Here is a 72,089-nt window from a genome sequence, read left to right on the forward strand (position 1 = left end):
TTGGGACGCCTGATGGCCTGCTGATTCACTAGTAGTACTGTCTTCTCCTACAGTTTCCTTCCGCTCTCTTTCAAAACGAATGGCTGACTGAGCTAGCCAACCTTTGTACTCTGTAACATCCGATGTTTCAAAAGGAATTATTACTTTGCCAAACAATGGCTTTTTGTAACGTGAATCCAGAATAGTAGCACAAATGTAGTGCTGTTGTTTCTTGATATTTACAAGCTGTTCATTGCTAACTAGGCGTTGTAATAATCTCTGCGCCAACTCATGTGCTTCGTTCTTTCCAACGTCCTCTAATTGTGAAGACACCACCTTGACTTGGTGCTCGAGCTTCAGCAACAGTGGGATAGCTTTGCTCAAAGAACAGTCCTCCCTGCTGACGTCACGCGTGAAGACCTCAAAAGGCCGAAGCATGTCTGTCAGGCTTTTAACTAGCTGCCATTGCTCCACCGCTAGCATCATTTCTGTCGTATCACCACCCAGGTTGTAGAAATACTCATTGACTACTGGAAACAGCTCATGCAGACGCTCAAGCATGTAGAAGGTTGAGTTCCAACGTGTTGCCACCTCCTGGATAAGTGCTTTCACTGGCATTCTACGTTCATTTTGCTTGCGCCTCAGCTCCTTCCGGGCCTTAAAAGAATGGTTGAAATGTGTGCATATTCTTCTGCAGATGGTCAGTGTTTTGTCGACTGCAAGTTCTTTTTTCAAAAAATTTTGCACAACAAGGTTGATACAGTGCGCCAAACACGGCACTCTGAAATAGAAACCGTCCGCCATGGCCTTAACTACATTACTGCCATTATCTGTAGAAACATAACCAACCTTGCAATGTCTTGGGCGCAGCCATTGCAAGACCTTTTTGTTAAAGTCAGCCAAAATCTTGACTGCAGTATGACTTTTCTCCATGCCAAACATGGCTAATGTTGCATGTTTACGAGCACCCTTAAAAATCTCGATCAAGTCACCACCTGCATTTATCTGTTTTATAACCCCTGAAAAAGAGACCCAGTGTGCAGTGATGCACATGTAATCAAGGGCTTGGCAACTGGTCCACATGTCTGTTGTCAGGTGTATAGTGTGAACAGCACTCTTCTGCAAAGCTGCCCCCACCAACTCAAGCACCTCTTTGTGTAGTGCTGGAACAGCAACCCTGGCAAAATAGTACCGGCTAGGAACCTTCCATTTAGGGGCCAATGTTGCCACGAGTTCAAGGAAACCCACACCTTCGACAAACGAAAAAGGGAGAAGGTCCACAGCTAGCATTTTTGCCAGCTTAGTGTTATAGAGGCGTACAGTTGGGTGGTTGCGTTGAAATTGCGCATCTGAGGAGAACATGGCTGAAATGGTGCGCTGGACAAATTTACGGGATGATGCTGATGCCTTCTTCGACCCACTTCTGATCAGTGTTGACATTTTCCGCATTGGTGTGTCTCCCAGACTCTCAGTGTGCCTGCTATGTGTTACGGAGGGTGTGGTGCTGCCAGGGGTACTGGGTGCAACCGGACACATGTCTGACGCTTCTTCTACCTCCCCATCATCTTCAGATGAAACACCTACTATGGGTATATTTTGGCCACTTGCCCTTTGGGATCGCTTTCCCTTGACGTTTGCTAGGTGCGGAAACCATTCGACAGCGTGCTTTCTTTCAAGATGACCTATCTGGCCTCCGGTTCCATAGTTGGTACCAGTCTTACCACGGCTAACGCTAGTCTTACAAATGCAAAAAACGGCTATGTTATCATATTTTTCATGGACACTAAAAAAGTTCCAAACTGGGGACTGGAAACTTCTGGTTTTGCCGCACGAGGTGATACTGCTGCCAATGCCAGATGAAGCAGTGGTGGATGAGCCTTGCAGACATCTACTGGGTTGTGCAATTATTGCAGCAACCTTACTTGAGGGAGTCGAGCTGGATGGAGTCCCCCTCTGGGGAGAAAATATGGGAGCTGTAGGTTTTGTTGAACTTGTGGTACTACTTGACTGCGTTGGTGGTGCTACCAGTGGCTCGTCGCCAGGGTCACGCTCAGCATGACGTCGGGATAGGGTGTAAATGTCTGTCTGCTGCATGGCCGGTGTGGCTGGACTGACATGTGTGATGAATAGATCATTGCTGTCATCCTCTTCAACAACATCAGAATGCACCACTTCATCAAGTCGGACGTTCGGATCCATAAGTATGAGCTTTCCGGGGCCCTTCCTTTTAACATGTGATACCTTTCGCAGCTCATGGTGTGCCTCCCTCTCAGACGTCAGAGATGGTTGCCAATCTAGATCCAGATCATCATCTGATGGAGCGGGGCTTGAAGAGGAACTTCTACACACCCTCCTTGATCTTTTCCTTGCTGGGGAGCTGGGAGAAAATGAATCATCAGGAGGAGTGGCTTTGTCTTCCTGACATGATACCCCGGCTCCAAAGTCAATTTCCTCCTGTGCCCCTACTTCTGGAAGAACAACCATTGTGGGCACTTGCACCGCTCCATGCGCCGCTACATGGGCATCTTCTCTGACCTCTACTTGCAAGTCTCCATGGACCTCTCCTTCTCGGCCTTCTCCTTCTCGGCCTTCTCCTTCTCGGCCTTCTCCTTCTCGGCCTTCTCCTTCTCGGCCTTCTCCTTCTCGGCCAGCTCCTTCTCGGCCTTCTCCTTCTCGGCCTTCTCCTTCTCGGCCTTCTCCTTCTCGGACAGCTCCTTCTCGGACAGCTCCTTCTCGGACAGCTCCTTCTCGGACAGCTCCTTCTCGGACAGCTCCTTCTTGGACAGCTCCTTGCGCATGTACTTCTGCTTGTACTAGTAGCCCATGCAGTTGTTGTTGCGGCTTTGGTTGTTGAATAGTACTTGTGAGATGAGTTACAACCTGTGTTGATGGTGTGCTGCTACTTTCTTGCGTGGAACCAACATCACTGGTCGTTGGTGATTCAACAACTAAACAGGCTACCTGTGCAGCACTCATGGTGGGCCTTTGTTTTTTTTGTTGTTGTTGCCCAAAAAATGTATTGGTTGAGCCACCAGTCTCCTTGGTAAGTGGTGCCACTTGCTTCTTCTTCTCCTTAGTAGAGACATCTTTATTGCAAGAGGACCTACGGGCACCTCTTTTTGGAGCCATCTTCTTCAGATGTCGGAACAACAGGCCGCAGCAGCACTTCTTCCTGGCACTGATGCTCAACGATGATGCGGAGTTTTGTGCACCTAAACGCAAACGAAGACAGAGGAACATCAGTAAATATAAATGTTGCATATGTAGCGCTTGAATAAACAGTTTGCAAGTAGGCATTTATGAATACACACGTGCACACTGCACACCACCACACAATATGGAAATTTCAAAATTAGGATTTGCTAAATTTTTGGGAAACAGGAATTTAACATTGATCCAAGAGAGCAAACACACAGAGGGTTGTACTTTCATGTACCCCTGTCTCCGCCTGGGCACAATGGGTGAAAGCAAGGCACAATGGGTGCAGGCCTATGTCTCAAAGCTCACTGCCTGCCTTCAAAATGGCCGCTTGACCCCCCATCCACATGGCCAGGACCATGCCTCAAAATGGCCACCACCAACATAGCCAGCACCCAACCCCTACTCCAAAAAGTCAAAAAACACAACACAAATCAAATCACCACAATCCAATGCCATCCATCCATTTTCAGAAGGCTTATGCTGCCTGCTGGTGGTTTTCCGGTGCAAAATTGCAATTTTTACAATTTCGCGAGTGCGAGATTGTTGCTTCACGGTGCGAACGTGGCAAAAACCCGCAAAAACCGCGAACAGACCGATTCTGGGCCCCCCTGGGCATAATGGATGACATCAGAGCACAGTGGGTGCAGGCCTATGGCACAAAGCACACAAACTGGCTTACAAATGGCCCCTAGACCCCCACCCACACGGGACCAGACAATAAAATGCCCCCCACCCACATAGCAAGCCCCCAACACCACCCCAAAAAGTCCTAAAACACTCAAAAATCAGCACAATCCAATGCCATCCATGCCCTGGCCAGAATCATGTTAAAAAAAAATCAACAAAACAGTTGTATCATGCATGCACCCATAAATAAGCCTGGTGGTTTTCTATTCATGTGCAGCAGAATTGTAATTTTTACAATTTCGCGAGTGCGAGATTGTTGCTGCGCGGGACACGAGCAGTGCGAACACAAGCAAAAACATCCTCAGCTCGTGAACTTGCAGATTTTCCCCCCAAAAAGTCGAAAAAAAAGCAACACACACAAAAATCACCACAAACAAACAACATCAACTTACTTCTTTGTGAAATCAAATTTCGAATCCAAAAGTAATCCAAAAGGCCTCAAATCCAAATATCCAGCAGCAACCACAAAAAGTAATCCTTCCCAGTCAAGATCGAAATCAAAGTGGCCAGGAAATGGAGGAGCTTACTGGACAGGAACAGGAAGTTGGAGACTGGGGCACTTCCTTCACCCCACCCCTATGGGAGGAGCTTGCTGGACAGGAACAGGAAGTTGGAGACTGGGCCACTTCCTTTACTAATTTTTGTACTTTCGCTAGTGCGAGATTGTTCCTGCCCGCGCCGCGGACCGCGAGCAGCGCGAGCAGTGCGAACACAAACAAAAAATCCGCTTCGCGCGGATTTTGCGTATTCTCGCCGCATCCGCGAGAGTTCGCGGATTGCGGATTCTCCGAAAATACGAAAAATCCGCGAGCGTAACGGATTTTACGCCCATTGCTTTTGTTACACTGGATTACTACAGCAAGTGGTGGGAGGTAGGTTTCATGGAGGAGCCTACCACATACGCTGTTATAACATTTTTAAAGTAGTTATTTTTGAGGGAAGGTTGCCCTAGAGATTGTCTCCGGCAATGGAGTGCAATTTGTTTCCAATGAGACAAATAATTTTTGGTGAAGAATGATATTCAGCATAGATGTACAGCATTATATCGTCCTCAGGCCAATGGTTGTGTCAAAAAAATGAATAGCACTTTGGTGGAGTATATACAGTGGGCAGATCAGAGTAAGATGGAGGTCAGAAAAGCTGTTTAGAGCATGTTGTGGGCCCATAGGTCTAGTCCCAATACAGTATCAGGATTGTGCCCTTTTGAAGTCATGCAGGGAGGTGTTCCAATGTCTTTGTTGCGTCCAGAATGGTTGAGCAAAAATCAGCAGAGTTCTAGCCATGCTGAAACATTTAATGCAGTCATACGACTTTGATCACAAAGATATCAGGAAAAAGTTAAAGAACAGTATGATATCAGACATGGGGCATATCTACAAGAAAATGGCACAGCGAGTCACTGTGCTCATTTTTTTCAGTGCTGCGCTGCATCATTTAAAAAATGCAGGGATTTGCTGTATTGGCACTAAAAATAGACCTTGAATCCACCCCTCACCCTGGTGGGACTCCAAGTCCCAGGGTGCAACAGGCCACACACCTACAGCTGCTGCTGAGGGGGAGACACAACCAATGCACTAAAAGCATTGCCTCTCCCCCTGTGGTGCGGTACACACTCCTAACCTGACCAACTGCTGAGGGCCTTGCTTCACTTTGCCTCGTCGCATTTTCTTCACCCTGGTGGGACACTGGTCCCGAAGTGTAACTCTTGCTGCAGGCACTGTCAGGGGGCATGACCTTGACTCTACTCTTCACCCTGGTGGGACTACAAGTCACAGGGTGCAAGCAGCCACACACCTGCTGCCACTGCCGAGGGGGTGGTGTGACCAATGGGCTCAAAGAGCTGCTTCTCCCCCAGTGGCATGGAATGCACTCCTAATCTGATCAACTGCTGAAGCCTTGCTTCACCTTGCCTCGCCGCATTTTCTTCACCCTGGTGGGACACTGGACACAGGGAGCAACTCTTGCTGCAGGCACCGTCAGGGGGCGTGACCTTGACTGCACTCCTCACCCTGGTGGGACTCCAGGGCCCAGGGTGCAACTGGCCACATACCTGCTGCCACTGCTGAGGACAATACGCGACCAACATGCTCAAAGCGATGCCTCTCCCCCTGCGGCATGGGATGTGCGCCTACCCTGATCAACTGCTGGGCATGTTGCTTCACCTTGCCTCACCGCATTTTCTTCACCCTGGTGGGACACTGGTCCCAGGGTGCAACTCTTGCTGCAGGCACCGTCAGGGTTGTAAACTTGACTCCACTCCTGACCTTGGTGGGACTCCAAGTCCTAGGGTGCAACCGGCCACACACCTGCTGCCACTGCCAAGGACGAGGTGCGACAAACGTGCTCAAAGTGCAGCCTCCCCCCCTGTGGCAGGGGATACATGTGGGCCAAGTGCTGGCCCGTCCTGTGCCTGTCAGTGACAGGTGGAGGCAGGGCGGGCCACCCCCTTGGTTCTTCTGGGACTGATCATCGCCAGACCATGAAACTGTGGGTTATGACTCAACTATCCATCTTACTCTGCTATTTGCATCTAGGTCCTTTATTGGTGAATTCGAATACCCCAGCCTCATGGTGGCCTAGCGGCTTCCCAATAAAGCTCCTTGCACATTGGCACTATGGAATCCTGCTGCTAGCCAAAGGACCGGTGCTCCAGCCCAAAGAGGTGGGGGTACATGGGGCATAAGGCCGGCTGGGTTCACAGTGTGTCCGTAAGTGCTCGTTGCACCCTTGCTCCTACTTATCTGTAACTCTGAGCTTAGGTCTCGTATGGGGTGAAAAGAAAATCCAGCGATGGCGGGGGCTAGGGTGGGAGCGGGGGGCCCGGCATAAACCGCACAAAGCCAAACATGCCCGTAAGTCAGCATGGAGCAACTGTGTCCTAGACTGCATCTATGACCTCCTGGTCGAATGCGAAGAAATCCTCATTTCATCAGTCCTACTGCCCTGAAAGAACCCTTTGCCCCTCCCAATTTGACTGGTCCTTTAATAAGCCCAAACCCCAATCCGCACAAAAGTTCAACAAGCCTTCTACACTCAGCACTACAAACTTTACCCCCAGTCATTCCCAACGGTCCTCCATTACTGCTGAGTTTGATCTAAGGATACCTATACTGCCAACAACTGATACAGTTCTGGGCCCCACAGACACTGACATTGTTTTAACCAACAGATTTTTACCGCTCCAGAACACAAGCTGCACACAAAAGGGGTGAGAGGGGATGGGAGGGTGGAACAGCTCTATGGAAAAGAGGTTAGTGGTGGAGATAGGGGAAGGAGCAAGAGCTATTACTGGCGATGAGGTCCACTCAGACGGGCTAGTCCTGAATGATAATGAAATATCAATGACCATAATAGATCTGAGGGCTGAAGTCATTACACTGCAGTCCTTGCCCTTACTGTACAGGTCAACCTCTTATTAGCTAGAGGAGACCCTGCAGTCTAACTTCCCAAGCATTCCTCCAGCCAGCCAATAAATCTGACCCACTACGCCAGTAGCCCAAACTGACAAGCGAGAGAACCCTCCCAGCACCCAACAAACACTTCTAATAACAAATTCCCCTTCCCGCCATCCGCTTGCATAGATTCTAGAGGGATGCAAAATGCATGGCCATATGCCAGTTCTGGCTGATCGATAAAACCAGGCCTGCGCTTGACTCACCATCTCTCCCCCCGACTCTCCATCATTGATATCCCTCCAAGCAACTTCCCAAGATGGCGTGAGCAGATCCAGCTCCCCCCGAAGTATATCTGTATGACTAATGTGCCTAAGGTCCCCTATAATGGAGAACACGAAGGCGAAGATTCCCTAACCAACAAAATCATACATTGGATCTGCCACGTGAGGAGATGTCACTCAGTCATTAGGGAAGACATTTTGTGTGCGAAAAGGCTAACCCATCCCAATACCCAGTCAGACTGCATTGAACTGCACTTAGCAGATGAGAATGTGGCCCACAATCTGATAGCCCTAGAAGCTAGAAGTTGTTCTGCCAATCCTACCGGCATTCAACTAAAGTATAGGCTCCCCCAACTCACATCGTAGTTTTCTGTCCATCAATATGATATCCATCTGACCTCAGATTCACCCCTCACAATAAAAGATTGATTAGCATACCGATCCAACATTGCATGTATCAAAACATACCTTGCAGCTTAAATAGTGCCCACACTGTCGCAAACAAGGTCTGCCATTTTACTGAACATCTACCATTGATACCCCCCGCACATTGACCCCGGGAAGCCTAACAAACCCCTGAGCCCCACAGACAGGCTTAAGGAGGGGGCTTTCCATTCAGAATCTATCCAGCCAGAAGTCCAGGTAGACAATAATGCTAACATACTACACACCCCTACTATTGCCCTAGCATAACCTAATAGGCTTTAGTCTGGTAAGATGGAATGTGGCAGAGGTGAGGTCGAAAGTGGCCCTTTTGCACTGGATCCAATTTATGGAATCCTTTGACATCTGCATCCTCCAGGAAACCTGGAGTACCACCCCTGTCCACATACCAGGTTACCTCGTGTTCCATCGTCCAGCATGCACTAACAAACAAGGCCGGCCCGCAGGGGGGATGTTGATTTGGGTAAAAATTGTGCTCCCATGCACTCCCTGAGAGCTCCAATCCAACAGCCGTGACATACTAGCGGTCCAAATCAGGGGTGTAAATGGTACCGCAATAGACATTTACAATGTCTATGTCCAAGGAACTAGAGCAGGAAGGAGATCGTCCACCCTACAAGAGTTGGAAGAACTATTTGGTGACAGGGATACCCAGCCACTATTATTTGAAGCTGGTAACTTCAATGTCACCTTCGAACCACTAGAGAAGGAGGACATCTGTGGGAGTAGGGAGGAGGAGGAGAAGCTGTGGCTTGTTCCCCCTTTCGACCTACCCCCTATCAAAAAATGGTCCCACGTAGCACTGCAGCTCAATGCCCTAACTCTTGAATATGGACTGAGGGCTATAAAGGGCCATATTAAGTCAGACAAAATGATGGCTAATACTTTTACCAGAACCCCAAACACAAGCTGTATAGACTACTTCCACAGATAGTGATCACAATTCTCTAGAGCTCCTACTGACTTCACCTTGTGGCAAAAACTCAAACCCCCCAATTTCCACTTTTAGCACCAGGGAGGTATGTCCAACCAATGAGAGCAGATGACTTAAATGGGCATGGGTATCCCTAGATGCAGAGAATCAAGCTCAATCTGCTGGTTGGCACTACAGAGATACTTAGAATAGCTCTTCAACAGAGAGAGTTAGATGAGATTACGGCTTGCCACAGTCACCTTTTCAATCAGTTGGCCACACACTTTAGAGAACCACTATGCCCTCAGAACATTAGTGAGAAGAACAGGTTGCAGTTTGCCTGGTTTAACCAGGAGTGCAGGTCCCTTAGACGCCAAATGGTCCTCACTATTAGGGAAAATAATGTGGAAGAGTTGAGAGAAGTAAAGAGGGTGCAGGCTAGAGAAAAAAGGGAATGGGAGGAGAATCAATGGACGATAATCACGGAGGCCTGCACAGGGAAAGATTTCCAGCAGTTCTAGCTTTTAGTTACTAGTGGGGATGCTAATAGGCCCCCGCCACCGACAAATAATATTTTCATCTCAGCATGGCATGACCGCTTGTCATCACTATATTCTGGGCTTCATAACCCAGATATTAAAGCTTGCACATTTGATCAGGCACATTCCACCTGCCATCGACTTCTTCCCCAAATCTGGAATCAAGTACAGCATTAATTCCATTGTATGGGCCAAAGCAGCTGGACCCGATGGCATTCCGAGTGATGTTTTTGTCAGTGATGCCGAGAATTGGTCAAACTATATTTTGGCACTAGCAAACGGAATTGCAGCTGGTGCCCCAAATTCACCTTCCTGGAAGGGAGCTGAGGTGATCCCAGTCTACAAGAAGGGTGATCGATCGTCACCTTCCAACTACAGGCCCATCAGTCTTATCAACTGTGTCCAAAAGGTATTTGCCCATGCACTCCTCATGAAGATACAGGCCTGGATAAGTGACTTTAACATCTTGTCCCCCTTCCAAGCTGGGTTTAGGCAGAAAACCGGCACTATTGATCAGGTCTTTCGCTTCCTTCTATTGACACGGATGTCGGTGGTTATGGGCCAGGGAAGCCTTTACGTAGGTCTGCCTTTGATCTGGACCCAAGACACAAGCTGTGCTGTGTTCTAAAAGAGGTGGGCCTCCCTCCCAAAGCCTTAGCATTAGTTATTGGCCTGTATGAGGCCAACTATGCAGGGGTACGCTGGGGTAGCCAAGGTCAGCTGACAGACCCTGTCAAAGTCAACAAGGGGTCTGGCAGGGTTGAGTGCTGGCTCCCACACTCTTTTCACTTTTTGTAAATAGAGTCATCCATTACCTCACAGACATCCCTGCTGATGCGGCCACTTTGGGAGGTACTAAAGTGGCAACACTGTTGTTTGATGATGACACACTGCTAGTGTCTAAAACTCCCAGAGGGCTACTGCTGCTCCTGGATCATTTTGAGGCTTTCTGTACCATGCGAGGTTTAGAGATTAATACCTCTAAAACAAAACTCCTAATGCTGAACCCCCACAAGTCATATAATAACAATCTTGTTCTGGGCGGGGTTCCCTTAAAGAGAGAAAATACCTTTGATTATCTGGGTATCACTATATCCGAGGATATGTCATGGAAGCCCAGTGTATCGAAGCAGACTCTCCAACACAGACAAATTACCGGGGCTTTGATCAAAGAGCATAAGACCTCCATCAGCAGACCCTTAGCAGTCCCACTCCATATATACGACTGCAAGGTAGTGGGTTCAGCACTGTACAGCACGGAACTGTGGGGATTCTAAAAACTAGATAGCCTTCTGAGTATGGAAAACAAATTCTTGAGAGCCCTGGTTTCACTTCTGCAGAGCATTCCTCCCTATCCACTTAGGGTGGACATGGGCAGAATCTCCATTACAGAGAAGGCCAAGTTACGCCCCCTTCTATTCTGGCTGCATTTAAAAAACAACCCGGAGTTGCTTCCATATGCTGCTGCTGTCTCTGAAGCAATTGCACTTGATCGGTCAACGAAAATTGGATGGCTCTATAATGTGAAATCCCTGCTCACCTCAATAGGGCTAGATGGACTGTGGGACACTCAGGATCCAGCATTGCTGCCCAGCAACACCCTGGTCAAGAATCAATATTCGAACAGGGTGGCTCAGTCCTCACTAACCTTTCCATCCTGGGGCCACCTTACAATAGACTTTATGGAGTTTATATTGTCACAAGAATATGATCAATATCTGAGGCTATAACGATCCACCAGAACAGGAAGCTTCATATGCAATATAGATTTGGCTCCTCTCTGTGAACTCTTTCACAGCTTCCTGGCGAAAGCCTGCTTCTACACCACAGTCCTGTCCAGGATGTCCCCTAGCTGTGGAGTCAATAGGCCATATACTCTTTGCTTGTATCGGTCCCCAAGAACCTGATGGCTCACCCCGTCTGTAGGTGCCTGGGCACTCATTGCCACTGTGATGCGATGCACATTTTAAAATGTGACACTAGTTTGCTGATAGTCTGCGCAGCTGCTAAGTTCCTCAACAAAATGAAGAAGATTTATGATGAGAATGTAATATGACTGTATGCTTTATTGAGATATTATTTTGATGTATTTTTAAAGTGATTTTACAAATGCTATACAGATTATGTGCAATAGATGATTTATATTTTAGTTCTGACCATAGCGCCAACACTGAGACAGCATGGTGCACCATGGTGTTGCCCTTCAGCTCGGTGTAGGCTTTTGCTAACTTAGAGCCCTATTATGATGGCGGACAGACGCACCCCTGAGTAAGAGGGACCGTCCGCATGGGCAGCGGCGGTCCCTCCATGGCAATTAGGATGTGACCGCCACCCTGGCGGTCACATCCTGTATTTTTTACATTGCGGCGAGTGCTGCTTGAAGCAGCACCCGCCGCAATGTAAAAAATGAAAGCAGTGCATTTGCATGCACAAAGCGGCAGGCACCGCGCGGTGCCAGCCGCTTCGTGCACGCAAAGGCAGGGGGGGTACCCCCCTTGTGCACCCCCCACCCCCCTTCACCCAGGGGGCCCGCAATGGGCCCCCGAAGTGAATGTCCGTATGCTTTTCCACGGCGGAAAAGCCGCCACGGAAAAGCATGTGATTCCCTACATCCTAATATGGCTGGCGGTGTCTGATAGACACCGCCAGCCATGTTAGTGTTTTTCCGCTGCGGTCGGAAGGCGACAGCGGCGGAAAAGCTGCGGACGGAATTCAAGACCCACCAGCCATCCTAATGTGGCGGTGGGTCTTTGGAGGCTCTGCAGCGGTTTTCCCGCATCCTCCGGGCCGGCGGTGGCTTCCGCCGGCCCGGAGGATGCGGGAAAGCCGCGATCATAATCGGCCCCTTAGTTTTAGGCGTCCCAAATGATAATTTTTTCATTTTCTCAAATCACTATCCAGACCAATTTTTAGAGTTTAGTCTTCCTTTTTAACTGAATTTTAGTGTACTACTGTATGCACTTTTACTGTTGTTTGTACTGTATGCATTTGCACTTTTATGGTTGGAGGACCGAAATAAAGTTTTATGAATGATAAATACAACAGTCTTTGACTTTGTGAGTTTTGCTTTTATTAAACAGTACCTAATGAACGAAAACAGGGTGAGAATAAAAAAGGAAACCAAAAAATAATAATCAGTCATATTGAATGAAACCATTCCTAAAAATAGTACACAGAGTGAATGGTATTCCCACACTGGAGGAAATTAGGTTTGGCATCTTTTACTGGTGGTGTTAGAGGACTTGCGATGGCAAGACCTCTAACACCACCATCCAGTTGGTAGTAGGGATGGACATCCCCTCCTGCGGAGAAGATTCACAGTGGCAGGGACTGGGGTGGGTGCCAATGATTCTTGTTGTGACAGGGCCTCACTTTCTGTGGCTACTGCAGATGTACTTGGTCTAGATGTTGTAGGACCATAGAAATGGATAGATGGTGCTGGGTAAGCCCTACACATATATGTGTGAATGACATGCAGCACTTTAATCAGGGAGCCCATATTTAAGTTGTGATTTTCCTTCTGAACATTATTCTCCCTCTAAAACTGCTTCATGTCCTGAAGCTATGTGAGTACCTGGCCCATCATATCTTGGGACTAATGGAGGGATCCAATGATTTGGTTGAGTATGGCATGGGTGACAGTCAACCCAGGGGCCTCACTATGAGGCCTATTAGGACCTGCGTCCGTCCGCCACCCCCGAGGTGGAGGGACCGTCCGCAGGGGCAGCAGCGGTCCCTCCGTTGCAATTAGGATGTGACCGCCGTTGCAATTAGGATGTGACCGCCACCCTGGCGGTCAGTATCTTTAACTTTGCGACGGGTGCTGCTTGAAGCAGCACCCGCCGCAAAAAATGCATGATTTGCATTTACATGCACAACGCTGCAGGCACCATAAGTACCTCCCATGTGCACCCCCACCCCCCATTCACCCTGGGGGCCCGCAAGGGGCCCCCAAAAGCAAAGTTCCACATGCTTTTCCACGGCGGAAAAGCCACTGCGGAAAAGCATGTTTCAACACACATCCTAATTTCGCTGACGGTGTCTTGCAGACACCGCCACCAAATAGCGCCCAACACCCCGAGGATCAGTGGCGGATGGACCTGCCGCCCGCCGCTGTTCTCACCACCATCCCACCGCCATCCTAATCTGGCGGTGGGTGTTTTCTGTGACCGCGGCGGTGAATCCGCATCCTCCGGGCCGGCGGTGGCGGTGTGGAGAAGTGTGGCTCAATGGTTAGAGCGGCAGACCGTGATGCAGAGGTCTAGCCCGGGACCAGGGTTCAATTCCCCGCCTCGGCAGGTCTTGAGCTCAAAAATTCCACGGACCTGATAATTCTCGCCTCGGTGCCTATTCCAATCATGGAGTCCCACTCTGCAACTCTGGGCAATAGCTTGCTTAATCTCCACAATGGCCCCCACAACGCTAAGGATGCCTGGCCTCCACCTTGGGGGTGCAGAGGAGTGGACACCTCACAGGGAAAGCCAGGATGGGTTCCACAGCGGTATTCGTACAAGTGCCTTGAGACCCTTGCAGGTGAGTAGTGCGCTATACAAGTATCAATTTACAATTTTTTTTTGTTTTACCGGCCCGGAGGATACGGATTCACCACCATCGTAATCGACCCCTATGTTGGGTCGCAGTGTCCCTCCCTTGACCTCTATCTCCACTACCCTTTGGCCTTGACCCAGTGAACCCCATCCCACTGGTTCCTTCCTGAACTTTAGGTGTTGGTGTCTCAACAGTGAACAGGACAAGGGGGCACAAGATCAGCGTGGTGTTGTTTTGGACACAGGAATTGGAGGTATAGCTGAGGTGTTACAACAGCTGGAGAGGGAGTTGTAGATGTGGGCCTATTCAGACTCACTGGAGCCGTCTCCCCAGGCAGACCAGATGGACCAGACCGCTTCCCTTCAACCAGTCCTGCAATGTAAATTGTAGTAACCATACATGAAATGTATCAACATTTTAACACACGAGCTGTGTTAAAACTCAGGGGGGTTACACGCTTTTGGTTGGTCAGCGTTCTAGCTTTTAGACGCTTAGACGCTGACATCAGCTTTATAAACAACCGAGGTCACTTCCCTTCGTCCAGACTTGCAGGAGTGTAGTCATCCCTGAAGGCTTGATCCTGGGCTGAAGTGGAGGTTTCCTGAGTGGCAAATGGTGGGCCACATGCTCTGACTATTGAACCTATGATGAATGTAAAATATGGATACATTCTAAAAGTGTAGATTACACATACAATGAGTTGTGAGCCAAAATTTTTACAACCTAAAAGGAAATCAATATTATGATTATACCTTTAAGTGGTAATATACTTTTCATTACAAAAACAGTCTAAATATTGTACAAAACAACTTAAAGAAAACAGGTAAGAGGATGTCTTGCAATGTAAAATATAGTAACTATACATGAAATGTATCAACATTTTAACACAACAGCTGTGTTAAAGCTCAAGGAGGGCTACACTCTTTCGGTTGGTCAGCGTTCTAGCTTTGAGATGCTTAGACGCTGACATCTGCTTTCGAAACAGCAGAGGACGCGACCGCGCAGCGGCGCGTTTCTTCCATAACGAGTAATGGCATCCTCGCATGTAGTTTGCTGTTCTAGAGGGAACTCATACTGAATGTGTTGAGGATTTTTAAACTGTGATTCTGCTTTTAAAAATTGACCCTTTTATGTAACGTTTTTACATTGATCTGCTTTTTGCACACACAAGCAGTGTTAAAGCTCAGGGGGGCTACACTCTTTTGGTTGATCAGCATTCTAGCTTTTATATGCTTAGACACTGACATCGGCTTTAGTAACAGTTGGCGCGCCTAAGGCAAGCCACAATTGCCAAATCTCTTCTCATACCAACCAGCCCCCCCACTACCTCCAACAACCCTCAACATTGGTGCAATGAGACAGCAGAATTCTTTGCTGCCACAATTTTAAATATCTATAAGTCATTTCCGCGGGTCACACTCCTACAAACCGTCCCACCAACAGACATTACAACCCCTAAAAGCACAAGCCTTGCTGGAGGAATTCCCATCTTTGGACCTGTTTTCCCTCCAAAGCTATCTGAGACAGCTAAAATCGGGTTTCCCTGCTGACCCCGTTCCCCCCACCATTTTAAATCAAATCACTGGGATCGTATCGCCAGTCATACTTTAAGTGATAAACACCTCACTCTGTAAGGGAATTGTACCCCCCCTTATGAAAACAAGCCAGGGTTAAAGCATGCCTGAAAAAAATGAACCTGGACCCTGAAGAGTGGGTAAATTATCGACCCATCTCCCTGCTACCTGGAATCAGTAAATTAGCAGAAAAACATGTGAATTCTGCCCTTTCCAGATTCCAGGAAGAAAATAATCACCTACATCCCACGCAGACAGGATTCAGATCCTAACAGGACATGGAGACGGCTCTACTTTTGGTTGATCAGCATTCTAGCTATTATATGCTTAGACGCTGACATCGGCTTTAGTAACAGTAGGCGCGCCTAAGGCAAGCCCATCTGTGCCTGTCCGCGCCAGACCGGGCCCAGGGGCCAGAACCCCTGCTGGTTTCGCTAGAGACATTCTTCATTATGATAGCAAGCTGCTCAACAGCCTTAGAGGTGAGGTGGGAAGTAAGTGTATACACGCAATGCGGCCAGATAGTAGCTCCACCCATTGTTCCCACTGTCATTTTAAACTCCTCCCTACCCTCATTTCCCCACAAATACCCCTAATAAAAATACTATTACAATGCTTTTACTGAATTGCCGCTCTCTCCCTAAGCACGCTACTGAAATCCACCTTCTTTTAGAAGATAAGAACCCCAATATACTTTTTTTTAACAGAAACATGGCTGAATATGGACACTGATTCTTCCATTGTTCAAGTCATACCCCCTAACTTTGGAATCCAAAGGGTTGACCGCAATACAGGCCGAGGAGGCAGCATCAACATTATTTATAAAAACAACTTCAGATGCTGGGTAACCTCAAATCCTATTCCGGATTGCAAAAATCTTGCTTTCGCAATCAGTTTATCACCCACTTGTACCTTATCGTCCCCCCGGCCCTCTTGGCCAATTCTGTAAAAACCTCCCTGACATTGGAGCCAATTTTGCAAGTCCCTCTGCCAATTTCACAATTTTGGGTGATTTTAATATGCATTTTGACGATACTCAACCCTTCTCTGTGTACGAACTGATTGACGACTTGGCAACGTTCCAACTCAACCAAAAAGTGGGTGGTCCCACCCACGTGAAAGGTCACCTGTTGGACTCGATTTTCTCAACCATACACAACCTTTTGGTTGATGAACCCAATCCATTGCCCTGGACGAACCACCACTTACTCTCATTTGCCTGGACTCTGCAGGAATCCATCCCACCAGCTGCAAGTACCAAGCAACTGGCTCGCATCTGGTCCAAACTTCCATTGGACTCTTCGGGAACATTTTTAAAGAACGCCACTCCAATCCCTCATTCAAACCCCATTACTGCAAACGATAATTACAACAACTGGCTCGAGTCTTCACTTAACACGGTCCTCCCAAGGAGAGTGACCCAAAAAAAAGTAGGAGCTAAAAAAAAAGGCCTGGTACACCTCCAAACTCCGGGTGTTAAAACAAACAGGAAAGAAATTGGAGGAAGGAGTTATCTGCTACTATTAAAATCAAATACAAAGTGGCGTTAAAACTTTACAGAGCTGATATAAAAGCTGCTCAAGCCTTTTATTACCAAGACAAAATTAAATCGGCGGCAAACTCCACCGCGGGATTTTTTAAATTGTCAAATCTCTTTTCATACCACCCAGCCCTTCCACTACCTCCGACAACCCTCATTATCAGTGCAATGAGATAGCAGAATTCTTTTCTGCCACAATTTTAAAAATCTATAAGTCGTTTCCGCGGGCCACACTCCTACAAACCGTCCCACCAACAGACATTACAACCCCAAAAGCACAAGCCTTGCTGGAGGAATTCCCATCTTTGGACCTATTTTCCCTCCAAAGCTATCTGAGACAGCTAAAATCGGGTTTCCCTGCTGACCCCATTCCCCCCACCATTTTAAATCAAATCACTGAGATCGTATCGCCAGTCATACTTGAAGTGAAAAACACCTCACTCTGATACCTGGAATCAGTAAATTAGCAGAAAAACATGTGAATTCCCTTTCCAGATTCCTGGAAGAAAATTATCGCATACATCCCAAGCAGACAGGATTCAGATCCCAACAGGACATGGAGACGGCTCTCCTAGCCATGGTAGAAGGATCAAGGAAAATTCTCGATGACTGAGGCTGCGCTGCCCTAATTTCATTAGACCTCAGCGAAGCCTTCGATATGGTGAACAATCAACTGATGATCCAAAGAACCGAAATAACAATGAAATGGTTACAGTCCTTCCTGAAAAATCGAGTTTTCACAGTCTTCGAAGAGGAATTCACCTCAAAGCAAATGCCCTTGACATGTGGAGTCCCTCAAGGATCTTGTCTTAGTCCAACAGTGTTCAATATATACATAAGCTCCCTGGAAGGAATCGTATGTTCAGATGGGGTACAGATGGTCACATATGCCGATGACACCCAGCTAGTTGTCTCCATTAATCAGCAGGACAATTCCGGCCTGGCTTTATGTCTCGAGAAGGTATCCAGGTGGATGGATAATACATTCGTAAAACTTAATGGAGAGAAGACTAAGCATATGCTCCTGGGCCACTCAGCCCTATCAAACATAGACCTCTTTTGGCCCAGCTGTCTGGGCACACTGTCTGCTCTGAAAAAACAGATCAAGAGCCTGGGTGTCTGGCTCGACTGTAATCTCAACTTTAAGCAACAAGCTCAAAAAAGTTGCAGCCGCAGCTAGTTGCTATGGCCTCCTAAGAAGAATCAGAGGGATCCTTCCCCGCTCCCTTTTGAGGCTAGATGGCTACTAGTTCAAGCTTTAATTTTATCACAGTTTGACTATGCCAATGCCCTCTATTTAGGAGCCCCTCACGTCTCAACCAAAAGACTGCAAACTGTACAGAATTGTGCAGCTTGCTTCCTACTGAACATCCCTAGATGCCTCTCAGCGACACCTGCTCTTGCCACTCTGCACTGGCTACCAATCCAAGAAAGAATTCAATTTAAGTTGTTGTGCATTGCACATAAAGCATTCACTGGCAAGGGCTCGTCAATGATCCATTCTATGATTCAGCCCTACCGAACAAGTAGGACACTTAGATCTGACAAAAAAGGCCTAATCTTAGTCCCGAAGATCAGGAGATCATGAACTGGAGGCCGTCTGTTTTCATATAACACGGCTAAGCTCTGGAACCACCTGCCGGACCACATATGGCTCAAACTTAATTATCTGAACTTTAGAAAACAACTTAAAACTTTTTTCTTCCCTTGATCTGCTTATAGCTTAAGGGCGCCAGTGATAGCTATGGGATGCCCACGGGTAACCACACGCTCTACAAATGCATTTTCTTTCATTCATTTAACACAGAAGAGAGGGTTAATGTTAAATTGACCAGTATAAGGCCTAGCAAACAGACATTTACAAAACTTAGATGGATGTTTAGCATTAATCATCATATTAACAGTGCAAAGTACATTTACCACAGATTCCACATATGTTCAGCCTACAGATTTACAATAGTATTTATTTTATGTCAACAAACTTTGATTTGTGCAACTCATGACATCAATTCAATTACATGACAAGGAAAGGACAATATAGACAAATTAAATACAGATACAGACAATTTTCAATAGAAAACAGTAAATAGGTATTGATCAATAAAAGACACTTTACCATATGTGAAAAAAGGTTTGAAAAGGGAGAATGAGCAAAATTGCATAGCACAATGATTTTCACAAAACAGAAACAAGGCATCATGGTAGTTAAGTTATTTCAATGATACATTCACGAAACTTGAAAAATTGTAACTTAAACATGCCTTGTGTAAATCTGAAGTTAAGAGCGAACAGACTTTAACTATGTGAAACACATATGTTATTTGTTATTTCAAGTACATACAATTACAGGCACCATACCATCATGTAAAATGAGATGGCTATTGAAACCTGTTAGCTTAAATTCAACTCAATGCATTAAAAAAACAAGCCAAACAAGATGTCACAGATGCATTCCGATTTCTATGTAAAATAAATTGCAATGAACACATTAGCAACAACTAACTTCAAAGCAAACAAGACATTTAGGTTTACTGACATGCATACGACTTACCAGTCTCTACCCCACCAGGGATTCCTGTCAAGCCTTCAGAATGTAGGATCTGCAAGATCTTCTCCTCCCATGGATAAGGTTGACAGTGGGAGCTGGTAGAACCACCACCAGTCATCTCCAGGTGACGCTTGGTGACCAGGGAATGCACTGTCCCTGCAGGCCAATCTACCTCTTCCTAATATCCTCCTGTGTATGCAGGTTGTTTGCTACTGTATTCCCTCTGTCAACTATTCTAGCACACATTTTCCTTTTCTGAGATAGAGGTGTATTTTTGGCTTGGGTTCCAAACAATTGTGGCTCGACTCTTATGATTTCATCCACCATGACTGTCAATCCTCCCTCAGTGAAACATGGATCTTTGTGTCCTGGAATTCTGAAATGATATACTTAACTGATTTTGATTACCCACAAAATATAAATTACAAAAGAGAGAGAATGAACAAGTAACATGAAAAGAAAAAAGAAAACCAGACTTGGCAGATAAACTGTTGCAGAACAATTCTGTGTTACTATGGAATGCCAAAGTTCTGATCATGGTCTGATATGGAGTGTGTTGTATAGTGTGGTATGCAGATGCAAAAACATACCCAATACACATCAGATGTGTGAAACTAGCATCCAGCCTACAGCCACAAGAATAGTCCAATGTTAACGGGATCCCACGATAAATCACTCCATCGGCACCCCGCAGCTAAAAGACCGCCAGCACAACTGTGAAATCTAAATCAGTTTGGTGCAATCCCACTTGCCTGATAGCAACAAAGTAATATTCACCAGCTGATGAGTCTGCCACTTCAATAGTGGTGAGCCATGTGTGTGGTGGTAAACACTCTGTCAAGATGGCCGGAGAGTAAGCGATTATACATCTAATCCACTTCTCTTCACTTATAGAACACATGTTCTCCACAATAATGGACTCTATAAAACATTGATCTTGTTCTACATCCTCAATCATACCTATGTCAGTTTCAACAATAGGAAATCTAGATAAGTAATCTGCCCTGCCATTCGTGTTGCCAAGCAAGTATGAAACTTCAAAACTGTATTGTCATTGCTTAATGGACAACCTGCCATTCAGTGGGGTACGCTCTTTGATCTTGTCACCTGAAAAAATAGAGACTAAAGGACTGTGATCAGTATGCAGGACAAAATGATTTTCCCAAAAGTAAAGATGGAACTTCCTCATAACCCACCAAGAGGCCAACAGTTCTTTCTCAATAACAGAGACATTCATTTCTGCACCTCCTAATACCCTCTAGGCATAGTCCTATGTGTTCTCCACAGCTTCCTTGGTTTGGGTGAGAACCTCCCCAAGACCAAAACTGCTGACATCCACTGTAATGGTTCACCTGACCCTGGGGTCGAAAGATTTTAAAATTATGGACCCAACCACTTTGGTTTTGACCCATTCAAACACCTCCTGACAACCTTTGTACCACCATACAATAAAACCTTTTTTTCTAACATGTTGCTGACAGGTTTCGCTTTGAATACCTAGTCTGGCAAACATCTTGAATACAATTCACACAGTCCAATGAAAGATTTTAAGGCAACTTTATCCACTGGTGTGGTGGCTTCTACAATGTCTTTTACTAACCTAGCTCTAGGCTCAACCCCCTGGTCTGACACAACATGTCACAAATACTCCACCTTTTCTTTTAGAAATGAACACTTCTTACTCTTCAGCACAAACACTTTTCCCTTACAAAATAGTCGAAACCTGAGTTAATCTCTTATTGTATTCTTCCCTAGTTGCCCCATAAATCAGCACATCATCTGGAACACTGCAACTCTTCCAACCCTTTTTAACGCATGGTACATGATCCTTTGGAAGACAGCCACATCTGATGCCAGTTCAAACGACATTCTGCAGTACTGGTAAGTGCCAATGGGAGACACAAATGCCATAAGATATCTGGACGATGGATCCAGTACAACCTGATGGTAGGCTTTGGCCAAATATAATTTTGTCAACCACTTGGATCCATTGAGTCTGCATCTGGGATGCCATGATGTGCTTAGCAACTTCCATGAAACTTATATCTGTTTAAAAGATGGACAACCCTCTGCCAGTGTGTGCCTATCAAAGTATCAGACTGAGGGGTCTTGAGCCCTGGATCTTTTCTGGTGAACATGTTGTTGAGTAGCACAAGAAAACTGAAAAGGCTGCTTTACTCTTCATTTCTCTGAAGACAGACTGTCCCCATTAGCTTTGCAGTCAAGCATTTCCACATTTGCGCTCAATTTCCAAAGTATGAAAATGAGGTTGAGGGAAGAATTTTCAAGGCAAATCAATATGTACCATTGTCAGGGATCTTGAATGCTATCCTAGACAAGCTCCCATGTGGACTACTCCTACAGCCTCTTCCTTTATGTTGCAAGCCCCTCCAGAGGACTGGGCCTGTCAGCCTTCCTTGTCTGGAGTCCATTGCATTAAGGATAATCTACACTAATACATTCCCAAAAACTGAATCAGAGCTCATCCTCTCCTACCAAATGCATCTCCTACCCAGCAGGTCAACCTGGGCTGCTTTAAAGATCCATCTACTACTGCTCTGTAAAGAGTGCAGTAGAAATGTGTTTTGACACACCTATTATCAGGGTGTAAAGGGGATCAGCAAAAGGCATGAATTTCCAAATGGAAGATTCACAGTCATCACCGGTCCTCTCTCCACTACATTTTATATAATCTTTTTAAAGTTTGTTGTGCCTTCGCCTAGTACTGTCTGGTCATGAAAAGGTGTCAATGTACTCTGCTTACCAGCAAAATGTGCCTTAAATCGATTAAATGATTAAACTGACATAATAACAATAATAATAATATCTTGCAAAGTGCATAGCTACCTCTTATGAAGTGTCCCACTGTAAGGATTCTGACTCACAAGTATAACATTGCTCAACATGCTGATCAGTTTTCAACAAGAACCAAAGTGACATGTTTTTAGTTTTTTCCTGAAAAGAGATTCAGTTGGAGCATGACTAATCACGAAAGGAAGAGAGTTCCAGATTTTAGGTGTGAGGTAGCTAAATGAGCTGCCTCCAATTGTAACTCTATTACATTTTGGGATAACAGCCCATTTTGCTCTGGTCGATTTCAGATTTCTAGATGTGACATAAGGTTTAACCATCGCCTCAAGATAGAATGGACCTTGAGAGGAAAGAACATTATAGCATCAGCAAAGATCTTTGAATGCAAATCTTAGCCTCAACAGGAGCCAGTGCAGTGTCCTAAGTTCTGTATTGATTCAGGCATGCCTAGGTAGATTGAGCAGTAAATCCCCAGGCTGCACAGTTCTCCACCTGTTGATGCTTGCTAACGCGGGATTGAGTCACACTTAAATCAAAGACATTACAGTAGTCCAGCTTGGACATAGCCAGGGCCTGGAGTACAGTTTTTTGGGCAGACTCTGGGTGGAGAATCTTCGTCAGAGATCTCCGCATCCCAAAGCATTTCCCTGAGAGAGCGGTGCTCTCGTCGTTGAAGGAGAGTTTTCCATCGAACCAGATGTCCAAATATTTTACCTTAACTTGGAAAGGGGTAAGGGACTGCAGCTGTCAGGCAACCAGGCTTTAAACCAGATGTTAAGGTGCTTGCCTAAAACCAAAACCTCTTTTGAAGTTTGAGTCCATCCATACTGCAACCTCTGACAGGCACAGACAAACAGAAGAGACAATATGTTCACTATTCTGAGACAGAGTGATGACAAGTTGTGTGTCATCTGCGTATGAGATGATGGTGAACCCATAATGCTCAATGACTTCAGCCAGAGGGCAGGCATAGATTTTGAATAGGGTTGGACTCAGTGAAGAGCCAAAAGGCACTCCCTGCTGCAAGGGACTAGTGGAATGGTTTTTGGGAGACCTGAAAGGTACGTCCTTGCAGAAATGAGTCAAGAAACTTCAAACAAGTATAATTATATTACCCATATGTATGAAATTTGAACAATTAGATCAAATCAATTCCAACTTCACGTTTGATCTTTTTGAGACATGTACATATCAATGGTGGTGTTAGATGCCACCTTAAATAGGTATGAATCATACGGGGTTAGTTCTGCTTTCAACAGAAGCTACAATGACAACAGACACGCTGAAGTGTATCAGAGATTTGCATTAGGACTTCAAATATTTAATATCAAACTGTAACTCCTATTACATCAGGTATATCCCAATTGAGGCAGCTTGTATTTCTACTCCACTCTACTCTCTTTCAGGCATTATGAATTCACACCTTTCTAAGACAGGCCAGTGACTTGTCTTTGTGTCAAGACAGTCCTACAAAAGCAGTGCTTCACAAAGTGAGAAAGGAAAATTCTTTAAAATAGAAACACAGTGATCATTAATCTCAAAGTGGGAAACAGGTCGGGGGCTGACATGATCCTCTGATGATTTCAACATATCCTTGACTTCAAGGTACATGAAGGTGTACTTCACAAATTGGGCCCTTGCCAAATAGACTGTAAGTTCTACTGGTTCTTGCATACGCTCTCTTCCTATGTCATTTGCTGCAGGTTTTAGTCCGTTGAACCTTATGCTTTTCCACAAGGTTGAATACGTTCCATGTCCCAAAGAGCAATTCTGGCAGGGTAAGGATGCAGCCTATTTTCCAATGCTTCCGGCTTGTTTCTCATTTCTAATTTCCATTCTGCAAGTGTAAATTTGCTTAAATCACAAATACCGGGTTTGCATATTTTGCTGCAGAGATTTATCAAAAATTAAGACAAATGCAAATTACTGGTTCTGGAAGGGCTAGTTGTCATGTATTTCTGGAGTAACTGGTGAGATATCAAGGCCAAGTCAAAAGGTGTACCTGATTCAATAGTCATAACCATAGCCAACAAAAGTGGGGGCAACTTGATATGAATATTTTGGGATCTTTCAACATATGAGAGAGGGAAGCAGCAAATGGTCACTCACTTGTGTATCAGGTGTTACAAGAATTTGGACAGGCCAAGTTGGAATGAGCAGTTACTCTACATATCGTGGAAGCAAAACTAGAGTCTGTCTTTTCTTCCAGGTAGCTTTTTTAGGTGAGGCAGGATGATGAAGTGGATATCTCCAACTATCCAACATGGGTTATTTGTAAAACTCCATGCAGATTGTCAAGTCTACCAATATGAATATAGCTTGAAGAAGAAACTCCAATTAGCCATCTTTAGTTCTATTCTTTGTGTCGTTAAAGATGGCATCATTGAACAGCACATGGACTTCCAGTCATGTTTAAACAATCACAAACATACTTGACACATGTAAAGGGCCCTAATTAGGAAACATAATGGATTTTTAGTGATGGTATCAATAGTCCCTGACCCATGAATACATGTCAAAAGACAATCAATAATATCTACGATTGCCAAATAAAATGGTACCAATTTTATTGACATCAAAAGGATGAAAGGCTGATTTGACATCACAAAATATGACCCTGTGCCAATCAGGTCAAACAAACATATCTGGTGGGCTTGCAGGATATAACACTGAGTGGGAATTCATCACTGTTTCTTTCTCCTTACTCTCTTTCAAAATGTATAATTATTCTGCAGGGTTATCTAAATTATGTGGCAAGCAAAGGCAAATTATTTGGCATGATCTTTGGTAGTATTATTTTTATACATTAGTGCTAGAAACAGCATTGTTTGTTGAAGTATGCAAATGATATGGTCAGAGTGCTAAATCCATAATTATATTGTCATGTATGGGTCTCATAGAGAGGTCTATCATTTTTTTTTTTGCTTCTAAATCTGATAACTCATAGATATGAAGTAGCAACAGCTGATAACAAAACTCAGTACCAACTATTGCTACATCATAAAGTGCTTCCAGGTCAGGCTGACAGAGCTCTCTGAGAGCCTTTCAATGTCTGTTTGGCCTAAAAGCAGAAGGCACAGCTGCAGGAGGGGTAAGGGAGGCAGGAGATGTGCTGGGGCTGGTGAAGGTATTTTTTTACCATTGGGGTAGGGATACATAACAGAGGCCATGTTATATATGGTATTCAGACAAAACATCGACATTTAAATGTCGACCTACAGAAGTATCGAGTTGTAAATATCATCAGGAAGAAATATCGTCAGCAAGAATTTCGTTGACAAGCATATCGATTTTAAGGTAAGTAATATCGATGTTAGAAATATAGAAATGTTTAATATCGATTAAAAAACATATCTATGTTAATATCAATGTTAAAAATATTATTGTTAGGGGGGCGTGGCTTGGACGCCGAGGAAGATGGCGGCATAAAGGGTCTCTCCTCCCGTCATGAGCGTTATTACCAAGAATTGGAACGCTTTCATCTGAACATAACCGCGATGTGAACGCGGTTTCTAAAATCGGAATACGCTGGGTGCGCAGTGAGCTGCCTTCTATAGCTGTGGCTGCTCCAGATCTGAAGATACGCCGAGCGGGACTCCGGGTGTCCCCTGCCGCGCTTTAGACGAGGGAGGGAGCAGATGCGGGACACCGACTGATCACCGCCGTGATACCGATGAACGATGACTGCAACCACACGGTAGGACTGTTGGTGATGAAGTAGGGTCCTACAGGAGAATTGAGCAACCGATCCTGGTGCACGGATGCACGAGTAAAGCTCGATCGGCCATGTCAAGGCTTCCGATACCTTCACCAAGATGGCGGCTGCCGATTTTGCAATTATGAAAATCGTGAATGAATGAGCTCCTCGAGGAAAACCTGAAAGGCAGTATTGGCAGTATTATGATCTATGCCAAAGAAATGGGCACATGTTCTTATCTGGCAATGGGCGCCTGATACTTTTGCGCCATCTGATTGAAACGTCTGTCCTCAGACAATGGTGACTTCTCCCATGATGCCACGTGCGATCCCGAAGTGAGCCTCCGAGGCACCTTGCCTTTCAAGATCCTCCCTGTGGCACACCATAATTGCTAGACGCACTGGGAGCACTGGGAACTAGCTGATTGATTTCCTCTACCGACCTACCTTCAATCTTTTACCTACATCAGCGCGACTGCGTTTGCGTCAACCGTATATACTATTGTCAGCTCTGCCTACACGCTTGCGGTGGGAAGGATTTCGAGACACCACTCAGGATTTCAAGCACTCAAGATGGATACTAAAGATCAGAGCTCCCTGAAAAGACTTAAATCGGACCACTTGAACCCGGGATCGCCGAACAAGACAAAGAAAGTCACTACGGAGGCACTCGATATGATCCTAAACAGGCTGGATGAAGTAAAAGATTTGGCTAAGGTAACCAAGGAAGAAGTAGTGGCTATTCGCCAAGATATTAGGGATACCAATGCACGTCTAACGGAATCGGAGTCGAGGATCAGTCGTTTGGAAGATATCGAGGTTAAAACTTGCGCGGCCCTGAAACACCTACACGTCTCCTCTGACCACACCGCTAGAAGACTGGTAGAGTTGGAAGACAGAAATAGGAGAGGGAACCTACGCATTTTTGGGGTTCCGGAAGGGTCTGAAGATTCGGAGGGGTCGTGCATCCAGTTCTTAGAATCATGGTTTGCTCAGGCCACGAATTTGACTTTTGTTAACCCTCTAGAGTTTGACAGAGCACACAGAGTACCTGGAAGAATCACCAAGGCGCAAAGAGGTCCCAGGCCCATCGTCTGTAAGCCGCTGCGATACCAGCATGTGGAGCAAATACTGGCTTTTGTTCGGAAGCACAATCACATCCTGTGGAAAGACGCAAAGATCTACATCTCACAAGATTATAGCAAAGAAACAGTAGAAGTAAGGAAAGCCTTCTTGGCCCTGCGGCCACAACTGAAGTCGAAGGGATATCAATTTGGATTTGTGGGTCCGGCGAAATATAGAGTCACAGTACGTGGATCACCTCACTTTTTCACGGATCCTATGAAGCTCAAACGCATGCTCGAGGAGCTGGATGAGCGTGACATGGACACCAACAACCCAAGCAATATGACGGCCTCGGCTTCAGGATACAAATGAACATCTCTGGTTGAAGATGTTTATGATGGATCGTCTCTACTCATACAGACTCACAGGTTTTGTGGTCCTTGCTCCTATCAGGTTGGGTCTTCCATTAGAGACCCCCTTCTGAAACTGGGAGTTGCTCCGTGAGTTATATTACAACGCACTATTCTGGTTATCGTTTGGCAACTTATTTTGCCCTTGATTCCTTAATATCGCTCTGTCTTTATCCTGCTACTAGTCTCTGACATAGGTAAAATTGTGTGACATTAACACATTGCTTCGGCATTGGATCAGCGCTACTAAGGTCCTGTTAGGACTATTGATAAGGAGGCCATTCAATGTTAGTCTATCGCTGTTGTTTATGTATAGAATATGCTAGCTCTGGGGTGCCCTAAAAAGTGAATATGATGTTACAATATTCTACAAGGACCTCAGCGTAAGGATATAAATGCTCTATTTGAGAGTTGCTGCATATAGTTGATCATCGCTACTTATATAACCCTACATTCGAGACCCCCTTCTAACATTGAGAGTTGCTTCGTGAATTATATTATAACGTACTATTCTGGCTCTACTGTTGGCAGCTTCTTTTGCCCTTGATTCCTTATTATCGAGCTATTATTATAGATCTAATTTTCTTTGATCTAAACTGTAACTAATCTCTGAGATATGTAAAAATTCTGTAACATTGACACATTGCTTCATATGGTGTCACAATACTTCACAAAGGCCTTCACTATACTCTAAACTGTTTTCACCTGATGCTCCACTGCTAGAACCCGAAAGAGCATACCAGTACAAGTATCCGGGGTATGGTCTCATAATTCAAATAAGGCCACTTAGAGGCTATCATTGCTTTAGTATATGGTTTTAAAATACTTCAAACTGTTGTTCCAATGTTTATGCAATGTTGGTACTGACGGGAGGGTTACTGCGGTTTTCCTCACGTCGCCATGCTTACATATTGCAGTAGGGGTGGGTGGGGTGGGGGGTTTGGGGGGTCAGGGGGGGTGTGTGTTGTACGTTGTGGTTTTCATTTTCATTTTTGATTTATTTATCTTCGTTTTCATTGCCATTTTTACTCAGCTCCTTATTTCTTGTCTGGACAAGTTGGATCATTCACATGCCATGTCTATGCGCCCATACATCTGCTCAAGATCTCTATCAATCTAGTGCCATAGTCATCAAGTCAGGGGGTTTCCTACATGATGTGACACTCCTTGGGGTTCATAATGTACTCATGACGTACGCAATAGCATAAATGATACATCCTACACTTAACACGCCGCTCGGAACGGCTTCCCTAGACAATTTAAAAATCTTGTCATTGAATGTAAAAGGTTTGAATCAACCCATTAAAAAACAGAAGATATTGGATTATGTACGTAGGCAGAAAGGCGACATTGTCCTCCTACAGGAGACCAAGCTAGACACTAAACAATTTTACACTCTGCCTAATAGGTTCTACTCGGAGGTTGTGGGCTCAAGTGCCCTAGGTAAAAAGAATGGGGTACTGATATTGTTGGCGAAAAAATCCAAGATAGAGTTATTGTCCTCAGAGGCAGACGAGAAGGGGCGCTGGGTCACAGCTAAGCTCGCCAGGGACAACACGGAATTTTATGTCACGAATATTTACGCACCGAACACTAATGATCTAAACATCTGGCAGGAACTAGTGAAACAGCTTGCAACCATACCCGACACGGCAGTTCACTTAGTAGGAGGAGACTTTAACCTTCCATTCGACCCTGCACTGGACAGAGACTCGAAGTGCATTTTCAAGCCGAATAAATCACATGGCGCATTCATTAAATTGTGTCAGCGCTTTAATCTGGTTGACGCGTGGAGAATACAAAACCCCACTGATAGAGACTACACATTTTACTCTTCCCCACATGATTCGTATTCCCGCATTGATTACATCTTCATCACACAAAATGGGGTATCAAGGATAGAAGACACATCCATAGAGCCAAGAGTCCTATCAGACCATTCATGCATTTCCCTTTCCATCAGTAACATTAAGCCCTCCCCTAAACAAACATCATGGAGACTCAATGAAGAAATCCTAAATAAAGAACAGAACAGGGTCGCCATTCAAACTGCCATCCGGTCGTATTTAGAAATAAATGTGAGAGGGGACACTTCGGACCTCGTTCGCTGGGAAGCCCTGAAAAGTACACTAAGGGGAGTATGCATCAAGATCCGCTCTGCAATGAACAAAGATTACAACGCAAAATTGGAAAAACTATAAAGAGACATAGCTGATCTAGAAAATAGACACCAATTGACCAGGGACCGGGAGACACTTAACACTATGACTAACAGTAAATACGAGTACAACAAGTTGGTGAGTGAAAGAGCGGGAGTATGGTTGGACAGGAGGCGGAAATTTAAGCTTTGCGAATCTAACAAAGCAGGTAAAAGCCTGGCCGCCTATCTAAAGTTCAAGGTTCAGAAAAATTCTATTATTGTTATAAAAGATTCGGCAGGAGTAAGCCACTCTGACCCTCATGAAATAACTGAGATCTTTAAAGACTTTTATGAGGGCCTGTATACTAAAAACGAATTGGTTGATGAGAATAAGGTCCAGGGTTATTTACAAGAGTGTGACTTGCCAACATTAACGTCAGAGGAACAACGCAGACTAAATGATCCGATCTCAGCTAGTGAGGTAGAAAAGGCAATCAAAGGTCTAAAATGTGGGAAAGCACCTGGCCCTGATGGCTTTACGGCTAAATTTTACAAAAGTTTTGGTCCGGATCTAATAGAACCTCTTTTACACCTTTTCAAGGAAATCACAGAAACAGGTGAGGTAAAAGGCACTTTAGCGGAGGCGATTATCGCGGTACTCCCTAAGGATGGCAAAGATCCATCATTGCCAAAGAACTATAGGCCGATTTCCCTGATTAATCTAGATTGTAAGTTACTAGCTATGATTCTATCAGCCCGGTTACAAAGAGTCCTCCCTACCCTCATACATCCATCTCAAGCTGGCTTCTTAAAACACAGACTGTCAAGCGATAACACCAGAGTTTTAGCCCATGCGTTAGAAAAAGCAAAGCTTCTGCATACCCCCACTGTGGCAATCACTTTAGACGCTGAGAAAGCCTTTGATAAGGTAGACTGGGTCTTTCTTGAGGCAGTCTTACACAAATTCAATTTAGGAACAACATTTACTAAACTCGTAATGGCTCTGTATGCCGGACCCACGGCTAGGGTTAGAGCAGGGGGCTCCTTTTCCTCATCCTTCTGCCTGAAACAAGGTACAAGACAAGGATGTCCACTGTCTCCATCTTTGTTTTTACTGGCAATAGCACCTTTTCTATATCATATACGGCATAATGCAGCCATTGCTGGAGTGCCGTTTAATGACTGTACTGTAAAATTAACTGCTTATGCAGATGATGTGCTCATTATGACGGAAAAAGCTGACGAAGCTATTCCGGCATTAATGGCCACGATTGATGAGTATTCCAAGGTTTCAGGCTACAAGCTGAATAAGGACAAAACAGAGGTCAAGCTTTTAAATAACATAGGGAGTAAAGAAATACTTGGTACATCTGGTCTTACTTGGCAACCAAAAGCTTTTAGATACCTGGGTCTAGACTTCGAGAAAGACTTAATAACAACCCTGAAGGTGAACGAGGACCTAACTTTAAAAAATATATCCACATTATTGGATAGCTGGTCACCCAAGTTTTTGTCCTGGTGGGGTAGGGCTGAAACACTTAAAATGATGTGCACACCTCTGGTTAATTACCTGGCCAGCATGCTCCCAATGACTTTTACGGACGAATTCGTCAAGAAAGTGGATAGGCTGTTTGGGGAGTTCCTGTGGCGAGGGAAAAAAGCCAGGATATCATTGAAAAAGCTGCAGCTGGCAAAAGAGAAAGGCGGCCTGGGCCTTCCCTCGTTCAGGAACTACCAGACGGCTTTCCTTTGCAAACAAGGGGCTCTTTGGCTAGTTGATTCCCCATCTTATACCCCAGTATGGATATCTATCGAGAAATCGATAATTGCACATGCACCCCTTCCGGCCCTCCTTAGCATGGACGCATTTACCTCACTCCAAATATATCCTTCTGAACACCAGGCGAGCCCTCCTCAGGCTGGACCAATCCCATAAAACTAACTCAGTAATTAAGAAATCCATCCTCGTATCGTTGTGGTATAACCCTATGTTTTGGTTAGATGGCAGAACTCTCTATTGGGATTCGTGCTCTGCCCATCCCTTTCTCGACACTACAAAAGACATTTAACTTACCACCCATAGAATTCTATCAATTCCTGAAATTGAAATCCGTCATCTCTAAACGTACTCTCACTACTGAATTACCCTGGCTTATGAAGCGTTTACCGATAATGTTCCATGCTGACCATTTCGTCTCCAGAGTCTATAAATTGCTCCTCCCCATGCCCAAGAAAGCCCATAAGCTAACGGAAGGCAAGTGGGAATCGGAACCTAATTCGACAGGAATAACGATAGACTGGGAAGTGATCCACAGCACTGCGCTATCAAATAAGGTCTCCCCGATCCTCTGTCAAACAAAATATATGCTGCTGAACAGAGCGTTCTGGACCCCTCAGAAGCTGTTCAAATGCCATCTAAAAGATACGCCCGATTGCTGGAATTGCCAGGCAGCACCTGGAGATCTGTCGCATATGCTTTTTGATTGTTCCCTACTAAGAACGTTTTGGGGGAAAGTATTTGCTTATATTCACCAGATATTTGGAATTACACCTCCCCAGGAATTCTTATATGTCATTTTGGGTCCATTAGACATGCAATTGCCTGACATACATGATCGACAACTGTTAGATGTCATGTTGACACTAGCGTGCAAGGTCATCCTTTGTAAATGGAAGAATTTTGCCGAGGTCAACTTTAAAATCTGGTTAGAATGGCTCTCCTTCTTGAGAGGGGCGGACAATCCGGCACTACAATCAGCTACATGGAAGCCTTCTAACAAAAAACTGTGGTCCTCACTGGATGCGTCATCCTCTCACTTTGAACCTCCATGATACAACCCTCTAAATGTTGATTATTCACATATGCTCCAATGACTCTGTATGAATCCATATGCTCCAATGTTGTATATATTATTGTATATCTCATTGTATATTTTATTGTCGCCTGTAATGTGACTCATGCTCACGCTGACCGATTGTCATTGATGCATTGACACACTTGTCCTTACTTCTTATTTCTTATTTCTTCTTTCTTGTTTTTTTATTTCTTATCCCTTGTTTTTTTTTTATTTCTTATTTTCAGTAAACGTCATTTATCACCACTACTGTATTAATCTTTGTATTGGAAGATTTACTGTATTGTCTCTGCTTTCGTTTTTCAATCTTCAATAAAAAAAGATTTGAAATAAAAAAAAAATATATATATTATTGTTAATAATATCGATTTTTAATAAATTTTTTGTATTTTATTAAGTATTTTAATTGTGTATGTTGGAAATTGTTTGTATAAATATTGTTAATGTTTTGTAATATAGTTTATGGATTTTTAGAACTTTTTAAATGTAATTTATTTTTGTTGTCCTTTTTAGTACTGTAATGGGTGGTGGAGTTTATAGGGGTACAAGGTGGGAAGTAAATTAAATATAATTCATTAATAATAATTTAAATCGATAATTAGTTAATTGTATAATTTTTTTATTTTTTATTTAAGTTTTAGCTGTGGGTGTGGCTTTTGTAGGAGTATAGAGTAGGAAAGAATGTTATCATAATTAATTATTAATTAATTATTAATTTATTTATTTTTATTTATTTATTTAAGAGAATTATAAAGCGCACTATCACCTTACAGGCATCCTGGCGCTGAGGTTCCACAGAGAGTGGCAAACAGAGGGAAGTGGCAGGAGTACCATCAGGTTAAACCTTGGAAAACAACCAGGTTTTAACACGTTTCCTAAAAGGGAGAAGTTCCTCAATTTGACGAATCTCCAAGGGCAGACTGTTCCAGAGATTAGCAGCAGCAACTCCAAAGGATCTACCCCCTGCCCTGGCTTTCTTAAATCTGGGTACTCTCACCAGACGCGCCGTTGCTGAGCGGAGTGCTCTGTTTGGAGTGTACCAGACAAATTTAGCTTGCAGTGAACTAGGACCATGCCCATGAAGGGCTTTAAAAACAAGGCAGAGGGATTTGAAAAATACTCTCTGCCTAAGAGGGAGCCAGTGGAGTTCAGTCAGCGCCGCTGAGGCAGAAGATCTTCTAGGCCAGCCAAGGACCAGCTTGGCAGCGGCGGACTGAATTCTTTGAAGTCTGTCTATCAGCAGACTCGGAGACTCAAGCAGTAGGGCGTTACAGTAATCGAGTCTACTCAAGATAGTACGCCTGACCACTAAAGCACGGGCCTGCGAGGGAAGTAGCAGTAAGATCTTTCGAAGGGACCTGATAAGGGCAAAGCAGCAGGACACCGTTTTTGCTACCTGAGCTTCCATGCTCAACTTGCTGTCCAACATGACGCCCAAATTACGGACAGTAGTAACCGGTTGAACTTTTAGAGATGTTTCTGGAGGCCAGAAATTATCTGGAAAAGGGCGAGGAATCCGATTTCCAGCGCAGCACCTCAGTCTTGCTAGCGTTAAACTGCAAGGAGTTATTATGTAACCAGCCGGCAGTGTCCCGCAGACAGTCATGAAGTGTCTCCAGCGGGATCGGCTCCTCACCCTCCCACCCACCCTAATTAATACTAATGTTTTAATTGTTTAATATTCATGTCAATTGTATGAACAAATGTGATCTTTAATTTAAGTTTTAGGTGCAGGTTGTTGGTTTTGTAGGGCTAAAGGGTGGGAAGTCAATTAATTTCTAATGAATTTCTAATTAAACCTAATTATTTAATTGATAATTATTCATCTAAATTGTATAATTGATTTTTTTAGTTTACGTTTTATATGCAGGTTACGGGTTTTGTAGGGGTATTGGGTGGTAAGTAAATTAATTATAATTTATTAATCATTATTTGTTATTATACTTACTTTATTAATTGATAATTACTTATGTAAATTGTGTACACATTTTTTTGTATAGTGTGTTGTTTTGTAAGTGTAAAGGGTTTGCAGGAAATTAATTATAGTATTTAATTATTAATAATACAAACATGTATTAAGGGGCTCATGACAAAGTCGGGCGGAAAGCCTCTGCCCGACACTGACTCGGAACCAGCACCGAGCAACTTGCGATTGGTGGTTTCGACCGACGGATTACGATGCAACCAAATACTGTTCGGTCAGAGTCCCATTGTACCCTATGGGGGCTTGTGTTTCCTCTGACAACCGGCCGTAACAGAGGCACCTATGAGGGAATGGGGTGTTTGCAGAAAACCCTGCACACCTGGTACCTGCCACACAGTGCAGGGTTTTACAAATACTCAGAGAGTTGCTCGGAACCGATTCGGAATGACCGTGAGGTTTACAATCCGACTGCGAACATCGCAATCGGGCGGTCAGAATGTAAACCAACCGAGTCGGTTGGTAGGGCTCCGCCGCGGTCGAAAAGATTACGACTGTCAGGAGTAGGTTTTCTGTCTGACATTGTAATCGGCCCCTACATTTTTTATTCATTTGGTAAATTGTTTGATTAAGATATTGTTCATGTTCTGTCGTTCCCTCGTCGTCGCCCTTTCACACGGCGCACCCACAAAAAGTGCTTCACCGCACACATCTATCTACATGCATTATACCCACTGACATGCATCACTGACGGGTGCACTTCGATCCGTACCCACACGTACGGACCGACTTATAGTTATAGTTCTGTATGATATTTTATATTGATGCCCACATGTGACAATATGTTGGAATAGATTAGTGTCATGAGGAAGGATTCTCATGATGTATCTACAACTTGTGTGCAATGTATGTAAAAGTATTTTACTGTCGACATATATGGTGACACGGAGTGCAAGATGGACCTTTCCCATTGATGGCTGGGATTCTCCGGGCATCCTGCACAAGCCAATCAAACTACTGACATGGTAATGTTAAATTTTGGAATATGTTGTTACGCAGATTCTGATAATATTGTGTTGTGGAAAATCAATAAAAAAAATGTACAAATAAATATATATTGTTTGTGTTATCTATTGGGTATCAGTTGTATTTGTAGGGGTAAAGGATGCAGCGTTAATTATTATTATTTGTTTAATTGATAATGAATTATGTACATTATGAAAGTAACATTTCCTTAAATAAATATATTAGGTGTGGATTGTTTGATTTCTATGAATAAAGGTTGAGAAAGTAAATACATATAATTAATTTACTACTAGGTAATTATTATTAATATTTTAATTGATAAATAGTTATGTAAAGTGTGTAAATCTAATCCAATAAATATATTTTAGGTGTGTGTTGTGTAGTTTGTATAGGTATAGGATAGGAAGTTACTTAAGTAATAAATTTTTTACATTTTTCTTTGTTAAATGTGTTTTTGCTATGTTATGTGTTGTGTTGTGCTTTTGTATTGAACCAAATATTGTATTTATTTGTTGTTAATATTTTGGGAACATACTTTGGTATTTTAATTATAAATATATTATTTTTATTAATTTACAATATGTATTAAATAATGTCATAAGTATGTAATTTCTTTATTTTTAAAATAAAATTATATAAATAATTTTCCATTTAATTATAAAAAAAGTTGTTAAATTATGTTTTTAAAACATTTTTTTAAAGTGAATAACTGTGTATTTAATGATGCAAAGAGGGACTGGAGTGGGAATAGTAAATGTAACCCCTCCGCAATCCAACACTTTCCTTACTGTTGCACTGACTGGAGTGGGAAGAGTAAATCTTACCTTTCCGCAATCCAGCACTTTCCCTACTGTTGCACTGATTGAAGGGAGAATAGTAAATTTGACCTCTCTGCAATACAACACTTTCCCTACTCTGCCGCAATCCATTCCTTTCCCTATTGTTGCATTGACTCGATTGAGAATAGTAAGTTTTACCCCTCCGCTATCCAACACTTTCTCTACTGTTGTACTGACTTTATTGGGAATAATCAATTTTTAGCTCTCTGCAATTTAACATTTTCCCTAATAATGCACTGAATGGAGTGGGAAAAGTAAATTTAACCTCTCTGCAATCCAACACTCTCCCTACTGTTCCATTGACTGGAGTGGGAATAATAAATTTTACTCATCCGCAATCCAACACTTTCCCTACTGTTGCATTGACTGGAGTGAGAATAGCAAGTTTTACCCCTCCACAATCCAATACTTTCTCTACTTTTGTACGGACTGGAGTGGGAATAGTACATTTTACCCCTCTGCAATCCAACACTTTCCCAACTGTTGCACTGACTGGAGCGGGAATAGTAATTTTCGCCCTTGCGTAATACAACACTTTGCCTACTGTTACACTGACTGGAGTTGGAATAGAAAATGTTACCTCTCTGTAATACAACACTTTCTCTGTTGTTAAACTGACTTGAGTGGGAATAGGATATTTTACCTCTTTGCAATCCAACACTTTCCCTACTGTTGCATTTATTGTAGTGGGAAAAACAATTTGTAGTGATCCTGACTTTAATTTGTTTTGTACTGTTTTATAAATTGTAGAGGCTACACTATATGTTTCATTTTTGGAATTTTATTGTTTCATTTTTATTAATGACATTTATATTATTATGTTGTTGTCAAGTTAAAATTATAATACTTTAATTAGTAATGTTTTTAATATGTGACATACTTAAATATATATATGTGTATTTATTATATTGTTATATAAAAATCATATTAAATTATCATATAAATAAACATTATTAGTTTAATAATGTTTTCAAATTGAATATAAACTATTCCATTTGTATATTAATGTCTATGTGTTCATTTTTTAAATAATTCCTAATTCAATAAAATACCTGTAAATATTATTATATTACTGTTACTTTTAAATATATTTAATGTTCATTATTTATGTTTTTATATACATAAGAACAATATTTCTGACAACGATATTAGTAATATCAATATTTTTGTTTCAATATTTTTGTCATTTACATTATTAGCATAGAAAGTCAATATTGTTGTGGTCAATATTTTTGTGTCGATAATTTTGTACTTGGATGTTAGTAGCTTCAATATTCTGTCACAGAACCATTATGTATGCCCCCCCCAACCCCCATTACTGATCTTCCACAGCATAGCAGTTAAAGAATAGGCAGGTGATATCGTTGGGCATACATACCATACACTTATAAATGTGATTTAATGTCACTCAGAACACTGAGGTGAAAATCATCATAGTAATTTACTGTTACCCATCTATAATTCTATACATAAACTCAGCCATTTAATTCCTCTTGCCCGGACTGTTGTTCATTGTTTTGCCAACAATCTATTTACAAAAAATAAACACAATCGAAAAATTCCAATTCCAGTCAATGCCCATAGTTACCTGTACTTTGAAGAGAACAGTTTGAACAATCTCACTCCTCCACAGGCAAAGGGGCCTATTAGGATGCCGGTCATAAGGCCACCGACCTAAGGTCCCAGCATCCATCAGTTTCAATTCCCATCAGCTGGCATTTGATTCGGTTTGGTTGGAATTTAAACCGGACGGTAATTCCGAGTGGCCTCCGGCGGGCTCAAGGAGCACGTTGGCCAGTCGGAACCAGCCCGTAATCCAAATTGGCGGTGGTTGGCGCTGTCCAGATTATGATGCACAGTTTCCGGCAGGGTTTCCATGCCTGCCTTTCTGACATGGAAACCCTGTTGGAAAGCATGTTTGGGACCTTTGCAGACTCCTGTTAGTGGCTGAGGGGACACCCAAGGTGCCCCTTAGTTAATCCTTACACCCCGTGTCAAGCACCCAGGGATTAATACCACCTCACATTAGCCTATGGGAGCATGTACTACGGCCGGTTTACAGCCGTAACACATTCTCCCTGAGGGAAATGTCAGAATGCGACCGCACCATGTGCCATTGCATCATAATGAGGCGTTGGGACTAGAGGCCGTTCGGTCCCGCTTCTGAGACAGTGTCCGGCGGAGTCCGCCCGACATCGTAATAGGCCCAAGAATGTGTTTGCTAACAATGCTCATTTGTACTGCAGATGATTAAACAACATTGACCAGTATCTGATTTATTATTTTCAATAAACGTGTAACTATTTAAAAAAAAATTCTGGTGTATGATGTTGTAAGGTAACATAGACACTCTTTGTTTCCTGAGAGCTGATTCCTCTTCTGTGATGCCTATCCAGTCTTAGGGCCTGATTTAGATCGAAGCTGATGGGTTACTCTGTCACAATGGTGATGGTTATCCCGTCCACTGAAATATAAATTCAATTATATTCTATGGGACTTAAATTTCAGCAAACGGGATATCCCGCACCGTTGTGAAGGAGTAACCCATCTTCCAAGATCTAAATCAGGCCCTTAATGTAGGTGTTCAATTTCTTTGTAACTAGGCTTGTGCCATACAACAGAACATAAATACTGTACATATAAATACAGCAAATATGCTTGTTCCTGACCCAGCCCAGGGGCTGAACTGTTGATAACATCTGCCTAGTTGCAGGTTTTTGGAGCAATGTGGTCCTGCTCAACCCGATGAGTCATTGTTTATCTTAGGCTTCTGTCCACTTGAGAATTGACGTAGAAGAAACATCTAACCCTCAGGTATTTAGGAATTTTGTTAACCTATTATTCGAGCGTAACGAGTAATTATCTTTATTGCATGAATTTAAAAAATCTTGGCAAAAAAACTACATTAAGAGAAAACTCATGCAAACACATAAAATGGCATGTTTCATTATCATGAAGTTAATTTAAAACTATTAAAAATTTGCAGTATTTTTTTTACTATTATAGAAAAATAAGGTGTTAAATGTCATATGCTCTACCAGGATTAAAATACAATAAAGGAACCTAAGGGTTCAAGTTGACAAATATTGAACTAATACCGTTTTCTATGTGCTACACATGAACACAATGAAAGATCTGACAGAAAAGCTAGCATAATCTTCAAAATATCAGCCGGTTCTAAATTTTAGATTGAATGATTTGCGATTAATTTCTCAGCTGACAGCTGGGTTTGACTTGATTTTTACTATACTCATAAAACGTACCAGTCTACAGGCTAACGGAATGTCACCTCCTTTAAAACAAGCTTTCAATGCTTGTCTACGTGTTCGAATCTGTCTTTGGATCCAGAGTGGTTTCAATAATAGTCTTCATTCTTCCTCTAGACCCTTGCAAGTGCACAATAAACGCAGAGTGTCGTCTTTCGGGTCACCGCAAAATCTGCAGTTCGTCATTGTATCTAAACGTTTCCATGGTGGTAGATGTTGATTTGCCGGTAAGATATCCATCCTCAGTTGCAGATAATGTTCCTTCACAGTCCTTGAAAAGCCAATTCCCAAATAAGATTGTGGCAGAGACCTTGTATAACTTTGGATAATTAACCATCCATGAGCACTCCTGGTCAGTGTGGTTTTATCTTCTTCCAGAGACAGTATCTTTACTGTTTTGTTTGCAAGCTGCTTTAAACATTTGTGGGACCCACTAGTTTCCCAGAGATCTTGTACAGCAAGAGAGCTTATTGCAGTTTGGAGGTAGACCATTGCTGGACTACCTTTGTTCTTTTCCAGTTATTTCCATAATTATGAGTTCAGGGTACCTGTCTCAGCTCCCTTTATTTTGTGCCAGCATTTGGAATAGGCGCCCTTACGTGCTATTTGCTGTTTTTGGAGGCCGAACTCACACTTAATTGTGCTGGTGAGGTGTACTGTGGGAGGTTAATTATTATTTGTATCGCTTTGGACCCCACTTTGTCCAAGATGATCTTGTCTCTCCCTCTCATACTTTCACTACCATAGGTAATTGTTGGCAGCAATCTTGCTCGAAGCACTTCTAGTAAAGGGGTTACATTTGGACCCTTTATTTTATGCTTAATGTTCTTTAGTGCAATGGCCAGTGAGATCCCTTTTGCTCTGATTGCTCATTTTTGTTGCCCAAACGATCCTTTCCTATCAAAAATAATACCCAGGTATTTATATTCCTTGACCACCTCCAACTGCTGACCCCACAGTGTCCACCGAGGTAGATGTTTTTTACTCTTTGGTTTAATATTATCACTTTGGATTTTTCTAAGTTTATACAGAACACATTATTGTCTGAGAATCTGCTTGTAGTGCTATAAGATGTTGAGGGCTGACTGGGGTTCGGGTGATCAATTTTAGATCGTCCGCATACAGTAAGTTTGACAAAGTCAGGCCTCCTAGATTGGGGGCATGATGGTTGCAATTATCAAGCTCAGCTGAGAGATCAGACATAAAGAGATTAAATAAGGTTGGGGCAAGGACACAACCCTGCTTCAGCCCCTTAGTGGTCGATATTTTCCTTGGTAAAGAATTTTCTGTACCCAGCTTTATTTGAATCCATGTCCCAGAGTGAAGTAAAATTAACCAGTTCAAAAGCTTCGGATCAATTTGCCAGCCAGACAATTTAGCCCGGAGTTTCCCCCTGTCTATACTGTCAAAAGTAGATGTATAATTGATAAAGCGAACAAATATAGGCTTGTTGATTTTTGCAGTGGCATTTATTAGGAGTGAAAGAGAAAGACCGAGAATGTTAGTCGTTGTCCCATGCATTTTTGGAAGCCTGTTTGATTAATGGGAATTAAGGCTTTCTCCAATGCTCATTTGGTAAGTTCGTCCAGTAGGAGACCCGCAAAGTATTTGGCATCAATATCGATTAGTGCAATGAACCTGTAATTCTTTGCTTGGGTCCTCCAGCCTTTTTAATAAATCGGGGAAATAATTGATCAGGAATCAGGTATTCTTTCAGCTTTCAAGATGGCATTGAAAAGAGGCCATAGTTGCTCCGCCCAATAATTCAGGTCCTAGTTGTATAAAATTGGTGGAATGCCGTGGGATCTGGGGCCCCCTCTTTTCTGCCTTTCGAGATCCTGTTATTTTGTTGAACATAAAGGGTGGATCTCCTCGGCTGGATGCTGTAGGGTCAACAGACCGCGTTGGCGAGTTACAGTATCTTGTTCAATTTTCTTTGGCTTCTTTGTTATACTGATGCAACAATCAATCAATCAATCAGACATTTGTAAAGCGGGCTATTCACCCGCGAGGGTCTCAAGGTGCTGGGGGGGTGGCAGCTACTGATCAAACAGCCAGGTCTTGAGGAGTCTCCTGAAGGTCAGCAGGTCCTGGGTCTGTCGAAGGTAGATTGGGAGGGTGTTTCATGTCTTGGGGGCAAGGTGGAGGATCTGCTGCCTGTGGTTGTTCGGTGCATGCCTAGGACCTTGGCGAGGGCAAGGTCGGCGGAGCTGAGCTGGCGGTTGGCGGTGTAGAAGGTGAGTCGCTTGTTGAGGTATGCTGGTCCGGCATTGTGGAGCTCTTCGTGAGCGTGGGTGAGGAGCTTGAAGGTGATCCTCTTGTTGACGGGAAGCCAGTGAAGGTCCTTCAGGTGGGTGGTGATGTGACTGTTGCGGGGGTTTTCAAGGATGATGCGTGTGGAGGCGTTTTGTATGCATTGGAGTCTCTTCTGAAGTTTGGCCGTGGTTCCCACGTAGAGGGCGTTGCTGTAGTCCATCCTGCTGGTGAGGAGGGCCTGGGTGACCGTCCTTCTGGTTCCATCTGTAGATCTTGCGAAGCATGCGGAGGGTGTTGAAGCAGGAAGAGCAGATGGCATTGACTTGTTGGGTCATTGACAGTGAAGAGTCCAGGATGAACCCCAGGTTGCATGCGTGATCGGTTGATGTCAGCGCAGTTCCCAGCGAGGCACGCTACCAGGAGTTGTCCCAGGCGGAAGTTGTGGAGCCATGGATGAGTACCTCCATCTTCTCCGAGTTCAGTTTCAGGCGACTGCTCTTCATCCGTTTAGCGACGGCCTTCATCCCTGAGTGGAAGTTGGTTTTGGCGGTGGCGGGGTCTTTGGTGAGGGAGAGGATCAGCTGGGTGTTGTCGGCGTATGAGACTATGTAGAGGTCGTGTGATCAGACGATGTTGGCGAGCGGTGTCATGTAGACGTTGAAGAGGGTCGGGCTGAGGGATGATCCTTAGGGTACACCGCAGGTGATCTTGGCGGCTTCGGATAGGAATGGAGGGAGGCAGACTCTCTGGGTTCTGCCAGTGAGGAAGGAGGTGATCCAATCCAGGGCTTTGTCATGGATCCCTACGTTGTAGAGGCGTGTGCGTAGGGTGTGGTGACAAATGGTGTCGAAGGCGGCCGAGGGGTCCAGGAGGATGAGGGCTGCGGTTTTGCCGTTGTCCAGCAGGGTCCTGATGTCGTCGGTGCCGGAGATGAGGGCGGTTTCGGTGCTGTGGTTGCTGTGGAATCTGGATTTGGACGAGTCCAGGGTGTTGTTCTCTTCGAGGAATGGGGTCAGTTGTCTGTTGACGATCTTCTCGATGACTTTCGCCGGGAACAGGAGCAAGGAGATGGGCCGGAAGTTCTCAAGGTCCTTTGGGTATGCTTTGGGTTTCTTGAGTAGGGCGTTGATCTCTGCGTGTTTCCAGCTTTCTTGGAAGGTGGCGGTCTCGAATGAGCTGTTGAAGATCTTACGGAGTTGGGGTGCAATGACGGAGCTCGCTTTGTTGAAGATGTGGTGGGGGCAGGGGTCTGATGGTGAGCCGAAGAGGATGGTGTTCACAGTCTTGATGGTGTCTTTGTTATTGACGTGGCTCCAGGAGCTCAGGTGGCCTGTGTGACTGGGGGAGCAGTGAGTCTAGGGTGTCGGCTGATGTAGAGGTCTGGGTGTTGAAGCTGTTATGGATGTCTGTGATATTGCGGTGAAAGAATGAGGCTAGAGTCTCGCAGTGGTCTTGTGATGGTGGGATGTCCTTGGAGCTTAAGCTGGGGTACGCGTGTTCCTTTACGATGTTGAAGAGCTCTTTGCTATTGTGTGCGCTGTTGTTGATGCGTTCCTTGAAGGAGGTCCTTTTGGCCATTCGGATGAGTTGGTGGTGTCTGCGGCTGGCGTTCTTGAGGGTTACATGGTTGTCCGGTGTTTGCTCGAGGCGCCATTTCTTCTCTAGTCTACGGCAGGTCTGCTTTAAGCATGGGCGGATTTTGCGGATCCACGATTCACGAATTTGCGGATTCACGGATCGTGGATCCGCAAAATCCGCGGATTTTGCGGATCGGCGGATCGGCGGATTTGGGGGCGGGGCTTTACTGGATAATCAGTAAGTGCTACCTCGTTGGGTAAATGTATAGTGCTTTTACTACACTACAGCTACCTAAAGTGCCCGAGAGTTGTCAACAGCGACCAGGTGTGTGTTACTATGCAATCGCGCCGAAGGGCGCAGGGGTCCCTTGAGTGATCTGCCCATCATAGTGGGTAAATGGCGGTAAGACGGTGCACACCTCGAGTGTGTGGGCGGGGCCAAACGGACGGGGCTTCCATGCGAGTGCACATGCCTCTTGTGTGTATAAAAGGTCCGAGACTGATCGGAGCAACAGATGTAGAAACAGAAGCTCCTGGTCACAGAACAGCACGGGGATTGCGCTCGTGAAGGTCAAAGATGCAAAGGCCTGTATCCAGCGTCACAGCTGATTTTCGACGGTATATTTGGGAAGAAGGCACACCTGCCCAGCCTCCACAACGCTCAGGATTGTTTTTGGGCTGATGAATGAGTCACTGAATTAAAGCTTCAACTAGGGCACATGCTGTATTGATATCTGTAAGTGCTTCCTGGTGAGGTGTAATTTTTGTGCCAGGACCGTCGTGCCAGAATGAACCCTGCCCTTCATATTTATTCAAGAAGACACCACCGTTTTTTTGTAACTAATTTACGATGGCGCCGGCAAGCTGCCAGCGCCATCCTAAAATAGTTACTAAATTAGCTTCAACAGGAAGCTCTAATTGGTAACATAAAGCAGGCGCTCGAGCCCCTGCTTTATCTTATCTATTAGAGCTTCCTGCTGAAGCTAATTAAGTAACTTTAGGATGGCGCTGGCAGCTTGCCGGCGCCATCGTAAATCAGTTACAGACCAGCAAGGCGTGAACTTTTGACCAGGAATCCGCCGCTCGCGAATTGCGGATTTTCGGTAAATTCGCGAGAGTTCGCGGATCGCGGATTTACCGAAAATCCGCAAAATCCGCGATCGGAGCGGATTTTTCGCTCATGCTTAGTCTGCTTGGATGTCTGGAGGTCGGTGGTGAACCAGGTGGCTCTTCTGTCGGTGCGTCTGTTTGTGGGTTCCGTGATCGGGTCGAGAGTGCTGGCGCAGTCGTTGATCCATTGCTTGAGGTTGCGGGTGGCGGTATAGTCGGTTGCTGGGTATCGCGTGAGGGTGGTGATTAGCTGGTCTTCGGTGACCTTGTTCCATCTGCGGTGGGGATTCTTTGCTGGTGGTTGTGTGTGGTGGTTTTCTTGAAGGAGAAGTGGATGCAGCGGTGGTCGGTCCAGTGGATTTTGTGGGGTAGCTGACGGCGACTTAGCTGCTGGCAGATAAAATGGGGTTGAGCGTGTGTCTGGTGGAGTGGGTGGGTGTCGTGACAAGTTGTTTGAGGCCGAGGTTGGCGAGGTTGTCCAGTAGTGTGGTGGAGTTGCTGTCGTTGGTGTTCTCGAGGAGGAAGTTGAGGTCTCCGAGGAGGATGTAGTCTGTGGAGGCCAGGGCATGGGCGCTGATGGCGTCTGTGATAGAGTCAATGAAATGTGGCCCGGGTCCGGGGGTCTGTACACCAGGGTTCCTCTGAGGGTGGTGTTGGGATCAATGTGGATCTGGAAGTGCAGGTGTTTGGCGGTGCTGAGGGTGTCTTCAGTATTAGTTGAGATTCTGAGTGGATTTCTGTGGACGATGGAGATTCCTCCTCCAGGTCTGGTGATGTGATCCCTGCGGGTGATCTTGTAGCCATCCAGGGATGGCTATGGTAACGCGCAGCGGTCGCCATTTAAGTTGGGGAGGGAGGAGGGGAGAGCGGCTGGGAGGCAGGAGCGGGGCGGGTTGAGGCGGGAAGGCGAACTCTAAGGCAGCATTATGGCAACGGGGGAAGCGGGTTGACAAGCCACTGAAAACAAGCATTGGGCAGGAGGCAAAACAAGACACAATCAATTTTAAAGGGGAAAAGTACAGCAGTAAAGAAAAACGGAGCGCGGCACCCAGCAGGTAGGGGTCTCGAACCCTGCCTGTGTGGGACTAAAGATGTGGGTCAGTCATGCAGAGCTGTGGGGAAGAGCTGATCCCTAACGGTGGTCTGGGGTCTAATAAGTACTTTACCCAGGCATCCTCAGTTATGTGGGAATTGATTTCAGGAGCCGTTGGGTTCCCTAAGTTGTTCACTATGTGCTAAAATCTGGCACTATCGTTAGCTTTTGCATTGTATAACAATTTAGCCCATGTCTTCTCTGCATTTTCCTGCTTCGCTTGCCAAATGATTTTGTTCTTACTACACTTTAGCTTTCTCAGTTTCGTTTGTATGCTGTTATCAGGGCCTTTTTGACGCAGTCTGCGAATTGCTCTGATAATGTCCCTTTTTATTTGCCTCAATTGGTTAATTTGAGTTATTGTAAGATACATTCTTTGATTGTGTGTGCGTCTGATAGATTTTTCCTGTTGGTCCTTAATTTCGATAGTTGCTTTTGTTAGTAATAACCCCTTCGGTGCTCATGACGAGCTCAGCTCGTCATGGCATATACCTCTCAGGTGCTCATGACGAGCTGAGCTCGTCATGACCACACCCGTTTTATTGCTGTCCAGCAGAGGAGAAGAATATCATCAGCAGCGATGTGGTTAATTTTGAATTAACTGGACCAAAGTTTTTCATAAAATTCTCCCAGACTTTTATGTCATTACCATTCTGCAATTTGATTTCTTCCCAGCAAATTTTTGCCTCTGCCAATAGTTTTTCTGGATCGCTCGTTTTACATTTAATTATTTTACAGTTCGATGTAACCATTGAGTTTTGAGCTTCGATTGGAAAAGTGAGTGCTGTTCCCCGTGCCATATGTAGGTGCACTTGTGGCAGATGATCGCTGCAATCTAACAGTCCAATCTTAAAATCGCTAACTGATTTAATCAGTGATAAGAATGGGAAAGTATAGTCTATCGCTGTACTTAGCACAGAATTGTGGTAGGTTGCTGCTTGGAGGCGATCACCAGGAAACCGACCATTCAGTGCTATCAAGCCCAAACGTGTTAAATCCATCAATAACTCTTTGTATACCTTAGTTTGTTTTCCCCACTTGCTTTCTTCTAGTGGTGGGACCCCCTATTCGCTCAATAGATCTTCTGCAGGCTGGTTGTTATCAGCACTCCCTGAAAGAAACATATTGAAGTCTCCTGAGACAATAAATTTTGATGTTGCCTCATCTGTGATGAGCCTCGTCAATTCTGTCACCAGCAGTTTCGCGCAGATTTGTTTCCCGCTTGGGTGTAAATAAGAATTTACCAGTATTAACTGTTGTTTATTTTTTCTGGTGCATGCTATCTCCATGTGTATTATATTAATTCCGTTATTTGATGTTTTTCATCATCAGGACTTGAGCTGTATTTATGGTTTTTATTGAGGCATACGCAATAAGGCCTCCTTTCAGGTGACCAAACTTCGAACTTCTGCTAGCTGAAAGATGATATGACTTGTAGCCATGTAAGTGGAATGGCTCTTCCAGCCACGTTTCTTGGAGTAATATTATATCAAACTGCTGAAGGTACATCAGTTGAGAAGTGTGGCTCACTGGTTAGAGGAGGCAGACCTGGAAGCAGAGGTCAGCCTGGGACCAGGGTTCAATTCCCGGCTCGGCGGGGTCTTAAGTCCTAAAATGCCCATGGACTCGACAATTCTCGCTCCGGTGCCTACTCGATTCACGGGATCACACTCTGCGACTCTGGGCAATAGCTTGCTTAATCTCCACAACGGCCCCTCGCAGCGGTATGCCTGGCTTTCACCTTGCGGATACCCTGCCGGGGTTATCTCACAGGGGAATACCAGGACGGGTTCCCTAAGCAAGCGCTTAGAAACTGCTCGGTGATTTGCGCTATATAAATTCCTGTACATTTACCTTTATTCATGGTTTTGGATCCTAGGCCATTCAAATTCCAAAAACAAAGTTTTTACTGCAGAACATTCTTTTCCTGTTCCATAATCTGTCATGGATCTACTGGTCTAATATTAAGGGATTTTGCTACCCAAGACCAGTCTTTTCCTGTATCGTTCTCACCTTTGTCCCAGAGACTCAGAGTGTCACTGGTCATGGTCACTACAGAAACCATTTGTGCTACTTTTAGCACAGATTTTGTAGATCCACAGGACTGTGAGCGTATTGACATTTTTCCGTTGTGTTCTTGGAGATTCCAAAGTAATTGCTCAGGATAACCGAAGTTGTGATGGCGCTTTATACGGATCCCCCATGCTTCTAGTTATTGCTCTTCCTTTTAGATTTTCTTTACGGTTTCCTGTGTGGCCCAGGTTGTTTTTGACATTTCTTGTTCTGACAGGTGTTTAAATTGTTCAAATTCTACAGATTCCAGGTCTTGAGTGACAATGCTGGCCAAGTTACTGATGGAAGTTAGCAATCGGAGAATATTGCTTCTATTTAAAATATCTCCCTGACCCTTTGATTTAAACTCTGGGATAAATAGAATTGATTTGGAATCGTTCTGCTGAGAGCCAATTTGAGATGTTTCCTTTCCATTCTTAACTCTGTTTCCTTCCTCCGCAATTTTCCGAGTGACTAGGGTTCAATACCAGCCTGATTTACTATTTCCACTTTAAAGTTAATATTGGCTACTTCTGCCAGGTTTTTTAATACTTTTGCGGCAGCGTCTTACTGAGTATCAATTTCCCCTTTTTTGCCTTTTCTACACTATCTGCGACTAGATCTATTGGTCTTTTGATTTTCCTTTTCTGCGTTGCTTGAGACAGGTGATTTTAAACGATTAGCCTGTGAGATCTTACATTCAAACATGGGTGTCTTTCCAACATCTTTGGCTCCAATTGGGCAAGATTTATTGATGATTTTCTGCTTCTCATGCAAGGTTGGTAGGTCGCCAGTTTCTCTTTGATCTATTTGGATCCCCCTTGGGGTCTCACTTGCTAATTGGAAGAAAGACTTCATAGAGGAGTTTTTATTCCTCCCTTTTCTCCCCAGTTAATGTTGTTGTTTCGCCGATTGCCTTATGTTAAACAGTGTTTACCCGTCTTCTGGGTTACTTAACTTCTTAGAGGGGTGCCCGGTTACTGCTCTTCCAGTTAAATCTTATCTTGGAGGCCTATTTGAGCAAGCCCCAAAGGCTTACACTTCTTGAAGCTATCTTGATCCCAAAGTTTTTCTTGTTGTACCGGTTCATGGACAACTCCTTCTCCAGTTTTCGCATCCTTTCATTCCTTTAAAGACGAAGCAGCCAAATTATTTCCTTCCTAGTTGAATTCGGAGTGACTCGATGCCTCTTCTATTGAATTATTGCGAGGCTCCCTTTCCAATGTACATCCTACTCTATTTCAAATCAATAGTAAAAGTTCCTTTATTTTTGGTGTTATTTGCATTCTTCATATCTGTTAGAAGATCTCCCATCACTGCTGGTAGTGTGGCGAGTTTATCAATTATTGAATAACAAGCGCAATTTGGAGGACATATTGCTGTTTCGGATCTGGCTCTTTTGATCAAATTGTTCAGTTCCGAGAGTTAATTATCAATGCTTGTGACGTGCGTTGCTAAACAATTGGGGAGAGTTAGTTGGATGTCCATCTTGTCAGAGTGGTATTCCATGGCCTTTTTGTTGAAAGTTGCATGGTGTTTAATAAGGAAAACAATAATTTATTCCCTTCAGTAGGTAACTCCACAGTCGCTTCCTTTTTTACATTTCCTGTATCCTGCTGTATCATGTCACCTTTTCCCACGGAGTATGTAGTGACCAGTTTTTCCCACTCTTCTTTCTTGAGAAAAGATGTGTTACTTCCTGCAAGTCTAGGGTTCTCTGTTTTTTCAGGACCTATCTTCTCTGTTCTACTATCGAAGTCATGTCCATGGAGTTTAACTGGTATCCGCGCGACGCTGAGACGAGGGAATCAATGTTCGTTGAATTGCTTCCCAGGTCCTCGGAATACTGTGTTCTCTTATCTGGACTAATTTGGTCTGAAGGCAATTCATCACGGCTCATTTGTGATGCCTATCTTCCTCAGTTTTTGTTGATTATTCGGCTACAGTGGAGGTAACTTCTTTACTTTCTGAAAGCGTGTCAGGAATGAAAACAAAGGCTTTTGCTTCTGGGTTTGTTGCCTCTGCATCTGGCATTACTTGTTGCCGGGTCCGGATTTTAATGTTTGGTTCCAGTGGAGTTCTCGGAGCCTCCAGGAATCAGGTAATAAGTGAGTTTCCCAAGATTTGCTTGACTTCCTCATTCCCTTTTTCAATATGCTTACTAGTAAGCTCATCTTTACAATCTTTACTGGCTTTGTTTTCTTTGGCTTGCTTCTGATCTAGGTCATGATCATGGCTAGGATTTCCTCCTCAGCCTCCATTAATTTTTAGTTCCAAATACTGCTCCCTTCCACTACCGCTTCCCTGTGTGAACTCAGTTGATATGCCTGTTGTTCCAATTCTACCTGTTCCTATTGATGTAGTTATTTCTGGATGTAGTAGGGCGGGGAGTTCTCTGTGCGTGTTATTGGCAAAGTTTAGCACTGCCCCTGCATCTTTTAAAAAAGAGAATTTTGAATACATTTTGGGTTGGTAAGAAATGTTTGGCGCTTTCGCAAGTGATAGCGCTGCTCATTCTGTTTTGCTATCTAACTCCACCAACATCTTATGCTCCATGTTGGCCGTTGGGTCCATTACAGTTGTTTTTTCCTGTCATCTGGTGGGTGCTTTGGTAGATACGTTAAGTATCTTATTTTTCCTTTTCCTATTATTAATGTCACTTGTAATAGACCGCCTTTCTTTACCCGACCTCATGTCTGTCTATCTATCTATAATGTTATCTGTCAATTTATAGTATTGCAACTTGAAAAAACAATTTTAATGTTTATGTTTGAGATAGAAGGCTTTTAGTATCTTTGCAAGGTTAGGGTAACCTGGCTGGTAATGCCCCAACTCAGCTTCAGTTGGATTAATGAATAGCAATTTTAACTTAGCCCACGAGCTAATGTAATCTATAGCAACTGGGAGCACCAAAGGCACCAAGGAAAGCATCTTGATCCTGGGAATCCTGGAAATCCTGGGAATCCCAGGAATAATGCTCTGTTTCAGGGGTTCGGGTTCTGGGTCAGAGTCCTAGTCTAGGATTAGGCTTCGGATGGGCTGGCTGGGGCTTTGGGGCTCCGTGTTCTATGCTCCGTTCACCACAGCACAGCCACAACTGCAGCCCGTGCAGCATGACCTGCTGCTCCACCCCGATCTGTCTGACTTCCTGGCTTCCTGACTTCAGTAGAGTATTGTGTGTATTGTGAGTATCAGGAGTACTGGGGTTGCAGGGTGGCGGGGTTGCGGGAGGATACCGGACTGCGGGGAAGATTGAAAAATTGGAAGTCTGGAGGTTTGGAGCAGAGAGCAGAGCACACTGGCAAACCCCAAGCCGCACCCAACCTAGTTGGGCCATTTCCGCGGTCTTGCCGGGCTTTACACTCGGTGGCCGCCGCTATGACGGCCCCCGGGGGAAGTGAAGGTCGCAGACCAGTCTTCCCCCGGGGCTATTCGCGCGATGGCTGGACGGACAAGGTGTGGGAGGGTTAGATAATTAGGGAAGGGGCGGGAGTTAGGATCGCATATAAGGTGTCAGGAGAGGAGGATCCGGCCTCTTCCTGACACCTTAGCACCACCGGGGGGATTAGACAGAAAAGTTTGTTAGTGAAGGTTAGTTTGGTCGTTTGGGCGGTTTATGGGGGGCATGGGGCGGTATAAGGGTCCATGATGATGGGATCATGTGTCCCCGCCGGTCTGGGGGGCAGAAAAAGCCTTGTGGGAACAGGCTGCGCAGTTCCCTTCGGGCCGGTCAGTTTCATGAGGTCGCTGGGCTGACTGCCCCCATGCCGGTCAGTGCAGGTTGCAGGTGCGTGCTGTGGGAGTGGGATGCCCCATTTTACCTTGCTCAGGTCCAAATGCTGGTCGGTCCTTCAGCGGGTCCGCTTCGTGGCTGCCAGCGTCGCCCACCCTGCCGCATCTCTCGCGGTATGTGCCCCCCTTCCCCCCATGGCGTCGTGACGAGCTGAGTATTTGGGTCGTATAGGCCCTGCCAGTATGTTGCTGGCCGCGCATGCGCGGCGTGTGGCACTGTATCTGGGTTGTTCTGCGTGTGGGGTGGGGTGGGGAATTCCTGGGGCCAGCCTGCCGCCAGTTGTTGGATATGCGGGTAATTTATGAGTCTGCGCAACGCGGGCCCCGGCAGACAGCCCCACTGTGTGGGGGGCCTGTTGGCTCTCTCTGCATATTGAGCCTCCAGGAGGCCGTGCAGTGTTTTTTCTCCCAGGGCCATGCGGCGCACCGGGTCCAGACAGCCCGGGTCAGCTAGTTGAGTAGTGGGCTATTTAGGTGGGGTGCCCAGGCGTCCCGGATGGCCCCTGTTTTCACTTGCTGTCCGGGCAACTGTCAAGAAATTTAACTCCTGCCCCGGGTTTCAGAGCGGGGCGCCTGTAGTCTGCGGGAGGTGCTTTTATGTATGCGGAGCAGGGACAGTTCGTAGTTGTGGGTAGAAAGCAATGTAATTAACAGACGTGCTTCTGGTTTTAGAAATTGCATTTTATTTATGTTCTAGCTGCCTGCTCTGTAAATTGATGTTGATGAGTGCTGTCATTTCGTGCCCACGCTGGGAATAAAACTGTAGCCTTTCATTTCTTGAAATCTCCTGGTTTTTGGCTTTAAAATCCTGGTCACCCTATATTTGGGGCTGACTATACTGAGGAGGGTGGAGCTAAGCCAGGTTCTGCGGCTTATTCTGCGGAGTCAGGGAGCCCGCTATAAAGGGCGTGCACCCAGGCTCAGGGGCCCTCCACCCCCCACGGCCAGCCTGGCGGGGGTTGGAGGGAAGGAGGCCGCAGCTGGTACACAGCCCCCTGGGTAGGGGTGAGGGACTGGCAGCCCGGCATGAGGCCCGGTGGTGCTTTGGACTCTCCAGGCTGGAGCGGCCTGGGGGGGGACCAGGACCGGCGACTGATACCGGCAGAGCGGGGCATCACCAGTGGGGAGCATGACGGCCTCGGGCGCTGGCCAGGAGCAGTAGGGGGGTCCGCGGCGGCCTGCCCCTCAAATGTGGAATCGCACAGCGCATTCGGCAATGAGATGTTCCAATCTGTGAGGAATGATTTTGTATGGCGAGGATAAGGATTTGGAGTCTGACGAGTTTTGGATGATAGCGGACATGTGAAGATGGCTGTGACTGAGTGGGGTTTTTTCCGGGACGGAATTGGGAGTCACTTGGTGTGGTGAGATGGGAAGTGCTGGGGAGAGTGATGTGGTGACGGGAGGGGGTTTTGACTGAGGACGAAAGTGGTCGTTGTAGCTGCATGGGGTTTTTTCCAGGGGTGGGGGGGAGTAGCGGTAATAAGCCTGTTTTAGTTTTGCAGGATTGAGTATGGCCTCGGACGGACCTGTGGACGGGGAGCAACAGGGCGCAGCAGCGCAGAACGGGATGTGGAGGTCCTGGATGGACTCTCAGCTAATGGAATAAAGTGAGAGGGGACTTCAGCTGGTCGGCTGGGGTGTGTGGAGAATGTGCGGGATTTGGCACAGTGGTGAGTGCAGCAGCGGCATCCTGCTGGAGTCATGGGAGCCTGGCGATGTAGTGGGAATGGGTCCAGATGGACCTGGTGGTAATACACGCAATGAGGGTCAACCAATGGATCACAGATTGTTGCCGGCCAGGCTGGACGGGGGGTACTGGATGAGCCAGGGATGCTAGTTATTGGTCTCCATTGGGCGCACATCTTATGGTGGGGGGCAGTTGCCCTGGGGATTCACCATGATGGCAGCTGCGCAGCAGGAGGGCTAGGGTTTTTTTGCATGACAGAGCATAGCGTGAGGAGGGCTAACATTTGCCCTGACTTGTCTAAATCAGAAGGGGCAGCTATTTGTGGCTAGTCTCCCTGCACATCGAGGGTATACATGTGTCATCAGCTGGTTCCCGAGGGATCAAGTAACTAGGGGCTGGGGACTTGAGAGGCACCCCCTTTTCATAGGGGGTTACATGGGGGCTACTCTGGGGATCACATGGAGAGCGTGCGAGAGTCACTGTCGCCTAATGGTTAGGGTCTTAGTCTCCTAGTCCCAAGGTTGAGTGTTCAATTCCGGGTGTGTCACTGTATCTGTTTTTTCACTTACAGATGCAGGCCATAGTAATTATTTAACAGGGATGGATTTGGAGGGTGGGGGAGTCCAGGCAAGGAGTCCGTACACAGTTCATAGAGGCCAGTGGCTTTTGGCGCCCTTCTTTTTCGGTTCGTCAGCCGGTGCTGCAGCACAGAAAGGTGGGGTTTTCAGGCATGGGTTGGGGATGGCGACGGGTTCGCCGGGGGTGAGAGGGGCAGGTGCCTTGCGACAGGTGGACTATGACGAGGGATGGCAGACTATGGGGGTTCAAGACGACTGCAGGGTTGGTGGTCCGGTTGATCGCCCATCGTCGGGGTGAACTTGGTCGAACTCATTGAGAAGGGGGTAGGGGACGTGCCTGGGGGGCTGGGCACTATGGGGGCTCTTGACGGACGTGTTTTACACACATACTGGGTAAGTGTCATACAGTTGGTTAGGGGAGTGGTACGTCTGCCGCAAGCAGGATGGGGTGGGCGCACTGTCGGACACTGGGTTATGTAATCTGGGGTGGGGTTTAGGGGGACGCCACAGTCGTTGGTTTTTCCTAATGGATTTTATAGAGACTAGTGAGTCCCGGGAGTATCGGAGGCCTTTTCGTAAGCTCAAGACAGGGAACAATTGCCTCCCATCACAGGCGCTGGGGATGGATAAGGATATATATGGGCAGATTTAAGACCTAGGTATGCCGTGCAGTAGAGCAGTATGCAATGGGTGACTATCAGGTTCCCATCATCCTGTGGGCCAAAGTGAGAAGGGAGTCTATTGGGTTGGGGACGCTTAGGTTGGTTGACTTGGTCAGTAGTGTAGGGGTGAGGGGTAAGAGTTCAGGTCCTTGTTGAAGCGAGTACAGGAGGGGTTGCATCTGAGGTCAGTGGGGAGTGCGTTTCGCAGCCTGGGGAACGGTACCGGAGGAGAATCGGCATAGGGTTGTTTCTCAATTTCAGTTTCGGGGGGATGAGGAGGAAGTTGGTGCTCTCAGAGTTCTTTTGCCCAGTTTGTTGTTTGGCAGTTGGTGGTTTGGACCGGGGGAGACCAGCTCTGGGCTGGGGACCGTGAAACAGATTTCAAGGGGGCCTGGAATCCGGCACGGGAGGTTGGTGGTTAGTCAACAGCTACGAGGGTCTAAGCAACAGGTACCATGAGAGCAGGCATTGGGTGAGGATGGTTCGGCAATGTTGGGGGCGGGGGGTTGCTGTGAGCGATGGGAGATTCAAAGACCAAGGCAGTGGTATTTTCCGGAGGTAGGTCGGGACTGGGGAGTTTTGGGGCGTGGTCCTTGGGGCTGGGACAATGTGGTAGGAACGAAAGGTAGGCAAAGGGTCATGGGCTGGGATGAGAGGGTTGCTTGGGGCAGCTGGGGTTTAGAGTTGGTCCAGGGGCTAGGTTTATTAGGTAGGACAGATCAGGGGCAGCGCAGTTGAAATGTTTGTGAGGACGGGGTTTTGTGCCTGGGGCAAGGTCTATATTGGGGATGGTTGAGTTCTTTTGGACACAGTGGACGGGTGCAGTGTTGGAGGGGCATAGCAAGTGGGGTAGCAAATAAGTACTAAAGCAGAGGTCTTCAAACTGTGGGGCGCGCCCCCCTGGGGGGCGTGGATGGGTTCCCAGGGGGGCGCGAATGCCTCTGTAATTGCATGTAAATGAAGATGGCCTGGAAGTGCGGCATGTTTATTTGCTGCATTTCCAGGCTGTCTTCATTTACTTCGAGCCCTTGTGAGAACAGTGATCAGCATGCCATGGGGGCGGAGGTCAGGAAGTGTGCTGGAAGGGTCAAAAAGGTTGCTCAAATCAAAAGACATTCATGTATGACAACTGGCTGTTTTTATTATGATGCATAAACATCAATAATGTTCAAAGCACCTGGTGTTTGTGTGTTGCCTGGGTACATTATTTTCCACAAAGCACCTGATGCCATGTTCCTTGCCCCAGCAATTTTCAGTATCAATAAAAGTGCCAGGATAACTCCAGTGATTAATGTTCTTTCTGGGGAGAGACTGAAGCTTTTTCTGGAAGTGGAAGTTTCTTTTGACTCATCATAGCGCAGAAGGTTAATATGCCGCCTGCCAGAACATGTCCGATTCAGATCACAAAGTACATACACTATAAATAGGTCAATGGGTTATTTTTTTTCTCAGAGAGATGCTTTTGTTACTTGCAGTTTAAAAGTTAAAATACTAATATATAGCTGAGTGCTATTAATTGTCACCAAAGAGCTGCATGCAAACTGCAAGGAATATATTACAGCTACATATTTTTTTGAACAGTTTTTCCTTATCCTAGTATTGCAAAAAGGGTTCATTTGGGTAGAAATCAAGTCTTCTTATTAAAGAAAACCACTCACAATGATGTTACATTTTAAATTCTGAATTTGTGCTTTTCCAGACCAAGGACTCTTAAACTATACTGCCTACCAGTATGCATACAATTATAACACAATGTCCTGAAAGGTAGAAAGTTAGTGGGCAGTTATAAATAGCATGTACATAGCATTGCTAGGGTGGACAAGAAGGAGAAGACTCATTTTTTTGCAACAAAAAGTAATTATTCATCTTTTTGTGGTAACATTCATTTCCTGGTTGGATGTACACAGTTAAGAACAGCACTGTATAGAATGTAATGACAACCACATAAAAAACTTGGTGCGAACAAACGTGAATAAATAGTGCCGGTGGCGACGCAAGTGCAGGAGAACAGAAAACAGCGTAGTTGGCGCACTGTGTTTAGGTGAGTATTATCTACAGTGAGTGGCTAGACCGGCGCGTTGTGACATAGTGATATCACAGTCGGCACAATTAATTTAATAAAGCCACTACAGAGAAATGCGCCTATTAATCAGGCTGTTGAGTCGACGGCGTTTCGATCCGGGGCATTTCGGATCATCATCAGGACTGGTTGTCTGAATTGGTAAGTGCTGTGAAAAAAGGGAGGGAGTATTAAGGCGGGGAGAAGGGAAGTGGTAGTGCTTGTGCGTGGAGCACCTGCGAGGAGTAATTATTACCTTTAGGGTTCCTTGAGGAGTGGAAACCTTGTACCCACGTGGAGGAACGACCTTTAGGAAACCAGACGGTCACTGAATGGCCCGGTTGCTGGCAGGGGATGGAGGAAGCTGGGGAAAAGATGAGGGAAGAGGCTGTGAATGATTAGCGCTGGGATTGTAATCAGTTAGGCGGGGCACCGGGTTGGGGGCCAGATTACGTACCTCACTGTGGACTTCAGCGCGTGGGGCTTGTATGGGGTGTGCTGAGGAAATCAGCGTTGAGGTCGACCGCGTCTGTCAGTCGAGTTCGGTGGGCGCTAGAGGGTTAAACAAGGAGGGTTAGAGTTAGGGTATGCCCTTGTGAGCGAAAAATCGAGGCATTGGGGAGAGCGGTGCCTAAGGTTACCTGAATGAATCAGCGCGTCTCTCACGAAGTCGCGGAGGTTCTGTAGCAAGCAACGAACGGGTAGTGATATTTCACTTCTGCGTTTGGGCGGGGAGCAACGAGTGAAGGGGGCGGAGGGATGATGTCAGCGGGGATGTGTGGGAATCACGCGAGGGTGATAGGATGTCCAGCTCTAATGGGCGTGAGAGCGGTGTCAAAGGATATGGTGCGATATATCTAATGGCAACAAGCGAGGGAATGTGACGTTGGTGTCGGGGGACCGCCTTTGGCAAGGGGTTGGTGGGGTGAGGCGGGGGCGGTTACAGGCAGGGTAAGACCGGGGCGGGTACAGGATTGGTGTGAAGTGCCCAGGGACCACTGCGAGTGGCTGATTAGATGTATACATAAACAGTTGAAATTCATATATAAAGAGACCACTATGAGTGGCTGATTCAATGTATACAAAAACACTCGACATCTATATACGAAGAGCCTGAAAGGATGACATATTATTCAAAACATATAATTGAGCCCTTGTAGAAAAGGAAAAACAATATATAAAGACCTGTTACATTTTAACATCTTGTTACTTACTATAGGTACGTATTGGTATTATAATAAGTGTGATTAAAAGACACGAGGGCTGGTTATGGAACAGGGAATGGACTCAAGGGAAAATTCCAAAGAATGGAATAAGGGAGAAGGAGAAGGAGTGCAGTTATACAGTTGGTTAGGACAGATTAAGGGTGGAATCAAGTCGTGACCGTACTGTTCCATTCATCAATAGTGTTTAGTCCCTTGTCGATGGAGTCACAGATGGTCATCCATTTGCATTCTGCCTTATTAAGGAGGGTTCTGATATCTCCCCCGCGAATAGGCAATGTTGGTTTTTCAATTACTTGCCATTGTAGGTCCGTGTCAACATGATCATGTTGTAGGTAATGTGCGACCAGTGGGGCTGACATGGTTTTGCAGTTGATGCGGCTCTTATGCTGGATGATGCGCTGTTTGATCATTTGCGTTGTCTGTCCGATATAGATCAAGTTACATGGGCATCTGATTGAGTAGATAATGTTTTGCGATCTGCAATTAGTATGTTTTTTCAGTTTGTAGGTACGACCATTGGTGACAAATTCTTTCGTGTTGATGGTGAGACAGCAAACGCTACACGTCTGGCACTTGTAGTGTCCTATTATGGGATCCAGGCCCCAAGCAGCTGTGATGGTGTTCTTGTCTTGTTGAGTTTGTGGCGAGGTAATGGCGTGCACCAGATGGTTGGCTAGATTACTGCCCCGTTGATATGAAAAAAGGGGTTCATCCTTGAAATGTTCATGTGAACGCAGCAGAGACCAATTTTTCTGGATGATTTTGTTTATTTTGTTGCTGTGGGGGTTGAATTTGGAGACAAAAGGGATCCTTGACATTGGTTTCTTGGGTTGAGTGCTAAGAAGGTGCTCGCTGTGGCAGTACCATGCTCTTTTCATCGCTCTCCTGACCAGGCGTTTGGGGTATCCGCGATGTATTAGTTTCTTGGTAAGTACATCTGCTTCCCTGAAATAATCTTTTTTCCATTTACAATTGCGACGGATACGGAGGAATTGTCCGTAAGGTAGACCATCACGTAATCCTCGTGGGTGGTAACTTGAATAGAGTAGCAATGTATTCTTTTCAGTTGGTTTTCGGTACAGGGCGGTCCCCAGAAGACCTTCCTCCGCATGAATAGTTACATCCAGGAATGGTAGATCATTTTGCTTGCAGTCAAAAGTACATTTTAGGTGTTCTTGAGATCGGTTGAGCCAGTCAATGAAAGGTCTTAGTGTATCAGCTGTGCCAGTCCAAAGTAATAGAACGTCGTCTATATACCTGCGCCACAGATTGATGTTGTTAAGAAATGGATTTATAGGTGTCAAGATCAATGTCTTTTCGAGGTCATGGACAAACAAAATGGCAAAATTCGGGGCGAAGCACGCGCCCATAGAGACTCCTTTTATTTGTAGAAAGAATGTGTCTTGGTAGAGGAAATAGTTGTTTTTTAAGGCTATTCGCAGAAGATCCATGATAAATTCTGTCGGGATGCGTGCAGGCTGGGGTCTCGAGATAAGTAGGTATCTTAGAGAGAGGGTACCCCACTATCTCCAGGGAACAGGGTACAGGGACAATCAGTCAAAAGGAAATCCCTGGGTGAACACTCGTTATACTTTCAAGCCACTTAGGTACACATACAAATTTAAACGGAAAAAGGCTACACTATAGGGAATACATATTAATTTCCACACCAAAATTGGATCGTTCACAGTCTATTTTTAATAAAAACATACACATAAAAAGATAAGCGCTTGAACAACACAGTTTAAAATTTCAAAGAAATATTCTTTGAAAAGGAAAAATAAAATTAGTTAATCATAACACTTCATCACATATCTAAACAGCTCTAATTATAGAATTACGAACATAGAAAAACACATGCAAATCATTTCATCACATCATAATTAACACGTGAAAGCAGTAATCAAAGACCTATTGGTAAACAACCCCCTAGAAAAAATGTGGCTCCTTGATATTTTTTGCCACTGTTAGTCTCTGGATCCAAAGGCCTGTAGCTTTTTTATCGATATGAACAACAGTGACACTGGTGCATGTACATCAGTTGTTCACTAGGCCCTGGTTGGATTCTCTGTGTGTAAAGAATGCGTCGACGCGTTTCGGTGCAGAACAAGTGGTACTGTAGCACCTTCTTCAGGACTTCTTAAATTGGGGTTATTCGCTTCAGTCAATGTTGACTGTCAACTTCTCCCTTCTATATGGGGGAGAGGATCCAAAGAGGTATGTTTATGATATTCAGTATACTTCTTCAGTCGTTCAACGTTCGAGGAGAGTTTTATTAAATTTTAAGATATACAGCCAAGCACCTTAAAAAACTTGAAAAATAGAAAAGACACCCTACTACAGGGAGCTCATCTTGTGTGAAAGAGGACTAACATTTGAACGACTGAAGAAGTATACTGAATATCATAAACATACCTCTTTGGATCCTCTCCCCCATATAGAAGGGAGAAGTTGACAGTCAACATTGACTGAAGCGAATAACCCCAATTTAAGAAGTCCTGAAGAAGGTGCTACAGTACCACTTGTTCTGCACCGAAACGCGTCGACGCATTCTTTACACACAGAGAATCCAACCAGGGCCTAGTGAACAACTGATGTACATGCACCAGTGTCACTGTTGTTCATATCGATAAAAAAGCTACAGGCCTTTGGATCCAGAGACTAACAGTGGCAAAAAATATCAAGGAGCCACATTTTTTCTAGGGGGTTGTTTACCAATAGGTCTTTGATTACTGCTTTCACGTGTTAATTATGATGTGATGAAATGATTTGCATGTGTTTTTCTATGTTCGTAATTCTATAATTAGAGTTGTTTAGATATGTGATGAAGTGTTATGATTAACTAATTTTATTTTTCCTTTTCAAAGAATATTTCTTTGAAATTTTAAACTGTGTTGTTCAAGCGCTTATCTTTTTATGTGTATGTTTTTATTAAAAATAGACTGTAAACGATCCAATTTTGGTGTGGAAATTAATATGTATTCCCTATAGTGTAGCCTTTTTCCGTTTAAATTTGTATGTGTACCTAAGTGGCTTGAAAGTATAACGAGTGTTCACCCAGGGATTTCCTTTTGACTGATTGTCTCGAGATAAGTAACCTGTGAATAACCTCTAAGCCCTCATCATGGGGGATGTTGGTGTAAAAGGACTCGATGTCTAATCCTGCCATCAATTGTCAGTTAGTGTCAAAAGGTAGGTCGTCGATGGTATTGATGAGGTCCATCGTGTCTCTGATATAGGTGTCGGTTTCAGGGGCAAAGAGTTTAATGATGGAGTCTATGTATTTCCCGAGTGGCTCCAAGATTGAGCCACAGCCAGAAACGATAGGTCTGCCCGGAGGGTTCACACTGTCTTTATGTATTTTGGGCAAGACGTAAAGTACTGGTGTACGGGGGTTGGCATTGTTAAGGAACTCGAATTCCTTTTTGGTAATGATGTCTTTGTCTTTTGCATCCATAGTAACAGAAAGTATTTTGTTCCGGATGTCCTCGAGGGGGTCTTTAGGAAGGGGTCGGTAGTGTTCTTGATTCGCCAGTTGTCTTTTGATTTCCAGGTCATACTTAGTTGTACTCATGATGACAATGCCTCCGCCCTTGTCTGACGGTTTTATGATGATATCGTTGTTTTCTTTAAGTGTCTTCAGGGCTAGTTTTTCCGTGAGCGGGAGGTTGTAGGGGGTGAATTGTGATAGATTTTTGAGGTCCAACACATCCTTTAGTACCAACCGTTCAAAGGCCAGGATTTCGGGTGGCATGGTATGTGAGAGAGGGTTGAAGGTGGAAGGTGGCCTGAAAGGCGAAGGATTCAAGGGTACAGATTCCGTTTTATCAGCAAAGTAATGTCTTAATCGAATCCGTCTGAAGAATTTCAGAAGGCTGGATTGAAGATCCAAAAAATCTGTGCGTTCAGTTGGTACGAATGTGAGCCCCCGGGAAAGAAGGTTGATCTCATCACTACTGAATACATGATCCGATAGATTGAAGATTAGTATTTGTAAATCAGTAGTTACTGGTGCATTTTTAGCTTCTATTGTGGTTGTTGTCCCCATTGGTAAAAGCGATTGCGGGTTTGACGTTCCCCCGGCAGTTGCGGTTGGTATTGACGATTTCTGTTGGGGCGATTCTGAGGGGGTCGGTGTCCGCGACCACGGCCTCTCCCTAAAAAACCGGCCGAAATTAAAGGAGGAGGTCTGGCGGTCGCTGTGGAGGTACCCAGACGGTTGTCGGGATCTGAGTCTTCCGCTGAGGTGTTTGATGAATCCGAAAACGTAATGCGCTGATTGTTTTTGAAACAGCCCCAGTTGCGAGTCCTAGGTGGAATGTATTGGGTATTGTAGAATGCTTCGTCCAAGTACGGGTAGGTATTTTCCACCTTGTAGTTGTTAATGTCTCTTTGAAATTTGTTGGTTTTTTTGTTCAGTTCAAAGGTGTTAAAGGTATCAATTGTAGTGTTGATTTTTTCTAGAAGACTTTTTGCATCAGAGAGAGAGGAATCTTCCAGGATTTGTTTTTCCAGCTCAGCTATTTCCAGAAGTTCCGCGTGGCTATGTTCAATGGCTGTGTCTATACCCAAGACCATCCAATGTCTGGAACAGGTTGTAGCCAGATGACTGAATTTGGTCCGAAACAGGGGGTCAGTTGTAAAAATGGCTGGAGTATTGCGTATTTGTAAGCCCACAGGAATGGTACCTGATCTAAGATAGTCAGTGAGCATACGTGCATGCAAATCCATACGGATTTGTTTCTTTTTCAGCTTTTCTAGTTTTTCAAGCAGGGTTTTGGAAGTGGTAGAGGGGGTGGTGGACGTGGAAGAAGGAGAGGCATGGGTAAGAAGAGAGGGACCAACAATAAGAGAGTTAATATAATCCTCTGTGTAGGAGAGGGACTCCTTCGACATCGTATGTGTCCTATGTATTGACACCACGGTAGGACCTTATTAAATATGGTCAAAGATTGTAAGTACCCAGAGGGTACAGACTCTCGCAGCCCAGCGGCTGCTCACAATCTTGTAGATAAGACAGGAGTATAACCCATAAACCCGGTCAGGACTGGGTAGATAAGATACAATTATAACACAATGTCCTGAAAGGTAGAAAGTTAGTGGGCAGTTATAAATAGCATGTACATAGCATTGCTAGGGTGGACAAGAAGGAGAAGACTAATTTTTTTGCAACAAAAAGTAATTATTCATCTTTTTGTGGTAACATTCATTTCCTGGTTGGATGTACACAGTTAAGAACAGCACTGTATAGAATGTAATGACAACCACATAAAAACTTGGTGCGAACAAACGTGAATAAATAGTGCAGGTGGCGACGCAAGTGCAGGAGAACAGAAAACAGCGTAGTCGGCGCACTGTGTTTAGGTGAGAATTATCTACAGTGAGTGGCTAGACCGGCGCGTTGTGACATAGTGATATCACAGTCGGAACAATTAATTTAATAAAGCCACTATAGAGAAATGCGCCTATTAATCAGGCTGTTGAGTCGACGGCGTTTCGATCCGGGGCATTTCGGATCATCATCAGGACTGGTTGTCTGAATTGGTAAGTGCTGTGAAAAAAGGGAGGGAGTATTAAGGCGGGGAGAAGGGAAGTGGTAGTGCTTGTGCGTGGAGCACCTGCGAGGAGTAATTATTACCTTTAGGGTTCCTTGAGGAGTGGAAACCTTGTACCCACGTGGAGGAACGACTTTTAGGAAACCAGACGGTCACTGAATGGCCCGGTTGCTGGCAGGGGATGGAGGAAGCTGGGGAAAAGATGGGGGAAGAGGCTGTGAATGATTAGCGCCGGGATTGTAATCAGTTAGGCGGGGCACCGGGTTGGGGGCCAGATTACGTACCTCACTGTGGACTTCAGCGCGTGGGGTTTGTATGGGGTTTGCTGAGGAAATCAGCGTTGAGGTCGACCGCGTCTGTCAGTCGAGTTCGGTGGGCACTAGAGGGTTAAACAAGGAGGGTTAGAGTTAGGGTATGCCCTTGTGAGCGAAAAATCGAGGCATTGGGGAGAGCGGTGCCTAAGGTTACCTGAATGAATCAGCGCGTCTCTCACGAAGTCGCGGAGGTTCTGTAGCAAGCGCCGAACGGGTAGTGATATTTCACTTCTGCGTTTGGGCGGGGAGCAACGAGTGAAGGGGGCGGAGGGATGATGTCAGCGGGGGTGTGTGGGAATCACGCGAGGGTGATAGGATGTCCAGCTCTAATGGGCGTGAGAGCGGTGTCAAAGGATATGGTGCAATATCTCTAATGGCAACAAGCGAGGGAATGTGACGTTGGTGTCGGGGGACTGTCTTTGGCAAGGGGTTGGCGGGGTGAGGCGGGGGCGGTTACAGGCAGGGTAAGACCGGTGGCGGGTACAGGATTGGTGTGAAGCGCCCAGGGACCACTGCAAGTGGCTGATTAGATGTATACATAAACAGTCGACATTCATATATAAGGAGACCACTATGAGTGGCTGATTCAATGTATACAAAAACACTCGACATCTATATACGGAGAGCCTGAAAGGATGACATATTATTCAAAACATATAATTGAGCCCTTGTAGAAAAGGAAAAACAATATATAAAGACCTGTTACATTTTACATCTTGTTACTTACTATAGGTACGTATTGGTATTATAATAAGTGTGATTAAAAGACACGAGGGCTGGTTATGGAACAGGGAATGGACTCAAGGGAAAATTCCAAAGAATGGAATAAGGGAGAAGGAGAAGGAGTACAGTTATACAGTTGGTTAGGACAGTTTAAGGGTGGAATCAAGTCGTGACCGTACTGTTCCATTCATCAATAGTGTTTAGTCCCTTGTCAATGGAGTCACAGAAGGTCATCCATTTGCATTCTGCCTTATTAAGGAGGGTTCTGATATCTCCCCCGCGAATAGGCAATGTTGGTTTTTCAATTACTTGCCATTGTAGGTCCGTGTCAACATGATCATGTTGTAGGTAATGTGCGACCAGTGGGGCTGACATGGTTTTGCAGTTGATGCGGCTCTTATGCTGGATGATGCGCTGTTTGATCATTTGTATTGTCTGTCCGATATAGATCAAGTTACATGGGCATCTGATTGAGTAGATAATGTTTTGCGATCTGCAATTAGTATGTTTTTTCAGTTTGTAGGTACGACCATTGGTGACAAATTATTTCGTGTTGATGGTGAGACAGCAAACACTACACGTCTGGCACTTGTAGTGTCCTATTATGGGATCCAGGCCCCAAGCAGCTGTGATGGTCTTCTTGTCTTGTTGAGTTTGTGGCCATGTAATGGCGTGCACCAGATGGTTGGCTAGATTACTGCCCCGTTGATATGAAAAAAGGGGTTCATCCTTGAAATGTTCATGTGAACGCAGCAGAGACCAATTTTTCCGGATGATTTTGTTTATTTTGTTGCTGTGGGGGTTGAATTTGGAGACAAAAGGGATCCTTGACATTGGTTTCTTGGGTTGAGTGGTAAGAAGGTGCTCCCTGTGGCAGTACCATGCTCTTTTCATCGCTCTCCTGACCAGGCGTTTGGGGTATCCGCGATGTATTAGTTTCTTGGTAAGTACATCTGCTTCCCTGAAATAATCTTTTTTCCATTTACAATTGCGACGGATACGGAGGAATTGTCCATAAGGTAGACCATCACGTAATCCTCATGGGTGGTAACTTGAATAGAGTAGCAATGTATTCTTTATAGTTGGTTTTTGGTCCAGGGCGGTCCCCAGAAGACCTTCCTCCGCATGAATAGTTACATCCAGGAATGGTAGATCATTTTGCTTGCAGTCAAAAGTAAATTTTAGGTGTTCTTGAGATCGGTTGAGCCAGTCAATGAAAGGTCTTAGTGTATCAGCTGGGCCAGTGCAAAGTAATAGAACGTCATCTATATACCTGCGCCACAGATTGATGTTGTTAAGAAATGGATTTATAGGTGTCAAGATCAATGTCTTTTCCAGGTCATGGACAAACAAAATGGCAAAATTCGGGGCGAAGCACGCGCCCATAGAGACTCCTTTTATTTGTAGAAAGAATGTGTCTTGGTAGAGGAAATAGTTGTTTTTTTAAGGCTATTCGCAGAAAATCCATGATAAATTCTGTCGGGATGCGTGCAGGCTGGGGTCTCGAGATAAGTAACCTGTGAATAACCTCTAAGCCCTCATCATGGGGGATGTTGGTGTAAAGGGACTCGATGTCTAATCCTGCCATCAATTGTCGGTTAGTGTCAAAAGGTAGGTCGTCGATGGTATTGATTAGGTCCATCGTGTCTCTGATATAGGTGTCGGTTTCAGGGACAAAGAGTTTAATGATGGAGTCTATGTATTTCCCGAGTGGCTCCAGGATTGAGCCGCAGCCAGAAATGATAGGTCTGCCCGGAGGGTTCACACTGTCTTTATGTATTTTGGGCAAGACGTAAAGTACTGGTGTACGGGGGTTGGCATTGTTAAGGAACTCGAATTCCTTTTTGGTAATGATGTCTTTGTCTTTTGCATCCATAGTAACAGAAAGTATTTTGTTACGGATGTCCTCGAGGGGGTCTTTAGGAAGGGGTCGGTAGTGTTCTTGATTTGCCAGTTGTCTTTTGATTTCCAGGTCATACTTAGTTGTACTCATGATGACAATGCCTCCGCCCTTGTCTGCCGGTTTTATGATGATATCGTTGTTTTCTTTAAGTGTCTTCAGGGCTAGTTTTTCTGTGAGCGGGAGGTTGTAGGGGGTGAATTGTGATAGATTTTTGAGGTCCAACACATCCTTTAGTACCAACCGTTCAAAGGCCAGGATTTCGGGTGGCATGGTATGTGAGGGAGGGTTGAAGGTGGAAGGTGGCCTGAAAGGCGAAGGATTCAAGGGTACAGATTCCGTTTTATCAGCAAAGTAATTTCTTAATCGAATCCGTCTGAAGAATTTCAGAAGGCTGGATTGAAGATCCAAAAAATCTGTGCGTTCAGTTGGTACGAATGTGAGCCCCCGGGAAAGAAGGTTGATCTCATCACTACTGAATACATGATCCGATAGATTGAAGATTGGTATTTGTAAATCAGTAGTTACTGGTGCATTTTCATCTTCTATTGTGGTTGTTGTCCCCATTGGTAAAAGCGATTGCGGGTTTGACGTTCCCCCGGCAGTTGCGGTTGGTATTGACGATTTCTGTTGAGGCGATTCTGAGGGGGTCGGTGTCCGCGACCACGGCCTCTCCCTAAAAAAACAGCCGGAATTAAAGGAGGAGGTCTGGCGGTCGCTGTGGAGGTACCCGGACGGTTGTCGGGATCTGAGTCTTCCGCTGAGGTGTTTGATGAAAACCTAATGCGCTGATTGTTTTTGAAACGGCCCCAGTTGCGAGTCCTAGGTGGAATGTATTGGGTATTGTAGAATGCTTCGTCCAAGTACGGGTAGGTATTTTCCACCTTGTAGTTGTTAATGTCTCTTTGGATTTTGTTGGTTTTTTTGTTCAGTTCAAAGGTGTTAAAGGTATCAATTGTAGTGTTGATTTTTTCTAGAAGACTTTTTGCATCAGAGAGAGAGGAATCTTCCAGGATTTGTTTTTCCAGCTCAGCTATTTCCAGAAGTTCCGCGTGGCTATGTTCAATGGCTGTGTCTATACCCAAGACCATCCAATGTCTGGAACAGGTTGTAGCCAGATGACTGAATTTGGTCCGAAACAGGGGGTCAGTTGTAAAAATGGCTGGAGTCTTGCGTATTTGTAAGCCCACAGGAATGGTACCTGATCTAAGATAGTCAGTGAGCATACGTGCATGCAAATCCGTACGGATTTGTTTCTTTTTCAGCTTTTCTAGTTTTTCAAGCAGGGTTTTGGAAGTGGTAGAGGGGGTGGTGGACGTGGAAGAAGGAGGGGCATGGGTAAGAAGAGAGGGACCAACCATAAGAGAGTTAATATAATCCTCTGTGTAGGAGAGGGACTCCTTCGACATCGTATGTGTCCTATGTATTGACACCACGGTAGGACCTTATTAAATATGGTCAAAGAATGTAAGCACCCAGAGGGTACAGACTCTCGCAGCCCAGCGGCTGCTCACAATCTTGTAGATAAGACAGGAGTATAACCCATAAACCCGGTCAGGACTGGGTAGATAAGATACAATTATAACACAATGTCCTGAAAGGTAGAAAGTTAGTGGGCAGTTATAAATAGCATGTACATAGCATTGCTAGGGTGGACAAGAAGGAGAAGACTCATTTTTTTGCAACAAAAAGTAATTATTCATCTTTTTGTGGTAACATTCATTTCCTGGTTGGATGTACACAGTTAAAAACAGCACTGTATAGAATGTAATGACAACCACATAAAAAACTTGGTGCGAACAAACGTGAATAAATAGTGCAGGTGGCGACGCAAGTGCAGGAGAACAGAAAACAGCGTAGTCGGCGCACTGTGTTTAGGTGAGAATTATCTACAGTGAGTGGCTAGACCGGCGCGTTGTGACATAGTGATATCACAGTCGGCACAATTAATTTAATAAAGCCACTACAGAGAAATGCGCCTATTAATCAGGCTGTTGAGTCGACGGCGTTTCGATCCGGGGCATTTCGGATCATCATCAGGACTGGTTGTCTGAATTGGTAAGTGCTGTGAAAAAAGGGAGGGAGTATTAAGGCGTGGAGAAGGGAAGTGGTAGTGGTTGTGCGTGGAGCACCTGCGAGGAGTAATTATTACCTTTAGGGTTCCTTGAGGAGTGGAAACCTTGTACCCACGTGGAGGAACGACTTTTAGGAAACCAGACGGTCACTGAATGGCCCGGTTGCTGGCAGGGGATGGAGGAAGCTGGGGAAAAGATGGGGGAAGAGGCTGTGAATGATTAGCGCTGGGATTGTAATCAGTTAGGCGGGGCACCGGGTTGGGGGCCAGATTACGTACCTCACTGTGGACTTCAGCGCGTGGGGCTTGTATGGGGTGTGCTGAGGAAATCAGCGTTGAGGTCGACCGCGTCTGTCAGCCGAGTTCGGTGGGCGCTAGAGGGTTAAACAAGGAGGGTTAGAGTTAGGGTATGCCCTTGTGAGCGAAAAATCGAGGCATTGGGGAGAGCGGTGCCTAAGGTTACCTGAATGAATCAGCGCGTCTCTCACGAAGTCGCGGAGGTTCTGTAGCAAGCGCCGAACGGGTAGTGATATTTCACTTCCGCGTTTGGGCGGGGAGCAACGAGTGAAGGGGGTGGAGGGATGATGTCAGCGGGGGTGTGTGGGAATCAAGCGAGGGTGATAGGATGTCCAGCTCTAATGGGCGTGAGAGCGGTGTCAAAGGATATGGTGCGATATCTCTAATGGCAACAAGCGAGGGAATGTGACGTTGGTGTCGTGGGACTGTCTTTGGCAAGGGGTTGGTGGGGTGAGGCGGGGGCGGTTACAGGCAGGGTAAGACCGGGGCGGGTACAGGATTGGTGTGAAGCACCCAGGGACCACTGCAACTGGCTGATTAGATGTATACATAAACAGTCGACATTCATATATAAGGAGACCACTATGAGTGGCTGATTCAATGTATACAAAAACACTCGACATCTATATACGAAGAGCCTGAAAGGATGACATATTATTCAAAACATATAATTGAGCCCTTGTAGAAAAGGAAAAACAATATATAAAGACCTGTTACATTTTACATCTTGTTACTTACTATAGGTACGTATTGGTATTATAATAAGTGTGATTAAAAGACACGAGGGCTGGTTATGGAACAGGGAATGGACTCAAGGGAAAATTCCAAAGAATGGAATAATGGAGAAGGAGAAGGAGTGCAGTTATACAGTTGGTTAGGACAGATTAAGGGTGGAATCAAGTCGTGACCGTACTGTTCCATTCATCAATAGTGTTTAGTCCCTTGTCAATGGAGTCACAGATGGTCATCCATTTGCATTCTGCCTTATTAAGGAGGGTTCTGATATCTCCCCCGCGAATAGGCAATGTTGGTTTTTCAATTACTTGCCATTGTAGGTCCGTGTCAACATGATCATGTTGTAGGTAATGTGCGACCAGTGGGGCTGACATGGTTTTGCAGTTGATGCGGCTCTTATGCTGGATGATGCGCTGTTTGATCATTTGTGTTGTCTGTCCGATATAGATCAAGTTACATGGGCATCTGATTGAGTAGATAACGTTTTGCGATCTGCAATTAGTATGTTTTTTCAGTTTGTAGGTACGACCATTGGTGACAAATTATTTTGTGTTGATGGTGAGACAGCAAACGCTACACGTCTGGCACTTGTAGTGTCCTATTATGGGATCCAGGCCCCAAGCAGCTGTGATGGTGTTCTTGTATTGTTGAGTTTGTGGCCAGGTAATGGCGTGCACCAGATGGTTGGCTAGATTACTGCCCCGTTGATATGAAAAAAGGGGTTCATCCTTGAAATGTTCATGTGAACGCAGCAGAGACCAATTTTTCCGGATGATTTTGTTTATTTTGTTGCTGTGGGGGTTGAATTTGGAGACAAAAGGGATCCTTGACATTGGTTTCTTGGGTTGAGTGGTAAGAAGGTGCTCCCTGTGGCAGTACCATGCTCTTTTCATCGCTCTCCTGACCAGGCGTTTGGGGTATCCGCGATGTATTAGTTTCTTGGTAAGTACATCTGCTTCCCTGAAATAATCTTTTTTCCATTTACAATTGCGACGGATACGGAGGAATTGTCCGTAAGGTAGACCATCACGTAATCCTCGTGGGTGGTAACTTGAATAGAGTAGCAATGTATTCTTTATAGTTGGTTTTCGGTCCAGGGCGGTCCCCAGAAGACCTTCCTCCGCATGAATAGTTACATCCAGGAATGGTAGATCATTTTGCTTGCAGTCAAAAGTAAATTTTAGGTGTTCTTGAGATCGGTTGAGCCAGTCAATGAAAGGTCTTAGTGTATCAGCTGGGACAGTCCAAAGTAATAGAACGTCATCTATATACCTGCGCCACAGATTGATGTTGTTAAGAAATGGATTTATAGGTGTCAAGATCAATGTCTTTTCTAGGTCATGGACAAACAAAATGGCAAAATTCGGGGCGAAGCACGCGCCCAGAGAGACTCCTTTTATTTGTAGAAAGAATGTGTCTTGGTAGTGGAAATAGTTGTTTTTTTAAGGCTATTCGCAGAAAATCCATGATAAATTCTGTCGGGATGCGTGCAGGCTGGGGTCTCGAGATAAGTAACCTGTGAATAACCTCTAAGCCCTCATCATGGGGGATGTTGGTGTAAAGGGACTCGATGTCTAATCCTGCCATCAATTGTCGGTTAGTGTCAAAAGGTAGGTCGTCGATGGTATTGATTAGGTCCATCGTGTCTCTGATATAGGTGTCGGTTTCAGGGACAAAGAGTTTAATGATGGAGTCTATGTATTTCCCGAGTGGCTCCAGGATTGAGCCGCAGCCAGAAATGATAGGTCTGCCCGGAGGGTTCACACTGTCTTTATGTATTTTGGGCAAGACGTAAAGTACTGGTGTAAGGGGGTTGGCATTGTTAAGGAACTCGAATTCCTTTTTGGTAATGATGTCTTTGTCTTTTGCATCCATAGTAACAGAAAGTATTTTGTTCCGGATGTCCTCGAGGGGGTCTTTAGGAAGGGGTCGGTAGTGTTCTTGATTTGCCAGTTGTCTTTTGATTTCCAGGTCATACTTAGTTGTACTCATGATGACAATGCCTCCGCCCTTGTCTGCCGGTTTTATGATGATATCGTTGTTTTCTTTAAGTGTCTTCAGAGCTAGTTTTTCCGTGAGCGGGAGGTTGTAGGGGGTGAATTGTGATAGATTTTTGAGGTCCAACACATCCTTTAGTACCAACCGTTCAAAGGCCAGGATTTCGGGTGGCATGGTATGTGAGGGAGGGTTGAAGGTGGAAGGTGGCCTGAAAGGCGAAGGATTCAAGGGTACAGATTCCGTTTTATCAGCAAAGTAATTTCTTAATCGAATCCGTCTGAAGAATTTCAGAAGGCTGGATTGAAGATCCAAAAAATCTGTGCGTTCAGTTGGTACGAATGTGAGCCCCCGGGAAAGAAGGTTGATCTCATCACTACTGAATACATGATCCGATAGATTGAAGATTGGTATTTGTAAATCAGTAGTTACTGGTGCATTTTCATCTTCTATTGTGGTTGTTGTCCCCATTGGTAAAAGCGATTGCGGGTTTGACGTTCCCCCGGCAGTTGCGGTTGGTATTGACGATTTCTGTTGAGGCGATTCTGAGGGGGTCGGTGTCCGCGACCACGACCTCTCCCTAAAAAAACGGCCGGAATTAAAGGAGGAGGTCTGGCGGTCGCTGTGGAGGTACCCGGACGGTTGTCGGGATCTGAGTCTTCCGCTGAGGTGTTTGATGAAAGCCTAATGCGCTGATTGTTTTTGAAACGGCCCCAGTTGCGA

This window comes from Lissotriton helveticus, chromosome 4_1, assembly GCF_964261635.1.
Source record: "Lissotriton helveticus chromosome 4_1, aLisHel1.1, whole genome shotgun sequence".
NCBI classification, from domain to species: domain Eukaryota; kingdom Metazoa; phylum Chordata; class Amphibia; order Caudata; family Salamandridae; genus Lissotriton; species Lissotriton helveticus.